Source organism: Xenopus laevis, chromosome 2L (assembly GCF_017654675.1).
Source record: "Xenopus laevis strain J_2021 chromosome 2L, Xenopus_laevis_v10.1, whole genome shotgun sequence".
NCBI lineage: Eukaryota > Metazoa > Chordata > Amphibia > Anura > Pipidae > Xenopus > Xenopus laevis.
In genome coordinates, this window is record NC_054373.1 from 116,161,835 (window position 1) to 116,233,923 (window position 72,089).

Here is a 72,089-nt window from a genome sequence, read left to right on the forward strand (position 1 = left end):
CAGACCAACAGTTAGTGCCAATGTGGCCTATTGCATGTTTGATGTTTCCTGTTGAATGCAAATTTCATTGTAGCATTTACTAAACTATTAAAAAGCACCCAGACGACAAACCAGTAAAATGCTAATGTTAGTTAGATGCATATTACTACCAATCAGGCACTTTTTAAGGAACAAAGCAAAAACAAAGCTGCTGAGTTTCCATATATGAACATAAACATTGCCTATGTTTCCAGGCGTTAACTGTTAACTAAAGGAAAACCTTGAAACATTTGACACTTCTGCATGTCTGTTTGCCTGAATTAAAGGGAGAACTGCATTTGTAAACAAGCAAGACAACCTCTAAACCTCTAATGACTGTAGGAAATAAAAAAGCCAACAATAAGATATGGTTCGTCACAGTTTCCTGTTTTTTTAACGTAAAGTACAGTGGGTAACAAGTGAAGCAGCATACTGAAAGCAGTGTATAAACACATGAATATATTCTGCCACCTGCAGTCTACATATATATTTATTTAAGCAGCAACCTCTTAAAACTAAAGTTCTAACCTTTTCTGTGCCAAAGACCTACAATAGAGGTGTGGGCCATGCTTCCCTCCATCTGTTGATGATAACTGAATGCCCAGACTGGCAAATATGTCTGCCTTGCCAGTTAAACAATTATTATAATTCTACTGAAAATATTTTTTTGGGAAGCATTACATTCCCTTTAGGTTTAAGATATATGAATATCTTAATTAAAAATTAAATTCAGTATTTCTATATGGGATATTTTTTTCTACACAAAGCCAATGTTACTGAGTTTCCATGGGTTAGTCACTGATAAGCTGAACCCATAACCACTTGATAAAGCTTGATAAAGAACCCTGGGTGGTGTGAAACATGTTGCATAAATACAGAAATCATTGCAATTTAACTGCTCAGCTGGTGGTATCCGCAGAGTCTCTAAGGGAGTAGCAGCACTGGCACATTAAAGCAATCAGCTAGTGACAGCACCGCTTGCTTACTATACTTGATTCACAAGAGGTGATATCACTGCAACGTCTAGTTCTAGATCCCACACCAATTGGGACCTACAGTACAGAAGTTCATCTATGATATGCCTGCACACATTGTTTTTATACACACAGCACTGTTACTTGGTGGCTACCTTCAAAGTCCTGCAGGATAATTCCTTCTTTAAATGGCAGGGTTTGCTTTTTCTGCTGGTCCAGCATACTGTGCACAGTAATAAATTCTTCATCCAAAGCCAGAACGTATGGAAAAGAAATAGCAGCACCAATGACATTATCCGACCAGCGGACAGGGGCACGTTGAGAGATTCCAGCTACTGTTGCAAACATGCCTGTCAACAGAAACATATAGAAAAAAAATGACCTTCCAGTACAATCATAACAGGTGTGTAGGTGCATCCTATTTGTATGTTTGGGGATAGAGACCAATATAACTGTAATGGCAAATTAATTTCTTATTTAATCTGACATTAAAGTGACACTGACATATAATTCACAAGTCACTATCACTTACTAGTATTGGAGGATGGAACAACTGTTTTTAGAATTGCCCCAAAACACCCAGCAACTTCTACATTACTTACAGTACTTGATAGTGTCTATGGTGGGCAGGGGGCAGAATAGCACTACCCCACCAAGAGTGAGTTCCAGAACTGACTGCCTGTGTCTGTTCTTTTAAGAACTGTTGGATTGGGGTGTCATTTAAAAAAATTACACAGCTGGTCACAGCTTGGTGCTACCCTCAGCCTCCTTAGAAAATGTTGTGGCGTTGTGTTGTTGAAAAAACGTAATACCTGTACTATAATATTACAGTTTACAAATTTCCTACAAAAAAAGGTTAACATGAAAACATTTAAAAATGTGCAGTAAATCAACAAAGGTTAGCAATCCATGGCTTTTCCATACATGCCAATACAACTTTGATAAAATGTCACGCAAGAAAACAAATGTAGGATGAAATTGAAAAACATTTTCAATTCACTATACATTTAGTATGTAAATATGTATCCCATCATTCAGTCTTGTTCACCATAGGATTCAGCTTGGAGGAAACACTGGTCCAAATGCCATTGCTGAAAATATTACCACTATTACACAATAACTAGTATAGGTAAATCTAAAAACTGGACTTGCTGAGTAATCAATAAAGACGTTTTACTACTCATCCGGGCAGCTTCTTCAGTTCAACTGACTGGTGTGGGAAGTTCTCATCATATAAACTCTTACACTAATCCAATCACAATGGCACATTGTAACTCTTCAAAGTGGTGACATCTGAAGAAATTCACAGAGGTGTTGACTCTGTGATAGGATTATTCAATGTGTCATGCAACTCCTATAAACAGGTGTTACTTGTGGGAGTCGCATCAATGGATGTGGGAAGTGTTCTGAACCCGCCGGGGTACAGATTTTAGAACAGCATTGTATGTACATCTGTACCCCAGCAGTTTCATTCATTCATTCATTACATTATCAAAAATGCAAAGAAAATTAAATGTGAACTTTTCTAAAGATGCACGCATTTTCATGCAGCAGCAATATGTAGTTTTAATAACATTCCAGTTAACCATCCAAAAAGTCTACGCATGTAATCATTTTACCTAATCCGCTAGGTCCAGCCAAAAGAAACTCTTGCCTGCTGATCCACTTTACAATTGGTCTTTTCTGATCACTTGGATAAGGGAAAAGGTCCTGGCAATGTCCTGTGTTATAATTAAGAGTTATGTAACGGCTGCTGAGGGCCAAGCATAGATAGTGCCCATCAGCTGCTACCGCACAGGCTTGTTCTGGAGTGGCAACCTCCCGTATCAATTGTACTCGCTCCTGTCCCACACTGAAGATCTGAACTGTGCGTTTCTTGGAGGAGATTAAGCAGAGCTCCACACAAAAAGCATCCCCACTCACAGGGTTCTCGTTGAGGGTAAAAGTGAGAACTCCCCGAATCTTGGGTCCTGGAAGGGGTTCAAGTGACTCACTGCACAGTATACTGATAGTATTATCACACAGTACCAGCAGCCTGCTCAAGGCTGAGGCAGCTCTTAGTTCACAAATGGGCTTCTTAAGTCCCAGTTGTCTCTGCCTTTGTGGAGTAGTGGTAAAGCTGGTGTAGGGCTGATCCGTTTGCTGAGCTATAGATAGTCCTGTGGGCTCAGAGAGTGGCTGTTCCACTAGCAGAAGATGGTAAATAACACAATCATTGGTGCCAAGGTACAGATCATGGCCAGAGCATTCCAAACACTCTATGTGAATTCCTAAGGGAAGCTGCTCCCTTTCTGATGCACACACCAGCCGAAACGCCTGCACACTCATGGCCAAATACGGGGGGGCCCCAGGGCGACCTGCCACATAATACAAGAATATACAAGATTAAAATTAGTAAAACCACACCGTTTTTGTTTCGTCATATATATAAACAAGTAAAATACTGGCAAAGATGTTGCTGTACATAAAATAACAGAACATTTAATTCTCATCTGGCTGTGGAAAGGATGCTGGACAAAACAAATGTCATTATCACATGGAGATGCTGAGAGCTCACCTTGACAAAATAGGGCATCCCTTTTCATCTTTTACTCATGTTAAAAAGTGAGGGGAGTATATTTTCCCTTTAACATATCATTTTATACTAGGCAATTTAAATTGCCCTGGTGGTCTTATTCTACATAAGGATATTTTAAGATTCAAATAAAAAATATTTTAAGATTTCAGCATAACTACAAACAGACGATTTCTATACTGCTGTCTCTTTACAGAGGAACTGACACAATAGTGGTTATTAAATATATTTGCTTCACAAGTGTTATTTTCTTATCTGCAAACTGTAAGTTTATTGTGAAAATTAATTATCACTCACTGTTAAGCATCTGCTACCCTTTGGCTGCAGTTTATAGCTATGACAAACAAACAGGAATGTTAGCTTTTATCCTCTATTTTTACTGCACACGTATAGGCAAAGCATATTTTAATTAGCGCACACAATGTTATTACACTTCAAAAATGTAAAATACATCCAGCTTTTTTGGATGCCAGATTTCTAACAGGAGCTGGAGGACCACAGTTTTTAGACTCATCACTAAACATTTAAAATACAGCACACAGAGCCTCCATTAGAAGATTATTCAAAAAGATGGGATGCAATATCCTTAAAGGGGCAGTATACACCATTGTCAATGAGTTGAATGAATAGGGCTTGGGCTCAACATATTTTGCCTGTTGTTTTATTTACACAAAAAAGTAAAGTCTTTGTTATTTCTTGATCTTAAAGGAAAACTATACCCCCAAAATGAATACTTAAGCAACAGAAAGTTTATATCATATTAAGTGGCATATTAAAGAATCTTACCAAACTGGAATATATATTTAAGTAAATATTGCCCTTTTAGATCACTTGAACCACCATTTTGTGATGGTCTGTGTGCTGCCTCAGAGATCACCTGACCAGAAATACTGCAGCTTTAACTGTAACAGGAAGAAGTGTGGAAGCAAAATACACAACTCTGTCTGTTAGTTAGCTCATGTGACCCAAGAAGTATAGTTTGTTTGTGTGCACAGAGAATCTTACGATCCCAGGGGGCTGCCCTTATTTTTTAAAATGGCAGTTTTCTATTTATGATTACCCAATGGGAAATACTACTAAAAAAGTATATTATTATGAAAATGGAAGCAGGGTTTTTTTTACATATGAGCTGTTTTATGCAATATCTTTTCATAGAGACCTACATTGCTTGGGGGGTATAGTTTTCCTTTAACAGGGGAACTGATGCTACATGTTTGGTCTATGTAAGGTAGCTAATTAGAGATCAAATAATCCCCTGTATAATAGACTATGTGCACTATCACGAAGACCACATAAGCCATTTACGGCCTGTGATATAAACAACAGGCAAAAATTATATTAAGCACAAGCCCTAATCATTGAGCTGGTGTTCAAAAAGGGAGGGGGTATACTGTCCCTTTAAAGAATCCAGCACCTGTGTTTTTTTTTTTTCTTTATTCAGATCCAGCTCAACATGACCAGTTTCTATAGTCACTGTCACACAATTGAGGCGTCTTCTCATGCCAGCAGTCAAGCATGTATGGAAACCATAAATATAAAACAATAATAATATGATTGGATTGTTGGGAAAAGCTTTATCACGGCAAAAGATCAATGTGGCCGCACTAAGAACCAGACTCATAGAGCCATTTATCTATACAGAATCTGGTAACCTAGTGCTACACGATTCTCATGTCACCAGACCAAATGTGATGCTGTTCTTTATACATGAGAGATGTGACAGTCACGGAATGGCACTCAGCTGATCACCGTCTACAATACATTTCAAACTTGTAAAAAATGCACGTACAGCCATTAAGCATATTCCAATGATATCAACGTGTACATATATATACATCGGGCATTTCAAAGGCAACACTCGTAAGTAACTGGCTGGCGCGCACATATACATGTATAGGTATTATACGTAAAAACACCAATTAATCCCCTGTCAGTACCTGGATGTACTCTGCCTGCCCTGGGCCTCCTCTGTGTCACAGTCACGTGCTTCGGGCAGGGGCTTCCGAGTCATGTGACCACGGTTCCATACAGTGACTATGCGGTGTGTCGGAACGCACAGTCTGCCATCTTTAAGTCGGGCAATGTAGAATTGAAGGACGTTTCAACTGAATAAATATTTTTGATGGACAGTTGAGGGTATTTTTCTATTTATACTTTCGAACACCTAACTAGAGGGAAAAGTGCCGACGTCACACCTTTACTAGATACATTTTTTGGTAAAATGCGTCGATTACATTCAAGAACAATTTCAACATTTCGAATCTAACGATAGGAGAGGCTTATGTCGTATAATGCTTTCTTTACAGTCAGAATAAATAAATTAAAAAAAAATACAAGTGAGGCAGCAAACAGTGTATAGCTAGTCTACCGACTAAGACTTGGCAACGTCACTTCCTGTGCTGTAGCAGAGCATTGTGGGAACGGCTGAGGATGGCTAAAGCTGTTGGCAGTGCTGGGATTCTGGTGAAGGAGTCTGCTCTGTTGCTGCACCCTGAACTGCTCTCTCGGGATTTCTTACTGCTGTCCCTGGAGCGGGTGAGGCGCCCTCGCCATTAGTTGTCGCAATTACACTCTAGTTTCTAAGTGTGTCATGTTCTGTTGTGTTGGCCAACTCTCAGCATGTACAGCGCAGGTTTTGTTGCACGACTCAGAGGCAGCTGCCTAGTTTAGGGCTTCTTATCCTATTTAGCTGAGTGACTATTTAGAGTGTTCAGAATTTAAACATCTAGAAGCATTGTTCCTTTTGTACAGGAGTGTTCTCATTAATGGATCCACAATTGTGACTCTGACCCCTTAAGGCTACATAACATGCTTGTTGGGGGTTCCAGTCTGAAGGACGTACTCATTTGCTGCCTTGATATTCTGGGGATTATTACTGACTGAAGGTCAGATTTTACATGCCAAGGGAGAGCCCAAAAAAGGCCATGGTTTTAGAGTCACCCTTTAAAGGGGAAACATACCCCCTTTTGACATAAGCTCATTCAGTTGTCTCTATGTAGGTAAGTTGCATACATGCATCTGAACTTCCACAAATATATAAATATACTTTTTTTTTTTTACACAGACATATCTGGTTCCGTGCATTGAATGGAAGCCATGTTTGTAAGGACCAGTTCCTGCCCCCCCCCCCCAGACGATGCATTCTGGGACTTAGCAGCCTTGATTTCTTGAGAAATCTGTGCACCAACCAACCAATATGGGTCAAGTCCCAGAATTCATTGCGTCACAATAACAAGTTGACAGAGGGGAGCTGGAAGAGAACTGACTACATTATTTTAAACTACCAGTAACATAAAAAAAAAAATGTAAAAAGAAATTTGTTACTATACATTGAAAAAGAAACACCAAGACCATGACATCCAATTTATTTAAAAAAAAAAAAAACGTTAGTATACACTGAAAAAAAAAAACAAGACAAATTAAACTTTAAAATCGCAAAGTCTTTATTAAGAAATAACTTACCGAAACTCCGCTTGCACTCCTCTGCAGAAAAGGTGATCTCGATCCATCGTGCACACTCGATTTCTCCTCCCTGCCTTCCTTATAGGAGATAGCCAGGGAGGAGAAATCTAGCGCTGCACGATGGATGGTCGCCATGCTGCCTTTTCTGAAAAGGAGTGGTAAGTTATTTCTTAATAAAGACTTTGCAATTTTAAAGTTTAATTTGTCTTGGTGGGTTTTTTTTCAGTGTATACTAACGTTTTTTTTATGTTACAAAAATTGGATGTTACTGGTCCTTTAAGAGTCATTACCACAGAACAAAAAGGGACAAAGAGATACTGATTTCAGTAAAATAACATTTACAATTTTTTGATAACCTTCAGAAATGTTTCAAATACAGATGTGGGACCTGTTATCCAGAATGCTCGGGACCTGTGTTTTTCCGGATAACGGATCTTTCTGTAATTTAAGTCTTCATTCCTTAAATCTACTAAAAAAAACTTTTAAACCTTAAATGAACTCAGATTTGTCTCCAATATTAATTAATTATATCTTAGTTGGGATCAAGTAATTATTACTACAGAGAAAAGGGAAATCATTTTAAAAAATTGTAAATAATTGGATAAAATGAAGTCTATGGGAGATGGCCTTTCCGTAATTTGGTTTGGATAATGGGTTTCTGGATAATGGATCTCATACCTGCATTGGCAACAGTGTAATTGCAGCTGTGTGTGGCAAAGGTGTCTTCCTTGATTCTTGAAGAACTTGTTTTGTTTTTTAACATGGGATAAAAACCTGAGTTTCTTTTTGCTGATTTCTGTTTACAGATCTAAGTCCCTTATTGATAAAGCATTCTGACTATTGTGCTGGTTTGTGTAAGACAACAGCACTTCCACTGACATTTAACACTATTACATCAACTTGGCCCGTGATTTGCTTTGCACTGATGGAAACATTGCTTTTTTATCTTAGAGAAACATTCCAGTAGAAGATGCATTAAACAACAAAGAGAAGCTAACGGAAATCTTTGTACAGCATGCTATGCCTCTCCCACAGAGGGATTTACCCAGGAATCGATGGGGTAGAATGATGGAAAGCAAGAGAGGAGAGAATAAAATCGCCACTGTACTGAAAAGGTAACTTGCATTATTAATGTGCCAATGCCAAATAATCAGTGTCCCTAAAATCTCAGGAATGTGCAAATATTTGTAACGGTGATGCAAACTACTACTTCAAAAACCTGAACTATAATACACTAGAAACTAGTACAGTACTGTAAAGGCTACAATTTAACTTTGTATTGCCTCTATTATCGGATTCCTTCTACTGGATGACCCAAAGCAGCAAATATGTCCCAAGCCCAAGGGCCAATTATTGTGAGATCTTGGGAGAGTTTTACAGTGGAAGTAGTGACTAAAGCAACTTGTGGCTTTCTAATTTGGGCAGGGACAAAACTAGAGGTAGGCAAAAGAGTCACCTGTCTAGGGCACAATGGTGGGGGAGATGCTAGGCACGTACCACTTCTGCCACCTACTCCTAGTCCAGACCCTTGTCCCCCTTCACCCGTTCGTTGTTTGCCTCCCCCCCCCCCCTGCCCAATTGTGCACATGCTCAAGATATGGACCTATTTCTTTAGCAGTTTCTCTCCAGAATCGCAGGTTTTGTGCCATTCAATGTAATAACTTATATGTGGGTGGTTCACCTTTAAAGGAACAGTAAAGTGTAAAAATAAAAACTGGGTAAAAAGGCTGTGCAAAATAAAACGTGTTTCTAATATAGTGACTGGATGTATTAACAGAACAGAATACAATATGTTGGCGCTATATAAATACATGTTAAAAATAATAACTTCCTGCTTTGCAGCTCTCTAACTCTGAGTTAGTCAGCAACTTTAAGAGGGACCACATGGGACATAACTGTTCAGTGAGTTTGCAATTGATCCTTAGCATGCAGCTCACATTCAAAAGCAACAGTTATGACCCATGTGGCCCCCCTCAAGTCACTGATTGGTTACTGCCTGGTAACCAATCAGTTTAAACCGAGAGAGCTGCAAAGCAGGAAGTAGTGTTCTGGCTATTATGTTAGACATCGAGTCACTCCAGTCTTTATACATTACATTTTTGCCTAACTAACTATATTGAAAAGATTTTTTATTTTGCACTGTCTATCTATAGTATTTACCCAGTTTTTATTTTTACACTGAACAATTCCTTTAAGTTAAATTCTAATATGATATAGAATGTAAATTCTGAGCAACTCTTCTCTTGCCTATCTCTTATAGCTAGTTTGGTTCCCTCGTTCTCCTGGCATATTCAGCTAGCTGTAACTTGCAAATTTTAGCATCCAGTGCTCCAGCTTTGTCCGAAATGCCCTTTTCACTATTGCATCTGTCACACTGGGGGATCAGGACAGAGCTGTAACAATGTGTAGCTAACTACTATCAAAAGCTTTTATCACATGAGCAGTACTGAACTAGTTCAATATACTGTAGTTATAGGGGATCTATGGTCAAAATCTATAATCTTTACTAGGCTTTGGGGAATGATTATAAGTCTATTTGTAATTGCAATGCATTATTCTTTTTTACGGTTTTGATTCTATAATAGCCGTTACCTTGCCTGTCTGTGTATTCCCTCAGAATCAGCTCTGTTCACTTGTAAAGATAGCCTCACTGCCAGTGGCCATCTCATCTGCCTAACCCGCCCACCCACCAATGAAAAAACAGTAGCCAGTCCTCGCTGCAATGCTAGGACGGGCACCATCAGAAAAAGCAGGAAGCATTGCAGTTATTGTTACCAAATTGTGCAATCTCCTTGCGCTCGCGGCAATGCTAGGACTTGCACTGTTAGAAAAAGCAGGAAGCATTGCAGCGATTGTTAGCGAATCGGAGCGATCTCCTTGTGTGCAGACAGGCACAGTCAGAAAAAGCAGGAAGCATTGCAGCAAGCGCAAGGAGATCGCACTGATTCGGTAATAGTGTAGGGGGGATAAAAATGAGTAATGTGCTGTAATGTCACTGTACGGTTATTCTATTGATTGTGCTAGACTTCCCCTTTGCTCCCAAGTCTCCACCTCCGCTGTGTGCGCTTCTGAAAATTTCATCTGTAAAAATACCCGCCTACTGTTTTTTCATTGGTGGGTGGGTGGGTTAGGCAGATGAAACGGCAAATGGCCATGAGGTTTTCTTTACAAGTGAACTGAGCTGATTCTGGGGGGAATACACAGACAGGCAAGGTAACGGCTATTATAGAATCAAAACCGTAAAAAAGAATAATGCATTGCAATTACAAATAGCCTTATAATCATTCCCCAAAGCCTAGGAAAGATTATAGATTTTGACCATAGATCCCATGTAAAGCACAGGCAAAGGCTTTTGTGGAAACCATAACATAATACTTGTACCAACTGTACAATTTAGTACATGCATCTGACCTGTATTTTGTGTTGCGTTTACTGTTTTTTATGCTTCTAGTGCTGGCACTGAAGGTGGGAGAAAACGACCCCCTATTGTATTTGATGGATGTTCAACCAGCACAACCATAAAGGTGAAGAGAACAGAAAATGGAGATGCATCTCAACGACTTAATCCCTCCCCCAAGGAGAGTACGAATAGCACACAAAACAGCAACCCTGCTCCCCGACTTGGCTCCCCCACCCCTAACAAAGAGGCCAAGGTAGCGACAACTGGCAATCATGGACAGCTTGATAGTTTACCAGTGACTGATAGTGCACTAGTTTCACCGAAAAGTGCCAAATTACAACAGTCAATGATCATAAATGCTGTAAAGCTGAAAAGGAATGCACCGAAAGAAGAATTTGATGTGGCGGTATGTAAAGCATTTTCTTGGGATCTGAGATAGAAATATTACCTAAAAAATTGAAGAATAAAAAGAACAAGTTATTTAAAGCTAAACTCAAGATGTTTCTCCATTTTAAATGCCTCTGTTAGCACCTGCACATTATGGGCTCTGGTAACTTATCCTGCCAGGTGCTGATTCGCACAAAGACTTTGCTGGTGACTATGGCTAAGGTCTGAGAATCTGGTCAGCATCCATAAGGGAAGAATGAGGCTCAGAGGGATCATACTTTAACTTGCCCATGCAGCTGTACCTGAGCAATGGTATAGCAAAATTGATTTAAAATCATTTCTATTAGTTTGAAAAATAGGGTTTATCTTTAATCACTTTTCCCAATAAATCTACAGTAAAATGTAAGATCATATATCATCTTTTTGTATAAAATATGTTCTGTCAACCTCATCAGCTTCTTTCACACAATCCTCTATACAACTGTACATGTACATTATTTCAGTAGGCTATTATTGTTTGTTTAAGTGATCCATAAATGGATAATAACCCCAACTCATAAAGAATACATTTGTGTTTTTTTCAGAATGATACAAAGCCAACCGAAGCAAAAAAGAAGATCCAACATGTTACCTGGCCTTAAAGCTTACAGGATCTAGAATGTCCTCTTCCTGGTTAATATGTTGCATATCAATATGGAAATTAATTTGCCCTTTACAGGTTATGCAAGGACTGGGGCCACAGCTGTTTGCCAATAGAGTACCTTTCTTATTACTAAGGCCTTCTGTTAAATGTTTCGACAACAGCGTATTTCACCTAAAGTGTTTGTTGTGGGGTGTGTGTGTAGCTGAGGGGGTGAGGTTTTTACAAGTCCCCCCCATTAATTCAAATTTACTATTTATTCATTCACTAATATGACTGTGCAGTGGATCCTGGGAGGAAAGAAACACTGTGCTAGGAAACAGAACTGGAGCAGAGTACCTTCTCTGTTTTTAGCAGATGATTGATTATCTTTTAATTTGTCTAAAAAAATATATGGTTTGTTAATAAGACTTATAGCTTTCTTACTGTCTCTGAGAATTTTCAGCTCAATATTGTTTACATCGGGTGAATTAAAAAAAAAATAGCAAAACTTAAAATAAAAAGATATCAGTGTTGTACAAATAAACTTCCAAAATGTTTTATCTCCTTAAAAAATCATCAGATCTGTTTTCTCTAAACTATATTTTCCCAATAAGTTGTATGATAAGACATGCCTCGACAGTAGGGTTTATATTTTAAGGTCACGACTTTTATTGCTTCAAAGTGAGTTGACCTAGCTTTCCTTTGTGACTGATGATTTTGTTTGCTGCAGCAACCTTTTAATTATTGTCAATGTTCCAATCCTATGTGCAACTATAACACTTCCTTAATGGGATTCTGTCATGATTTTTATTTTTGGTGGTTTTATTTCTTAAATTACACTGTTTAAACTGCAAACAATTCACTCTTCCATATAAATGTTTATTCCTGAACCAACAAGTGAATTTTCTTTAGCTGTAATATTGGTGGTTAGGCAGCCATCTCCGTGCATTTTACATAGTCGTGTGCTTTCAGAAAGAGCCAGCACTTCATGATGGAACTGCTTTCAGATAAGCCATTGTTTCTCCAACTCAGTGTTACTGAAGTGACAGAAGGACTTGGAATTTTACTACTGAGTGCTGTTCTCATATCTTCCAGGGAGATGTTGTCTTGTGTCACGGAGCTGTTATCTGGTTACCTCCCCATTGTTTTGTTGATAGGCTGCTGGGGGGGGGAAAGGGGGGGTGATATCACTCCAACTTGCAATGCAGCGGTAAAGAGCGACTGATGTATATCAGTGCGCAAGTCACATGACTGAGGAATTTTGAGTACATGCGAATTTTAAAAATAAACTCCCATGAATTTGAAATTCGACCCTTGATAAATTTGCCCCTTTATAGTGTTAATAGTATTAGGGGTTAATTTATCAAAGTCTGCTGCTACAAACTCCGATCAAATCCACTCAGGTTTTTTACGCTTATTTATTATTATATTTTACTGAAAATTTGCTTTGTGGGGAAAAATCAGATTTTCACAAATTTTTCAGACCTTTTCATGTGATTTTCACTATTTTCTCGTAATTTTCACCCGAAAACTTCGGGGTATTGCCTGAAACCCAGCCCACATCAAAAAATCATTGGGACTTCTCCCATTGACTTATATGCAACCTCGACAGGTCTGAGATGCCGGATTTTCAGATTCTGACTTTTCCATCCTCGGGGTTTAATAAATTCCGAAAAATTTGTGATTTTTTTTTTTTAAAAGTCAGATTTTATAATAAAAAAAAAAAAATCAAAAATTTTTTGTGATATTTGGAGTGTAGTAAATAACCCCCTAAGTGTGTGTAGTCTGTTTGCTGTATCCAACACTTGATTCCTACTGCCAGTTATTGCTAGGAAAGTTACCTATTCAGCAGTATTTTGCAATGTGAAGAAAGTGTCATTGGTAAACCAGTACAAGTTCTTGCTAATTTACCAATTTCCTACATGTATAAGCACTGCCAAAGGTACTACTTGATCTCACACAGACAATATTTTTCGAGATAATTCCTCTGCACAAGGTTACCCATGCTCTCTTTATCACAAGTAGAATATAGCCAGTAAGATAAATAACATATGAAAAGCTGTAAGGCAGCTGTACCTGGGTGGAAGGACTGATCACACACAAGTTAAATGGTCCAATACTGTCCAGTTTACACAATCAGATGGATAACTAAATAGCGATGATTAGTTTGCTTGCTTAACTCAACAAGCACATATGAACAGAAGTCAGAAGAAGCTGTGGTACCTCTCACTTCTGAATATATTTTTTCTGGGCAGTCCATCTGTGATGTGATAGAATGCCAGGATGATCTGATCCATGAGGTTTCCACAGTAAGTGGCATTGCTAAGAATCGGGTAAGGTGCATTCTGTAGACCAGATTTCATTACTTAATAAAATCATAATAATAAGTCTTAATAAAAAGCCCCAGTCCCATATTCAGTCCATAGGTCAGCTGTTTGGTCCTGTTGCTTTTGTCTAAAAAGTTACTACAGGTTCTTCTTAATAGATGTCAAGGGAAACTATTTGTTCTTTTTGCCTGCCTTAAAGAACCAACTTCAAGTCATTGTGTAGATACTGTATGTTCCATATAACTATTGTCCCTTTTTGGTGCTAGCCGTGTTAGTGACTGAATTCAGTGCAACACAGCTCTCCTGACCATCATTTGTGACTTCTGCTCTCCTTTTGATTCACAGTTTCTATTTTTAATTGAAGCCTACTGGGCACATACATGGCCTAGAGGTCTAAAAGATGTAACTCTTTCTTCAGCTATTCAGATTCATTCATAGACCACAGGACTCATTTTTAATTCATTCATCCACTTCTTTCCATAGGTATAAAAATAGGCTGCAGACCATGTCTGACACTGGAAAATATAAATGATGTATGTACATTCATGTGCTATCCAGGAACTAATGAATTGATTAAAAAGTCTAAATATTATAAAGCCCCTATTCCATTGTTTTTCTTGTAGTGTAGGTTCATATCATAGAGAAATGCTTGTGGGTTTGCAACCTGGTGAAGGATTGTACTGGGGCATTACAATAATGGGGCAAAACATGATTATAGATTCCATTCAGCTATAAACAAGAATGCAGATTCTCTTTTCTGGCTGAAAATGTTTTGCCCTATACGAAAATATTAAATTTGGTCTAAGTAAAAGATGAACTATCATGGAAAGCTTATAATATAAGCTTAATCTAATGGAAAGAAGAAACTTTCTAAATAATAATTAAGTAAACATTCTGCACTCTTTCCAAATAAGCACTATTGCCCTCTCTCTGCAATCTGTCTCTCTACATGCCGGAGTCATTTTTTGAAAGACAGCTCAAATATAATAACTAGCAAAAGGGAGCACAGACCAATGATATAACCGCTAACTGTTCATGAAAAAAAAAGACTCCGGCTTCTGCATGACAAGGTGAGAATGGGGATGAAGATTAAACTCTGGATTCTTTCTGAAATAATAAATATATTTAGAAAAAGTCTTCCTTCCATGAGACAAAGTAGTATGTTTTGTGTTCATGGCAGTACCCCCTTTTATGCATTTTTAGCATGAAAGAATTGTTACTTGCATAAATACCACCAGGAGGAGCAATAGTATTAGCAATAATGTCAACTCTGATGAACATATGAAAAATGCTTTCAAATAGAGAAATGGAATGATGTGGGTGGAATGATACCTCTTATTTGGCACAGATGGCTGAAAATAAGCGTTTGAACTGAAGATTCCATTTCAGATTTTCTCCAGTGAAAAGTTCAAATCAGCCTCCAACATTCCATCTCTTTAAAATGGTGAGGTCCTGGTGTCATGCAAACAGTATATAATCTATTCATCACAGCTAATTAGTATTCCACCAATGCGCACACACAAGAGGGCATGCTTTAGGCCAGGTATGTAAGCCATTTTAAAATAAAATGTTCCATCCTGTAGAATTGATTTTGTAAATCACTTGTATATAGAGTCAGCTTGTGTCTTAATACAATGCTAGTCACACGATATTTTTAAAGGGGTTGAAAGTGAAATAAGATGTCCTGATTTGTTTCAGTGAACTGTTTACTAAATTATTTAATCAAATGTCTGACATTTTAAATAAATTAAATGTAAAACATTAAAACCCGTGTTTGCTGTCAGCACAGAGATTTTTTAGTCTTTGTGGGCCAGATGGTTCTAATTTAAAATAACCTATTATTGCCATACATTTTGATTCATTGGGCAAATAGCTGAAAAGGCTCTTTAAATGATGGGTTTGGTGATTGCATCATGCTGCGTGATTGCATTTTATCAGCAGGGGCATCTTGTTAAAGTAGAAGGAAGAATGGAGGATGATATTGCAAGAGAACCCAGGGTGGCTTAAGTACAGTAAAGATTATTTGAAACCAAGTATACCCCAAAATGCCTAAAGCTGTTATCAGGGCTTTGAGGGCTGCCCTTGGCAACTGGGCCTCAGCCTGTGATTGACCATTTGCAGATAGGCCAACTGTACTGCATAAGTGCCAGTCACAGTTTCCAGGTACCCCTCTCCTCAGTTTTGTGCCAGATTTAGCCACAAGTATCTCGCAACAGCCTATGAAGATTTGCACTATTTATATTTACCGTATAGGCAACATCAAGCCATCCCTCTCAAGCTGCTACCCTTGGCATGGGCCTTGGTTGCCTATATAATAAATATGGGATTTAGACATTATACAAAGGAGATTTCCCTTGCAGGGACCACATTTTACACTAGAAGCTGGCAGGTGGTGCAGCACCTTTCAAAACCAATCCAGTGGATCTCAGGCTATTCATGGTGGTCGCTCATTAGTGCCCTACTATGGCATGGGGCCAAGTAACCAACTAATTGTGCCACTAGTTGTCCAAACAAAAGTTAATATATTTTGCTCTTGATCTTACCCTTTAAGGCATATTTATTAAAGGGTGAAATTAGAGCTCACCACAGTCCACAGTGAAATTCTGTCGCTCATATTTATAAAAGGGTCAATTTTCACTTTGAACAAAAAAAATCCCATCAAAATCAATAGAGAGCAGCGGAATTTTACTCTGACAGAATGTGGCAAGCTCTAATTTCACTCTTTGATAATATGCCCCTTTGCCACCATCTTTGTGACATCAGGCAACATAGCCTACATAGGCAGGGGATTAACTCTCTGTTTAAAACATACTTTAAACAATAGTCAGATGCATTCTTTGGTATAATAATATCTTGACCACAATTGCTTTATTTCAGATATTTGTTTGGACATTGCTAGTGGCTAGTGAGCCAGGTTATAATCTATCCTATATTAACATTTGTCACTTTTATTGGCAAAAACAAAAATAACATTTCATTTCGTTTTCCATAAGGTTACAACTTACACTAATGACTTGACTAATGACTTGAGCTTATTCAATTGGGCTTAAAAAGGTGCATAAACACTTGCTGAATGTCCAAATATAATTATAAATGTATTTCTTTAAAAAGCCAAAGGAGGTATATTTTCCCTTAAAATATCTTACAGTGCGAAAGCTCAAAAACTGACCTGTGGAAAAAAATGCAAAAATATTAAAAACAGATCAACCTTTGAAGAATCTGTCTTTGGTCACTAAAATCAAATTTTATGATAACTTTCGTCATTGCAGTCAACACCAAAAACTTCAACGCTGTAATGTCAAAGGAAAATATTCAGAACAAATACTTAAAGGGGAACTATTGCTAAAATGAAAATTTAATATACGCTTCATCATACTAAAATAAGAATTTTTATCATTTTAATCAATTAAAAATTCTGAACTGTTTCTCAAATAACCCAGTTAATTTTCACTCTCCCTATTTCAGCATCTTTCTGTTCATGAACAGTTATCTCTTTTCATGCAGGAATTTGGAGTCTGATTTCCAATGACCACTGGATCCAATGCAGCCTTTTGGGGAGCTACTTTTGTCTAGAAGATGTATTAGAGCTCACTATCAAAATGAACAAAAAAACTCAATTTCAACATGCAGGATTTGTGCCAAAGTTATTTTGTTAGAATGTATTTGTGCTGGAGTCAATTATTTTAACATATCTGCTAAAAAAGGGAGTTCACCCTCTAAAAGATATATTAGATCTGTGTCACCCAACAACTCTTCTGAAGACAGAATGAAGAAAAACAGATGCTGAGAGTAAAGATGTGAAGATAAACTTGATTATTTCAGAAACAAATTTGTAATTGGTCATAAATTTCTTATTCAGTATGATAAAGCTGATTTTAAATTTTTGCAATAGTTCCCCTTTAACCAACAGATAGTTTGCAACATATTGTGTGCCCTATTAAAGAATATATAAAGAAAATATTAAAGAATATTGCCCTTTTACATCTTTTCTGTTGAGCCACCATTTTGGGATGGTCTGTGTGCTTCCTCCGAGATCACCTGACAGGAAAAAATGCAGCTCTAACAGCTCTGTGCTTTTGGGCAGTGCCACGGTGCAGAATTCAGTACTTTAAACAGTTCTTTTTTTAATATGGGTTTATAAAGTGTAACACTATTATTATAGAGACGTGCAATGTTCATGGTTATAGCTACTCTTTCTTGTCTTATGTTAATATCAATTGGCCATAAATCCTTTTTTTTATATATATATATATCAGAGAAATTTTAAGAGCAAATTAATCAGATTGTACCAAAGTTTTCCTCATCTGTATGTCCATCAGCGCTAAATTTTAGTTCCACTATATATAGCATATATATAGCATAAAAAGTGTATAGTGAAAGGCCTCCCAGTGTCCATTTACTTTCAACTCCTTGCAAGCAAATACTCTACCTGCCTCTGCTCTATTTTATTCTACACAACGCCTGACTTCAGTCTATAATACTTTCATTCCCCTTGTGGTTTTTCATTTTATAATACACAAAAGCCATGAATATCTTGTAAATTATATCCTTATATACAGTGAGTTCTGATGTCATCAGTTATAAACGGTGAGTTCTGATGTCATTTCAGTCACATGACTCATTGAAATGTGTGTATTATAATAAATAAAATACCCCCAGTTGTAAAATATGAGGATATTAGAAGTTACCTCGGAGTTCCATGACCTGTATAAAAACACTCGGCTTTCGGCCTCGTGTTTTTATATGGTCATGAAACTCCTCGGTAACTTATAATATCCTTATATTTTACAAAAGGGGGTACTTTATTCACTATATTATTGTGTCTCCCTGTAGTCCCTCTGTACCTGAGTTATATTTGCATGTTTCCTCTAATTTGATCTAAGTTCTGCAGCAACCTGGCCATGCATGTTATATTGCTGCTGGCGGAAGGGGCAAGGAGACACGAAAGATGAACACAAGAGATGAACAGGAAGTGGGAAGGTGAGAGAGAGTAAAACAAACAGGAGATTGATGATATTACCGGAGATAGAGGGGGAGCGAAAGAGTGAGAGAGACACAGATGGAGCAAAACCGGAAATGGAGGGGGGATCAGAAGAGGGAGAGAGACGTTTAGGAAGCAAGCGGCAGAGGGCATAAGACGTGGGAGAAAGAAGGAGAACTGAAAGGGAAGGAAAGACAGCAAGGATGGAAGACTGGCAGGAAGAAAAGCTGCAGGGGGAGTGCAGCAGTGGCAACCGTCTCATTAAGTTATAAAAAACACGTTCTGACATAGAAACAAGTTACCGGGGAGTGCAATGACCAAAAGCACAAGACCAAAGGTCATGGAACTCCGAGGTGACTTTTGCAACAGGGGGTACTTTATTATAATACACAAGTATGTGACAGAAATGACATCACTAAGCTCTTATTATAACCAATGACATTACTAAGCACCGTTGTAAGGATAGAATTCACAGGATATCCATGGCTTTTGTGTATTATATAATTATAATATCCTGCAAATTCTATCCTTATAAACAGTGTTTGGTGATGCCATTGGTTATAATTGGAGCTTAGTGATGTCATTTCTGTCACATGACTCACTGAGACTGTATTATAATAAATAATATACCCTCTTTTGTAAAATATGAGAATATTAGAAGTCATCTCCTTATATTTTACAATGGGGGTACATTATTCACTATATGCGGTAGCATGTGCTACAAACATGCTTCCTACCTGAAGGACGTACAGTAGTTCCCAATGACCTGGCCACAGCTCTATTGACTAAAGAGCGTATTTGGAGCACAGTCAGAATAAACTGCAATTTGTTTCTTGTGCATATATATATAAAAAAGTAGCCAAATTGTGTTTAAATCATTTTATTTTTGCAAAAAAAATATAGTGCAATGCAATCCATGTAAAATAATACTGACTTTGTGATGTCCATTTTTCCTTGTAACACTAATTCATGCAATAACACATCCGTGACAGCCAGTACTCTTTTAGATTATATATTTATATATTTTAAAGTATACATCTTTTTTTTTAGGAATAAAAATTATATTTCTTTCATAATAACCCTGCCCATCAAATATATACATGGAGCACAGTTAATATTGGCCTCTCACTCACCGAAGCACACAAACAGAAGCACACCATTCATTTCAACAGGAAAAAACCTCCTGTGTATGCCATTCATACACAGGCAGATAGAGAGATAGATAATTAACATGGTCTTATTTTTGGTATATGTATGGCTTTAGAGCATAAAAGATTTTCACCATTGGCACTTAATATGACCACAGCAGGGCATGTAGGAGCCATTCACATTTATTTATAAGGCAAGTGATCTACTCTTTTCCACATTTGGTAAGCAAGACTTTTCAAGACTATTATACAGTATATAACAGTAATATTACTTCTTTTTGCTATCATAAATATACCCATATCTTTAGATGTAAGAATGGTGGAGAGATTACAGTGTGAATTAGCAGGGCTGGATTTACATACTAGGCACCCCGAGGCCTGCTGACATTCATCGCCCTGTCCCCTCCCCTTCCTTTGTGCACATGCACAAATTTTCCGCATCAGGTTGAAAGTACCGGGGATTGGTGCACAGGAAATTTTTAAAACTATTGCGAATCTGAACCAATGCGGGTGTGGTTGGGCAGCATGCCGCCCCCCCTAAATTTCTGCGCCCCTAGGCCTTTCCACAAATCCGGGCCTGTGAATTAGTGACCTCTCCTCACACTGTTGACTAAGGGTCAGCCAATTAATAATAAATGGTATATTTATGCAAAACATGTTCTGCTGGGGTATTATCATAAACGTGGGTTCATTCAAGGAGTAGAGTCAAATGCCTGCTGTGATTGTAGATGGTTTCTTAAACCTTTCTGCAACCTTCAAAAAACATATCTAGTATAGGTAAATCTAAAAACAACTGGACTTGCTGAGTAATCAATGAAGACGTTTCACTACTCATCCGAGCAGCTTCTTCAGTTCAACTGACTGGTGTGGGAAATTCTCAGCATATAAACTCTTCTACTAATCCAATCACAATGGCACATTGTAACTCTTCAAAGAGGTGACATCTGAAGAAATTCACAGAGGTGTGTCCAGTTGAAATGATTCAATGCTGTCTGGATGGATTCAGCCAATGGACCCTAGAGAGGCTCAGCAGCCCCTTAAAGGATGCCACAAAACCAGACAAGTGGATTTCTGTCTTTGAAAGTTCCAGAGACAAGTGGTACAGTGAATTCTTGTATGCATTGCAGTTAGCAGGATTCCATCAGACCATGTCTGACATTGCCTTTTTGGAAAGTCAATGGAAATGCTTTATGAATTGTACATAGCTCTGAGAGATGACACGAGCAGTCACAAAAAAGATGTGTCAGTATACTCCTGTGTTCAACACAAAATGTGCTCTGTTTTATTTAGAATTCAAGAAAAAATCATTAGCGTAACTGTGAAAGTTTTACTTTCTGCCAGCCCTATTCCCCACTGTAAAATGATTTCCTCCTTATTTGTGGTGCTGACAGTGCTGGATGAATAGTGGGTCTGACCCCGTGGAGCCAAAAGAGATAAATGTGGTGGTTCAATGTGAAATTGGTTTATATGTGGTTTATAGTTTAATTGGTCCATTCTTTGGGATGGCAAAGCACATATTAGAACCTTTTGGGGACCGCCAGAAAATATTTTGAATTTATTGGTTTCATATAGAACACAGATGCATTACACCTCTAGTCATTTAATATATGCACATTTCCTAATAAAACAGCTTATACAATTTAGATTTCATTTTGTCAAGCATTGCACAAATAATGGGTATCTCTCACAGGTTCACTCTATGCAGGATTAGCTGTACGCTCCATTTCACAAGCAAACACATTTATACTAAAGTTTATCTGAATTATGTGGAGTACACCCACATTTATTTACATAGATATAACTAATCCCTACCCTTGAACAATAATAAATCAGCCCCTAGTGTATTTAGTCAGTTCACAAATAGTCAAATGAATAATAGCAATAACAGTACAGGTATGGGATCCCTTATCCAGAAACCCATTATCCAGAAAGCTCAGAATTACGGAAAGTTCTCCCATAGGCTCCATTTTATCCAAATGATACAAATTTTTAAAAATTATTTCCTTTTTCTCTGTAATAACAGTAGCTTGTACTTGATCCAAACTAAGATATAATTAATGCTTATTGGAAGCAAAAACAGCCTATTGGGTTTATTTAATATTTACAGGATTTTCTAGTAGACTTAAGGTACAAAGATCCAAATTATGGAAAGATCTGTTATCCTGAAAACCCCAGGTCCCGATTATGGATAATAGGTCCCATACCTGTACTTTAAAAAACAAAATATATAAATGGTGTACATAGAATAACACTGGGACCTTAAAATATGTATCCACCAGTTATAAACTAAGGGCTATACACTTTATGATTCCAAACCTCACAAAAGCTAACTTACTTTTCTTCTTATTATAATTTATTGTGCTACTTTAAAACCCACTGCACTGTTGAGTGGTTGATCTGACATGTGCAAGGAATACATATAGATCACATGGAAACAGTGGGCAATACATTTTTCTTATGTGGTTAATCTGTTATTGGTATATGATAAGCAAGATTCTAAACATAATCTTTTTCAAGTCCTTGAAACTACCTATTTCTAGGCGAAACCTGTCACCTAGATAAAATATAGGCTACAACATATATTAGCCTAATTGCGCAAGGTCTGAAGGAATGTGGATACTAAAGTCCTTCTTTTGTCGTAAATGTTTTCTTGCTTCTTCAGCTAGGTGCTATAGGAAAGGCAACAATGAAAAAAATGTATAGCATGAAACAACTTGGAACATATCCTTGTATTTAAAATGACCCAAAACTCTGTGCATGTGACAAATGGAAACTGGCACCCAAAAAGTTGGTCAGCATTGGCAATTACATTTGCTGTAAGATTTCAGTATAGTGCATACAGTGTGAGAAGTCTCTTTCACTTCTGTACAGTTTTTTGCCATACAGTATTCCATAACCAGCAAGCCAACACTGTTGCTATAATGCAGATGGCCTGGGAATGAAATTTTAACTCTGAGAGATACGTTACATAACCTACAATTGCTTTAATGGAAATAAAAGCATATGATATATTTATGAGAATATAATATATATGATGTCATGTCTTGGTATGTCGATTCATGTATGCTTTTTTAAATTATATGTCCTTGCCACATTCAGGGCAAAGAACGTCATCTCTTTCTGTAAGAAAACCACGTCCAACCAAGGAAATAGCACACTTCTTACAATTAAAGCAATCGCTGTGCCACTGACGTTCTTCAAAAGAAATATACTTGGCTCCTCCAAGCCCTAAGAAAATAGAAACAGAAAATCAACTATTACTATCGTTATTAATTTTATTATTTACATTTATTTATAAAGCATAAACATATTGCACATTTTAGAATAATTGTAAAATAATAGAATTTACTATGGATACAACTACAAATGATTAATTACAATTGCTCATTACACCTGGGAGCACAACTGTACTGCTGTTTGCAGAAGTATGTATCTTGGGTGACCTGAGATATTCTGTTGAGCTAACTGTTCCTCCATTTGTGGAAGTTAGTTGAAAAGCAAATGTTGTAACTTAATAGCACCATAGATAGAATGATAGATAGATAGATAGATAGATAGATAGATAGATAGATAGATAGATGATAGATAGATAGATAGATAGATAGATAGATAATAGATAGATAGATAGATAGATGATAGATAGATAGATAGATAGATAGATAGATAGATAGATAGATAGATAGATGATAGATATAGAGATAGATAGATAGATAGATAGATAGATAGATAGATAGATAGATAGATAATAGATAGATAGATAGATAGATGATAGATAGATAGATAGATAGATAGATGATAGATATAGAGATAGATAGATAGATAGATAGATAGATAGATAGATAGATAGATAGATAATAGATAGATAGATAGATGATAGATAGATAGATAGATAGATAGATAATAGATAGATAGATAGATAGATAGATAGATAGATAGATAGATAGATAGATAGATAGACAGACATGTACCACTTATAGGGTTGGTGCATCCAGCACATTTCTTGGCATACAGGTTGCCGAAGCAATTCAGACAGTAGGCAAATTCATCACGAGAGGTGAAGCGTTGACCAGATAGTGGTTTCTTGCATCCCGTACAAACAAAGCATTCCTTATGCCAAGGTTGATCTCGGTATGTAACACCTCCAGTAGTGATGGCCTATATGACAAGAAAAGCAAAAGAATAATCTCAATGTCCTTTCAGCAAAATCATTTCATCATCAAGGAAAGTACAAAACATCCAACATGATAGAACGAAAATAATATTGCAAGTGCTAGAAATATACAGAGATATTGAAGAAGTTCTATAACCATTTAAGTGCACAATGTTTGAGTGCTGTTATACAGATCACTGAAGTCTATGGTGACTTTTAATATCCTTATATACTGTATATTGAATGCATTATTTCTGATAATACAAAAGTAAATATGATAGTAATTATTCAGTTATTCTATGGGTGTTTTTATTAAGAGTTCTTTTTTTAATCACTGATGTATCTTGTTTGTGCATAAGTTTATTTTTCTTTTATGAGCTTTGTCATTCTGGAAGAAGCATTTTTTTTCAGTTAAAATACCATGTATGGGTTGGTGAAGTTTCTGTATGTCGCTCTTTCCATCAGGCTTTATTTCACTGCTATTGTGCTCTCTATAATAATAATATTTATAGCATGTCCAATACCTTTTTACACTGGACACAGTGCATTGCAAATTGTTTTTCATAGCATGGCACACAGAAATTCTGATTATCCTTTGGAATGAAGCTTTTTGTCCCAATAGGTTGTTGACAACGGGAGCAACTGAAGCAGGTCTCATGCCAGCTGTTACCTTTATATTCCATCTTGCGAGTTCCTGTAACAGAGGTGGCAAAATGAAAATAGGAGGCCAAGGAAAATGCATGATGTGAATTATGTATAATTTCAGTAAAGCACTGAGGAATATGTCAGCACTATATAAATACTGTAAAGGATTATGATTACAATTATAATAATAGTGTATACCCTGGTTCAAAAAGCATTACAAAGTAATCTGTTTTCTGAACAAAATGTGGACAAAAAACAAATTTACAAATGATCCATATAATTTTTATGTTTATATTCTCATTTTATATTTCTGCAGCATGTCAATTTGGCAGTAGAAACGTGACCCAAGAGACCAGGCCCTAATTTGAACGAGACCCTGGATAAATTGGAGCCTGCCTTAATAAGTAAAGAAAAAATATTTATTATGCAATATCTAGCCTTACAAACAATTTTCTTTCTGGATTTTAGGGTTAGTAATCTGATTTTAAATGCCCAGTTAAATAGAAGGCACTTGCACACAAAATAAAATAAATAAATCTAACAAAGCAACAAGTTTAATCCATGGCTACAGCCCCACACTACCACCATTGACGCTTTTCTCTATAGAAACATACATTTTTTAATAAAATACCTGAGCAAATTATACGTTTAGAATTTCATTGTTGGGGCAAATTGGCAGAAATACACATTCATTGAAGAGTTCTATAAGAAAGGGCCTGGATTTTTTAGTGATAGACACAGTACAACATTTGCTATCCTCAATATTGCTGTGTGATGTTTGATATTACTAAATGAACCAGGCCTATATTTGCATATCAGTAGTTAACTAGCCCATCAGGGCACCAGGAAGACAATGCTTTCCAGGTGCAAGCAGAGGAGCAGCGGGGGATGGATTCTGAGCAGAGACAATGCTTACCGGGTGCAGGCAGAAGCAGAGGAGCAACGGGTGGGCAGATTCTCGGCCTATGGAGATCCACAATCATCTGGCCCTAGCCTTGGAGTGTGATTTATAGTGGACACTTATTTGTTGTCATAGATACTCCTGGAACTATTACTCTGTACTGATCTGCTGACACATGGTTTTATAATATTTATATGACACAAGTATAAGCAAAGGGATCTGCTGACACATGGTTTTATAATATTTATGTGACACAAGTATAAGCAAAGGGAGGGGGCAACAGAAAACCACTGATCTATGGTTCCACTTGTGCCCCAGTCCAAAACTGTCTTTAATGAAATTGTACCGAATGACATGGTGTATGACATGTTGTACTAGCAGAAGTCTACAAGTAAAAATATCTTCAAGAAATGCACTCTTAACACATGAAAAGTAGATGAAATTATACTAAGCTTTACATTGCATCCTGGCACAAGGTAATACATGTGTGTGCTAATATGTGATAATAATTATTCTCCTAAATTAGAACAAATGATGTACAGAATTCTTCAGCAACTAAGATCCCCATCACAGCACTGTGACACAAGCTGGCTATTACTGCAGGCTCCCCATTTAATTTCACTTATAAAAAAGGGGAATTTCTAATGAGTGCTTAAGGATTGCAGACTAAAATGTATGTCTGAACTTCTATGTAACTGGCTCGATTGTAAGAAATCAGCTCCCCTGAAATTTCGCACACAGATAAAAAAGTAAAATTGAATCTGTTATATATAACCCAGCAGGTCTGTACCAGACAACCCAGCCATTGTGAAACTGTATATTTTGCACATTCCACATGCAGGCAACGTTTTTCCTTTTTTTTCATCCAAAAGAATAGCAGATTCTAACCTGGCAGAAATAGAAATGGAGTGTTCAGGATGTAACAGTAAAGACCTTAGGAACTAATGGGTTAACCTCCCAAATGCTCCGTCTGGAACACAATATATTTATCCTTGTCCCATCGTAATCATCTAATTGCATCTCCCTTTCTGTTTATCCAGTGCCTCTGCTCAATGTACAGAGCAGCCATTTCTTACTGGAAATTGAAAACAGTTAACTTTATTTCCTTCGTAATTGGAGACCACTGGTAAAATATGTTTTTCTAAACATTATATTAGATATTACTCGTTCTAAATCAAATCTTTTTCTGCTACACACTGCTATTAAATGCTTTTAAAGCTTCTCATTTTTTTTGGCGCTCTCACTGAATGCCATGATCTACCAATATAGGACAGAATTTCCCTTTTACAGTATATTGTTATCTTTATGGGAAAATGTAGCCCTGAAAGCAAAGCAAATAGTTAATTATGTTTTGTGCAAGTGGATAAAGACTACTAGGCACAGAATACTAAGGCACACTCCACAATGCTATTGTTAGTTCTGACACAGATATTCAATTAATTATAGTGTCTGTTTAAAAGTAAAAAAACTTATGACTGACATGTTAAAGGAGAACTAAACCCCCCTATTGTGAAAAGCCCCACCTACAACCCTCCATAGTGCCCCCTCCCTGCTTCCTCCCCACATAGTGCATTAGTGAAAAATGTGTCCCTAATTGTGAATCTCACGTATCCATGCAGTCTAGGCCAACAGAGCTCAAGGGTACCATCTTTTTTATCTTCAGTTTTCTTCGAATCCTCTTTCTTCTCTTCAGCCATGTCTGACACATGCGCAATTAGCATGGACACTGCCTCCAACTGCACATGCACCAAATATCTCAGTGTCGGGGGTCCCTTCCTGAAGAAAACTGAAGATGTGGAAGATGGCGCCCTTGAGCTCCGCTGCGATACTCTGCATGGATACACAAGATTCACAATTAGGGACATATTTTTCACTAATGCACATGTGGGGAGGAAGCAGGGAGAGTGCACTATGGAGAGTAGTGGATGGGGCTTTTCACATTAGGGGTTTTAGTTCTCCTTTAATCAAAGATCTAAATAATAGACATTTGTAATTTTCTTGCTACTTTATTTTCTATATGATCATTCTATTAGAAATCTGCATTGCATCCCTAAATGCCCTGCATTAGGAAGTCCACACTTAATTACAGATACAATAGGATGCTCCCGAGAGAGAATACAACTAACCAGTGAAGTGTTAGTCATCTTGCAGTTACCTACATTTTTTATACCTTAAGTCTACTAGAAACATAATTTAAACATTAAATAAGTCCAGTAGGTTGGGGTTTCCTCCAATAAGGATTAATTATATCTTAGTTTGGATCAAGTATAAGGTACTGTTTTATTATTACAGAAAAAAGAAAATTGTTTTTAAAAATTTGAATTATTTGGCTAAAATGGGACAAGGCCTTCCCGTAATTCATAGCTTTCTGGATAACAGGATTCCGGATAATGGATCTCATACCTGTATAAACGTTAATAAAATTTGCATTGTGTGAGCCATACTGTCTTCTGCCCTATAAGATAATAGCTGTTCTTACCTGGCATGATTGTCTTCTTACACTCGCTGCATTTGGAGGAATATTCATTAGAATAGCACTCAGTGCAAATGAGGTGCTCATCTTTAGCAGCAAAAGGCTTGTCCACCAGGGACTTTTTGCACTGGAAGCAATGGAAACAGGATTCATGCCAGTGGCGGTCTTTGTAGGAAAGATCCTGAAAAACAATGGCACACCATTAATGTTAACCATTGCTTTCTATGTTAAAATGTTATAATAAAATCTTTATGTAACATAAATTTTGGTCAGGCTTGGACTAAAGTAAACCTCTTGTTGGTTATTGAACAACAACTGCCTGCATTCATGGATCTTTGGGGTTGTAGTTTAATAAAAAATGGAGAAGTACAAGTTGAATATGACCAGGCAAGCATTTCAAAAGAGTAGAATTCTCATATAGATTCAAGCTGGCCATGCACAGAAGGTTCTTTCTGTATATCAAATAAGTGGGTCTTTGATTCATCTGGCTACCCAAATAATGCCCATCCACTTGTTTGATTTAAGGGCCAATGATTACATAACATCGGCGAACGCATAAATTAAAAATATAAAAACAATAGCAATAATAATTAAAAATAATGACTAATGTTATATGTCAAACCATGTAGGTAATGCAAATATACATATACATATAGCTCTCTTCTCAATGCCTGCTCTCCCAACCCCTGCCTAATGGATTCTTTGGAAGAGATCATGCCAAATAAAGAGAAAAGCAGGTATGGTCTTTCTCCCCCCCAAGATAATATTCTCTTTTTTCACTTAGTTAGGACTGATGCATGGACACTGCCTTGGCTGGGCATGTCAGCTTATGCATACTTTGTACAAACTTTGTAACTAAAAGTGGCTCTTTTTACTAAATGTGCAAAAATAAGTTTTCCCTTGGGGCTATATATTGGAGTGCTGGGGTTATGTGTGTAGTATTTATTACAAGCCACACCTATGTGCACCGAATAAAATGGGATGAGCTGCATTCTAGTGTGTTTATTTTTATAAATATATATATATATATATATATATATATATATATATATATATATCTATATATATATATATATATATATATATATCTATATATATATATATATATATATATCTATATATCTATATATCTATATATATATATATATATATATATATATATATATATATATATATATATATATATATATATATATATATACTTGACATGTCAGACTGCACGCAAAGGACACAGAAAGGACACAGAAATCAGATTCCAGTGCCAATTTTTTCAGTCTGGGCACTCATATTCTTTTAACCAATTAGCCAATTATCAGTCTAAATTCAATATTTGCATAGTGTGAGTATAAGCACTTAACAGATATATAACCTAATCAGTCAATCACCATTTAATTTGGATCTTGTGTTTTGAACATAGTACAGGAAGCTGGGCAATGTTTTGATCTGCAGTGGTAATATCCTTAAGGAAATTGATAGAACCAGGAGACTTCTGGAAAAAAAATGTGCTGTGGTTCCCATGGTGTGCGCATCATGAAGATGTATTTATGAAAATAAATTATTTTTTTAATCTTATTTTATGTGCCTCTCTGGTATCCATTGTGAAGTAGAACTAAGGATCTTTCATTGTTTCAGATTATTTTCTTGACCGAGCCAGGAGATCAGAATAAATCTCTCACTAATGTAGACAGTGCAGAAAACTTGGCTTGCTCTTGAATCCCCTGCATGCTAACTGGCAGTTCTATCTGCTTGTCTGGAAAGACAATAAATAACTTTTAACTCAATAAATAATTGTTTTTATTTTGGTGGTCTCACGTGGGGGTTCACTTTGCTATGTCTCAGCAGGATATCTTACAATGAAATATATTGTGTTATTATCCTACTACATCCTTGATTACAACGTATTGCAGTGGCTGTTTTTTCTTGTGAGGGCAAACCACTCACTGCAAAACTGATTTTTATGTGCTGACTCCAAATTACTGATACATGGAGGGTTATATTATACAAACCTGGCACCAAACTCAGAAATAATGTTTAGTGTGCCGTTAAAATGTAACTGGTGTAACTCTGTGACCTTAAATTCTAGGCCTTGCACAAATGGCACAACTATCCAATCCTTTTGCCTCCATCTGCCCACCGAGGTTCTATTTAGAGCTTAATAATTATACTGACATCACAATAATAATGAGGATACAGTAGCAAACATTTGCAGGCCGGAAGTCTTTTGTATAAACCCAAACAACAAATTAATTTAAATAATAATTGTCACTAAATCAAATTTGCTCAACTGAAATAAGGTCGCAGAAAAACGTATGGAACATTAAATTCAAGTCACCGAGTTCCTTCTGGCTTGTTTCCAGCTTCCTGCTACTATAGCCAGCTGCAAAGTCTCATCTGTGTGCTGCTTATTCATTTACTGAGGCAGAAGAAAAAACGTTCATTTACATTTCTGGCATTCGAAAACACAAACATTCGGCCAAATAAAGGAATAAAAATGAGCATCTTGATATAATATACACATTTTAGACTTGGCTCGCTGACCTTCAGCCAGCGTATGGTTTATCATTTAGTTCAAACAAATAAAGTGGAATTCAAGATTCCTTTCCCTGAAAGCTCAGAGGTATTTAATTCTACAACACAAATGCATTGCTTAAACATTCAGTTCCAACAGACATCATAAATACGTTTATTACTTTAGCAAATACAAAAAAGCAAGCTGGCTTTGTCTATTATCTCTATTACTGAAGAAAATAATAGAACTAACCAGTGGTACACTACAGTATTGAATGGCAGTGGCTGTTTATCTACGCATGCTATATAGGCTATAAAGGTGACCATACACAGGAAGATAAAACTGCTCCTGTAGACCAATTCAGCAGCTTATCTGCCCGTGTATGGGGTCTTCTGATGGGTCTTCCCGATCGATATCTGGCCACGATATCGATCAGGAAGGTTTAATTTTTCCGGCTACTGACCCGTCGGAGCCCATTGCTCCTCGTTGTAATCCTATTGTTCGACCCTAGGGCTGAATGTTCGGATTACCCCGATATAGCCCTGTCATTGGTGGGCATATCAGGGAAAGATCTGCTCATAATCTATAACAATGAAGTTGAGAAAGTACAATGCACAGCTCCAAATAGAAGTATCAGCTCTTACAATATGCTACAGAGAAAGACAATTATGGTGATCAAACTAAATTAAAACCACCCACTTTCCATTATGTATAGAAAAGGTCTTGTTTTTAGCACAAGGGGGTGAGAATTCAGAGAGAATATTTTCATACGCCAAACTGGAGCTGCGCTATGGTTCCCCATTTTAAGAACAATCACATTGAATTGATGTTTGCTCTCCTAGACATGCCGATAAGTTCAACTAAAAACCAGTTAGGGTGAGATCTGGCATTCTCACCCTATTTGCTGTCCTAGACAACTATGCCTGTATGTCTCATGCAGCAATGCTTAAGAGACTCTTCACATGGCAGTGAATAAGTAGTCTGAAGTGGGGTCTCTCTGAAGCAGATGTTTTTTTAGGCAATTAAACACAGATAAGTATTATATAGCTAATGGCACATGGTCGTTTTTTGTTTTTTTTCTTAATAGCTTTTTGCAGGGGAAATGCCAATAATTGTCTCTGAGCCAAATTTATTACACAGTTACTTTATGGTATTTACAGTAAAATATAACCTTAAAACAGAGTGCCATTCTTTTCTAGTATGTGTTAAAAACGTGGCTTTCTGCTACTGTCCCATGTTCCATCAATAATCAGTCATAATCATCATCCTATTATTGCCATGTGATGTTTCAGCCATATTGAAATTAATTTAACTGTGATCAAGCAAATGCATTGATGATCCTTTACACAGCTTTTTTTTAACAAGAGCTACACCTAGAAAATATCTCTCTAATTGATATTATTATATCTCCAGAAATAGTAAAGCAGTATTCTACTTTTAAAAAGAATGATACAGATACATTTATGTTCCAAAACCCTATATTAAAACAATATATATATTTCAGATTACTTTCATGTTATTACCAGTGGCATCTTCTTTAGAGGCAAAGATGCAGAGAAGGATTCTCCTTCAAGCCTTATACAAAATATTTTACTGACATTTGCACAAAAGTCTCATTATCATCCTATTCACTAATGTGCATTCAAACTGGGCTTTCAATAATATCAAGGAGAGCAAATCTCGTACTAACTGGCTTTTCTGCCGTGGTTTTCCCAGGGTGCGAGCAGATGACCAGCTTTCTCCCAGCAAAGGCCAAGCATAGCAACAACAAAACCCTGAAGTGGGGACTGTTATCCAGAATGCTCGGGACTTGGGTTTGCCAAATAAGGTGTACTTTAAGGGGCCCATTTATTAAACCTTGAATTTTTCTGGTTGAGTTTTTATAGGGGAAAACTTGAATTTTTAGAGAAAAAAAACCTCAAATTTTTAGAGATTTGTTATACCCCAAAGCTAAAATCCAAATAAAAAAATACTCCATCTCAAACCTGTCGAGGTCATATAGAAGTCCCTGGAGATGTTTATTGACATTGGGATCCGCACTGTTTTTGGTTTGATAATCTGACAATCGCACAATTCAATCTGATGCACAAATTTGTTGTGACGTTTTTTCACTCCAGTTTTTTTCGAGAAGAATTATTGATAAATGAGTAAAATTCAATTTTTATAAAAAGTTTTTTATTTATTTGAGTTTTAGTAAATAACCTCCTAAGTGTACTACAAAATCATTTAAACATTAAATAACCTTATTAAAATTGTTTTGTCTTCAAAAAGGATTCATTATAGCTTAGTTGGGAATCAAGTACAAGGGACCATTTTATTATTATAGAGAAAATGGAAATGTTAATTTTGAATTATTTCATTAAAATGGAATCTATGGGTGAGATGACCTTCCCATAATTCAGAGCTTTCTGGATAATAGGTTTCTGATTAACAGATCCCATTTATGTACTACTTCTAGTGCAAGAGACATGCCACAATGGTACAATCCCCTATACTAAGCACATATAAGCAATAAAATATAGCTTTCCTTTGTTTTCTATAAGCATGGGTTGAAAAAGCACATCCTGAGAAAATACATGAATTGTTATAAATAAAGCTTTTTGCCACCTAATCACTGCTGGCACAGGAATAAGAGTGTTGCACAATATAACTCTGCGTCAACTGTCAGTTGGTAGATTTATCTGTAACAGTTATTTATCATAACTTGGAAAGCACATTGCCGATTTCTGCATATTATTTTATTGCCTAGTTAAAATATCTTATCTGGCAGCCAAGCTTCTTTCTCTAAACAGATTTTTCAAATGGTACTGAGTTACATTAACTTACAGACTCATAAATTTGAGTTTAAAAGTTCACTCTGATTAATTTCGATATTTCTGACTCAAATGGTCTGAATTTCCTCCAACTTTTTCAGATTCCTAATATCACCAGAACAAATGTAAGACATTTTTTCTGTTACGATTTAGTTCCCACTACTGCACAAAGAGAAATAAATATATTTTTTAACTAAATGGCTCAAATGTTTCACCAGTTATGACTTAAAATTAGCAGAATGAGCAGACAACAGAGGGGTGCTACTCTATTCTATTGTATTCTACTAACATGCTAATGGACATTCAGCAGCTGTAAATGCAACCAACAGAATTAAAGGGATTCTGAAACTGTATTAAAAACATATTGCTTGCCCAGTTACCTGGAGATAACCCTTATTTTTCAGGCAAATTAATTTTCAGTGGTACAGACACCTGAATGTATAAGTCTGACTCCTTATGATCTGTTGGAAGTTGGGTTGTTGCCAGCAACTGACTTCCTAAGTGTCTGTTTTTGCCTTTAACATGATCCCATTCCTTCCCTGTATTTAGAACAACTGGCTTGGATGGAGATAATGAACTTCATATAAACAAACATCTCTTGGATATTTAGCAATTTCTCTTGCATCTTCTTGTTGGCGTTTCTTCAACCAATACTCAATATTGCTGGCTAATAGACTATTATCTAACTAGAAACTATTTTTGTAGCTATCTTAAAGGGGATGTTCACCTTTATATTCAATTTTAGTAGACAGTTTGTAATTGGTTTTAATTTTTTAATTTTTGTGGTTTTTGAGTTATTTAGCTTTTTATTCAGCAGCTCTCCAGTTTGCAATTTCAGCAATCTGGTTGCTAGGGTCCAAAATAGTCTAGTAACCATGCATTGATTTGAATGAGAGACTGGAATATGAATAGGAGAATAGAAGAATGAGTAATAAAAAGTAGCAATAACAATAAATGTGTAGTCTTACAGAGCATTTGTTTTTAGATGGGGCCAGTGACCCCCATTTGAAAGCTGGAAAGAGTCAGAAGAAGAAGGCAAATCATTCAAAAACTATATATAAAAAAATAATGAAAACCAATTGAAAAGTTGTTTAGAATTGACCATTCTATAACATACTAAAAGTTAACTTAAAGTGAAACTGACACTAAAAAACTACTTTTTAAAATATGAAAGTACATTAAAAGTTACCTATAGGTCATGTTGATTTGTTTTTGCTGAGGGGTTTGTTTTTGTAAGTAACTGTGAGTTAAAGTTCCTAAACCTGACTGTTTTGCCAACATGACTGTCCCATCTCAGCCTTTTCAATGCTAACCGACTACTGAAACACAAATATGGCAGCCCCCTCATACAAGAACTTGGGGCATTATACAGGTAATGTAAAAGCATTGTGAAAATACTTTATGGCAAAGTATAAGTTGCTTTCAAAGGCAATATTATTATAGATGTAAAAAAGCATTTAATTTCTGGTGTCAGTATCTCTTTAAAGGTGAACCACCCCTTTAAGGCAAACACCAAATCTTTTTGAATTCATCCATCTAGCAATGACCCACTGGAAAATATAGCATACCTTTCCATCACAGCCAATTGGCTTCTTGCATTCCTCACATGAGTTAGAGTACAGGCTCTCGTAGCACTTCACACAGTAGGGATTCTCTTCCCTCAGAAGGTACTTTTTGCCAAAGAGAGACTCCTTGCAGTAGTGGCAGTCAAAGCGCTCAGTCATTTTAAGTGCACGCTTCTTTCAACCTTTTAAGAGAAAAAAAAGTTAGGCAGTTTGAAATTATTTAATTTGTATATTTGTATAGTATGACATATCTGACTTTTTCCTCAGTTGGAAGCACCTACCTTCATTCTTGCATTAAGTGGGAAAGTTTTTAATGTTAAGAATGTGCTAACTCCTGGGAAAGGATAAGCAGCTAATGACAGGGAAGTTGTCAATGTATAAGCAGGGCCATGTTTTCAGTATAAGCACCCAAAGTGTAGACAGTAACAGTTCTAAAAACCCTCAGCCCGCTGCCACATACATGCTGCAAAATCCTGTGGTGGGGCTAAAGGTAATCCTCTCTGATCCTATCAGTATATGCCCAATAGTCTATGCAAACCTGGCAATCAGATTGGAGAGGGCTGGACAAGGGGAAGATTACCTAGGCCAGCACTGGGTATACATCTTGCACTGTACACTTAAAAACCCAATGGGTAATTCAGAGGAGGTAGTAGTGGACTTACCTCTTCCAAGCAGACACCAACGAAAGTGGTAATTTTCAGTAATAGTTTATTCACAAAACAGTATTGCAACGCGTTTTCGCCAGGCGCCTCACAGAGGCGCCTGGCGTGTTTATACAAAGACACTGTTGTTTTTGCTCCCATTCCACATTGCCTGATGAAGCAGGAAATGCCTGCGAAAAGCGTTGCAATACTGTTTTGTGAATAAACTATTACTGAAAATTACCACTTTCGTTGGTGTCTGCTTGGAGGAGGTAAGTCCACTACTGCCTCCTCTGAATTACCCATTGGGTTTTTAAGTGTTTTTAGCTAATTTTATCCTTTTGGCGCCTCTGTTTTGTCTTACTACTATATCGAGTCCACCCCGAGTGGAGGGGTATCATCCCCTTTTTCTTCTTCTACAGAGAGCGACGTCTTATTTCTGAATGGGGTCAGGATAATCTCCCCACCTGCCTATACAGTGGTTGCCTATCGGTAACCCTGGTTTGTGAGTATTAATTTGTTTACTCTACCATTACTCCTTGTAAAAACATATTACACTATTGGGGCTCTTGGTGTTCCTTTTTGTCTTTATCTTGCACTGTGTATAGGTGGTGAGAATAGGAAATCTGTTATGCAGAAAGCTCTGAAATACAGAATTGAATGACCCATGATGTTTTATGGAATTACTAAAGAGTCATCTCCCATAGACTCCATTTTAGTGAAATAATCTCTGTAATAATAAAACAGTAGCTTGTACTTGATCCCAACTAAGATACAATTAATCCTTATTGGAAGCAAAACCAGCCTATTGGATTTGTTTAATGTTTACTTGATTTTCTAGTAGACTTAGGGGCACATTTACTTAGCTTCGACTATCGAATAGGCTACTTCGACCTTCGACTACGACTTTGAATTGAACGATTCGAACTAAAAATCTTTTGACTATTCGACCATTCGATAGTCGAAGTACTGTCTCTTTAAAAAAAAACTTTGACCACCTATTTCGCCACCTAAAACCTACCGAGCAACAATGTTAGCCTATGGGGAAGGTCCCCATAAGCTTTCTAAGCTTTTTTTGATCTAAGGAAAATCCTTCAATCGATGGATTAAAATCCTTCGAATCGTTCAATCCGAAGGATTTAATTGTTCGATCAAACAATTTTTCCTTCGATTTTGATCGAAGCATTTGCGGTAAATCCTTCGACTTCGATATTCAAAGTCGAAGGATTTTACTTTGAGGGTCTAATATCGAGGGTTAATTAAACCTCGATATGCGACCAATAGTACTGTAAATGTGCCCTTTAAAGTATGAAGATCTAAATTACAAAAGATTACTTATCCGGAAAACCCCAGGTCTTGAGCATTCTGGATAACAGGTCCCATACCTGTACCTCTTACTCGATGGTAACTAAGTTAGCAAGGATCCATGCTGATAGCATTTGAAGTTGAAATACTTTAGTAGTCTTAAGATATGGTACTCCACATTAAAAAAATATATCTTATCTTGAATACCAACATCAGGGATTACAGTTTCCAGTATATCATTACTGGAGGAGGGGGGGTTAGGTAAATTTATATGAAGTAGAGTTGCTGCTATGTCTTGCTCAATCAATTTCTCTGGCTGTATTATAGTTCTTTTAACTATACAAGCACAATGGTTCAGTTGCAATCCAAAGATCCGAAATCACATCAGCAAGCAATGAAAATGGGATTTTCCCATGTCCCTGCCGAAATAAAAAAAACTGAAAATGTGCCTTTTGATCTTGGCACAACTGATAGAGCTAAGTAACAAACTTCTTTGTCATCACCGGGAATGAAAAACTCTTCCACGCACCACAACTGTAAGCTTTTCTTAAGCAATATCTCAATTAGTTCCAAATGATGCCATGCAGTCTGCTATCCTACGCCTGTGTCAATAAACAGAGTCCATCTTGCTCTTGTATATTTTCCTGCACATGCCTGTATATTTAATCAAACTAATTCCTTGGCGCATAACACAAGCCAATTGTTCCATATGCTTACACTGAGCTTTTTGGTTAAGAAATGCAATCATTTGGGATGTTTAACATTTTTCTTTGCTACAGAAGAAAGAATGTTGAATCTAAATGGGAATACCTACATGTCTGCAGCTTGGGATAAAAATTGCTGTTGGGGGAGTGGGGAGTGACATCCTGCTTGAAACATATTCAATATTGTGCCTTAATCCGCCTCTTATACTGTAGGGTTTCATTTAATAAGGATGCACAGTGCTAATATACCAAACTAATCTGACGCTCTTTAAATTATGTTTTTAAGTGATATTAGGGATGTCTTATGGTACCAGATAATCGTCATATATTTATATAGCACCACCAAGATATGAAGCTGGAACAATTTTGCAGCCATAAAAATGACAAACTGAACATTTGCACCATGTTACTTGTGTTATTCTTGTTACAGAGTGCACCCAACCCATAATGGCAGCTCCTGTGAATGAGGTACAGATATAAGACCTGTTATCCAGAATGCTCGGGACCTGGAGGTTTCCAGATAACAAATCTTTTTTATCATTTGGATCTTCATTTCTTAAGTCTACTGGAAAATCATGTAAACATTAAATAACAGGCTGATTTTGCCTCCACTAATGATTAATTATATTTTAGTTTGAATTGAATATTACCAGGTCAATTTGCATCACATGCAAATGTTTTTGTAGAATTTGAAGGATATATGAGCCACATACTCATTGCATTGCGTTATTTACGGCAGTACTGAGCGCCAGCTTCTACATATTGGTGGGTACAAAATTCTGCAACTCTGGGGGAAATGAAAGTATGGTGTGTAAATAATAATTTGTTGCCAGTGGTTATTGCACTTATACAAATCCGATTTCTACTGTTTGGAATTTATGACCTGTTGAAGTGTCCCAAGACCACTAAAAGCAATGTCAATATATTTAAGAGCTCCACTCTCGTTAGCTGCAATGCTACATAAACTCATTAGCTACTTATTAATATCAGATCTGTCATTTTCTACACATACCCTTATGAAATATAAACAGTCCCATGTGTAGGAAAATCCTGCCTTCCATATAAATATTTGCACTTGGCACATACAAGCGAAGATAAACACTGTCTTGACTGTGTTACGGTGGCCTGTCATTACTAATCCATTATCCACTGCATCAAAATCCCTTCAGATTTGCTCATTTTTCTGCAAATGCCACTGGTTTAATGAGGAAAAGCACACAGAAATCCTTTCGTTGTGGGGAGGTCTATATATATATATATATATATACTGTAAGTTTAGGCCTTCAGAGATGCTGACATATCCAATATACCAAAAGTGCACTGGTGGCAATGTATCATAGACACAGACAGTGGCTCTAACATCAATATACTGTAGTAATACTAATATTTTTGTTCACTCTAGGTAATACAGCCATAAATATGAACTTGAATGTCCAACACATGAGAAAACAAAATTTCTTATTTAATACAAATCTGCTTTCACCATATTTAGATTAAAGATTAAAGTACCACAAAGAAATATACATTGACTGTATATTTTATGTGCACTTAGTCTGCATTTATGAAAAATCTCTAGCCATCATGAAGTAGTTGCTTTAATTTAGTTTCCTTTCATTCATAAAGAATAACTCTGAGACTGACAGGGTGGGCATTTGTGAATACAAGAAATCAAATATATCTTCAGCAAGGAAAGGACAAACAAACAGATTCCAGTGAAAAATTAACATTTTGCTTTCCCGAGAAAACAATTTGAAAGTACTGGGTAGGAATAAGTGCCATGTTGCTGCAGATCTATACACTATTTTTTCATTTTTGGAAGGGTTGAACCTGATGGATTTTGAATATTTCAGCTTCTCTGATATTATGGGTCTGATTTATTTATATGTCAGTAAAATATTATTAACACTTGAGAATTTCACTTTTTTGGCACTGGGGTGTTCTATCAAGATCTTCTCTTGAATTGAGGATAAAGGATTCAGATTGCTTCTGTACAAGGCTGAGTACAAACAGTCCATACGGCAGAAAGGCATTTGTATGCTCTATATTTTCCCCTGTGCAATATCAGTTAATGGAGAACTAAAGATTAAAACTGGATAGCGCTAGAAATGCTTTAATTACTATATAGCAGCCCTATAACAGGAATAATCCATGCCTTCCAAATTCCACCATTGCATCTTTTTAGGCTATCTTTTGAGTGCCAGTGGCACTGCACATTCTCAGTTTATTCTGGGCAGCCCTTCTCTGCTAAAGGATCGTGGTGAAATTTAAGGTAGGTAACAGTCAAATATTCTCAGGGTGGATAGTGGATAGAGTGGATAGAGGAAAGCATCTTGAAAAGGATTAGGGGCTATGCATAAGAGGAATTGGTAAAGCCAACATGATCAATTATCAGTAAGTCATAAATTCATATAAATATTTGAATCTCTGGCACTCAGCATAAAATAGAACTAACATAAATGTATGTATATGTGTGTGTATATATATAAATATATATATATATATATATATACCAGCACATTCATATACACACACATATACATATATATTTCCTGCCACCAACCAATGTACTAGATATTTTAGCTGACATAGAGAAACAAGAGACTTGGATAGGAAATACCAGCCGCACATTTGATGATCATATATACATTCTGTGTTACTTGGCTTGAGTTCTTCTGGTTAATGGGAAACCACCAGGTACATCTGTCTAACATTACATGTAACATGATACTTTTTCATTTGAGGGGTGGAATACAAATAAGAGCTCGCTGAGAAAACTTTCAAAGAAAGACCCCTGCCTGTTATTTCTGTACATTCCAATCACCTCCATTAGAAAGTATACTTTTCTCAGACTGAAGACTGAATAGCTGGGCTGCTAAGAGATTCTCTCTGTTATACTTTTCAATGTGCTTAGTGTTGCCCAACTTCATAAATCACTTTAATAATATAGCCGATCAAGTAGCATTTGCTTTATTTCCCATTAGGACACAGATGATGGTAGAGATGGTTCAAGTTGGCTGAATTAGATTGGGTTACGTGCCAGTATCTCATGTTAGATTAGAGTCATGGGATGCCCACGAGCAACAACTCAATGTTCTTAGTTTTCCCATTAAGGAGAAATTACATTTAGATGACAGCAGGCCCGGGAGATAAGTACAACATGTCTTTTCCTTAAAAGGCGGCCATGCTTAGCACAAAAACAAAGAAATAACATCTCACATTTATAAGTACTTTTATGACAGGCCAAGGTCAAATCTTTTGATTTCAATTTTTGAGGCAGGAGATCAGCAGTTTGTAATTTAACATAATTTCTGATCAGTGATAACTATGGGAGCCAATCTTCATATTTATTTATGCCAAAGAGAAAAAGAATGCAACAATGATGCTAATGTATCTATTATGATGTTTTAATTTGAATTGATGTTATTGTTTCTATTAAAATCTTGATCAGTTTAGAAATGGAATCAATAACTAATTGGCTGCTATGGGTACTGTAACTGCACTGGTACAATTTACCACCTATACTATTAAATAAGCACCAAGGACATAACTAGTTATGTGCTCATCGGCTCCATTTTCAGAGATAATAGTGCCTTTGCTTTAAATAGTTGCCATTCAGATCATAGGGCCTAGACTATAGGGCTCATTTACAAATGCAAGTGCAGCTGAACTCAGATGTACACAACTGTGCATATTTTCATGCTGTTCATTAGCACGGTTGATGTGCTGAGCGCCCTTTTGTTTCAAATTGTGCACCTTTTGCTGCAAGGGAATCCTGGAGCTAAGATCAAGGGTTCAGACAGTCAACTGCATTAATTAGTGCAACAGACTTGCACCCAAAGAATGCCAATGCTTTTTTAATGGTGAACACTAGAAGTGACACCTTCACTACTAGCAACACAGCCACCTGATTAACTAATCATTTAGGGATGCACTGATTGTAAGATTCGGCTGGGATTCAGCCTTTTTTAGCAGGATTCATGTGAATCCAAGTGCCAGGCCAAACCAAATCCAAAATCAAGTCTTTTCGTCACACAACTTTTTTTTACAATTGGTCATTCTATGCCATAATTTTCATTTGCATATGCAAATTAGGGGTTGGATTTGGTTCCATATTTAGCCTAATCTTTCAAAAAGAATTCAGGATTCATTCATATCACAAAATATGATTAGGCAACCATGTTTGTTGTTTATGCATCGGACATAATTGCCATGAACACAATGCTCAGCTGCAATGATGCTGGAATTGTGGGGAAATAAACTTTGCACTGTGGGTAAAAAACATAGCAATTGTATTCCAAACACTTTGCACATTGTGGTCATTAATTAGCCCTTTTGTCTTTAGTCTGTACAGGAACATTGTAAATGAAATGTATTAGAATAAATATGAACAAAACTTAGACCATAGACAAAAACAGAATTATATAAATTACTTATATAAAATGTTAAATCATTTCTTCAGCATGAAACATCCAGTTTGACGAGCAATCTGTTTCTAAGGTCTTCTAAGCTTCTGCCTAAAATGTGCTCTGCTTATGTGTTCTGTTAAATTAAAACAGATTGTTCAGTGTTTTTTTAATAGAATATTGCGCAATGAGCATAGTTTTGTTTCTATAGTTTCTTCTTTCTCTTGGAATATGCAGGAATGTGCTCATTCCTACTGCAAAGAGAAATGTAGAGACCTGTATAATAATCCACTCCCCAGCTCCTAGCCCATCATTTGTGTTAATAAACTGTAATAAACTGTTGGTGGCACTTGGTTGTATTACAATCATGTCTACTGACTCTGCCATCCAAAAGCTGCCAATTTAACTTGACATTAATAAAGGTGTGATATAATAAAAGACCCAACATTTGCACCAGATCTTGTTCCCTGTAATGTGTTTTCTTCCCAACAGGTAATTGATAAAGGATATTTGTGTATTTGCTGCTATTGGGTACTAGACCTGATGTAAGCTTTGTAACCTCTAGCACATTACCACATTATGCACAGATCTGGACCAATTGTCAGCCAGACAACCAGAGCTTTGGGATCCTTGCAGATGGATCACCTATAATACAATTTAGTGTCCATTGTGCAATCCTTAGACAAAGTGTTTTTCTACCTTATCAAAATCCATTCTGCCCCAGACTGTAATTTAGAAAATCTAACCAATGAGTTCTGGCACATTTATCTGGTTCAAAATTTAGATGGGGGGAAACATCCTGCTGCTCCATGTAACTAATGAGACTGTGGAATTTGGTTCAGAGTTTTCAGGAGCTACATAATCGGTGTCATAATTTATGATGCAATTTGATAGTTCTCTTTAGGGACCCCACAGGGATAGGTTTGGAACAAGATGTATTCTAACAAATCATCCCAATCATCCCTAAAGAAAATGACATTGTTTTTTTATTGTTGTTTTTGCCTTTTTTTTCTGGTTCATTTCATTGAAAGTAAAATACAAGGAGTAGCCTGGCTGCTTCAGTCCAAAAAAAATCTAGTGTTCCATTATTATGGTATGTTATCTGACACTCAGACATTCCAAAATTCAGTTTAAGGTAGGACTGTACAATGCAAGCTTTGTAGCCATTCCCTGACAAAAATATACAGGAAATATAAGTTTCTCTTCTCTTATCCAGTGGCATAATGGTAGGTGGTGCTTTTTGCTGTTGGGGGGCAGCAAGGACCCATTAAGAAGAGTTGGCAGTATGAGACGTGGGGTAGCTTATGGGAAACAGCTCAGGTAGCATGAGTTGGTGGGCTGGAACCAATCAATATTCAGTGCAATTAAATTTCACTATTACTACTGACAAGCATTATCCAAAATTATAAAATGTTTCACACCTCTGTCAATAAGAATAATTATATATTTATTGTCTATCTATCTATTTATTGTCTAGCTAGCTAGCTAGACAACTAACTATCTCTCCTCTTTTCATTTTTTTTCTATTCTATATTCTATGTGCCTTTCTAACTGCTAGTTTCTTTCTAATAGTTTTAACAGTCTATATACATCTCTGTGTATTGTTTTATTTATTATCAGTCTATCTGTCAATCTATCTATCTATCTATCTATCATCTATCTATCTATCTATCTGTTTGTCGTCCTGTCTTTCAATCATTTTATATCTGTCTGTCTGTCATCTTTATCTATGCCTGTATATCTATATTTCCATCATCTACGAGTCAGTATATATGTATTTTTTTCTGCCTATCTATCTATCTATCTATCTATCTATCTATTATCTATCTATCTATCTATCTATCTTTCTATCTATCTATCTATTTATCTATCTATCTATCTATCTATCTATCTATCTATCTATCTATCTATCATTTGTTCCAATGAAACAACACAACATTAGCTTATTTATTTTGCAACAGTTCCAAAAACCCTACACACACGAGGACTCACAAAGAAACCAAATTATTGCACCTTCCCGCTAAGCTTCAAAGGAGAAGGATAGTCCCTTTGTAATAATTAAAATGTAACTTTTATTGGTCCCATTTATAAACATATGTAATCTTAAAAGTGTGTACAATATATATGGTGCATATATACGTATAACTACAACATGCTATTGTCTAACTATGCAGATATCCAATAAATATTTCCTCAGAAAGTACATGAAAATTCCTCAGGCTAGGAGCAAGGCAGGGTTAGGTCTCTCCAGGAAAACAAGTACAGCTTTCCCTAGCCCCGTTAAACTTATTGTCACAGAGAGCAATGAAGGTACAATATATTAAACCCAAATAGACCTGTTCCTTCCTGACTTAAAACTGATGTTAACCCAAAATCCATTTTGCCTTATGAAAAAGGCAATTCTAAGCAACTTTCCAATATACAGGCATGGGATCCGTTATTCCGAAAGCTCTGAATTATGGAAAGGCCATCTCCCATAGACACAATTTTATCCAAAAAATCCAAATTTTAAAAAAATATTTCCTTTTCCTCTGTAATAATAAAATAGTATCGTGTTTAGTACGTGGTCCAAACTTATATGTAATGAATTCTTATTGAAAGCAAAACCAGTGTGTTTTAATGTTTAAATGATTTTCTAGTAGACTTAAGGTATAAAGATCCAACATACTAAATCATCCATTTTCCGAAAACCCCCAGGTTCCAATCATTCTGAAAACAGGTCCCATAACCTGCATATATTAATTGCAAATGTCAAGGGTTTTAAAGTTGCTTGTAAATATAACTGCTACTGAAAGCAGTATCTGGCCATTTTCTATCCTGGTGCTTCTGACTTCTGAAAGAGTGTAGCATGAGCCAACTGATTGACAGACCTATGAAGAAGCATGCGAGTCTGACCCTCCGCTACATTCTTTCAAGCAGCAGTGCAGAAAGATACAAACAATGACTGCTATCAGTTAAAATAAACAAATAAGTTAAAACTATTAATCACTTCATGAATTAATGTATATTGGAAAGTAGCTTAGCATTACATTTTATATCACTTGACAAAATGGTACTTTTAGGTATAACTTCCCTTTAAATCCCAAATGGTATCATTAAGTTGTGAAATATATAAAAATGTGACTGAGACCTGAATTTCTCTGAGGTTTTTTTTCATTACTATCTTGTATAACTTCGAATAAAGCCACCAGTGTTACTAGTAAAGAAAATAGTAGCACGTGGATTCTCTCACTTCTGCATCAGTAGGTAAGGCCTGCATAATATGAACAGCCATGTTTCCTAGTCTTACATCCCTCCTGTACCTACCTGAGTACCCTGTAAGCCCTGCTATGGCATTGCTGCTGCTACAAGCACGTGCACACACTGGAAGCTTTGGCACACAGGATGGTACTGCCCACAGCTTACAATAATCAAGGTGAGGGGACTACTTACTGATCTCAGAAGAAGCGCTGCACATGCAGCTGTAGGGGCGCAGAGTTTGGCCTGGCCAGCTGTGACAGTGTCACTGCACAATCCCAACAGTCTGATCTTAGCTCTGCATCCTGGATTGTATGGAAAGCGGCTGCCTTCACAGCCCAGTGAAACCCCCTTCCTATCATTTTACCATATAAGGAGACAAAAGCATCACGCACTCTCACTCTTACAGGCTCCCTGCATCTGCCATCCAACACTTTCACTCTTTCTCAGGTTGTGGCTTTGTGAATTTTTAAAAAATATTTTTAAGATAATGTCTGTGCTGGAATTTTTCCTTCTATTGATTCAGACCCCCCCCCCCCCGTGGCACAGCAAATGGCCTTTTAAACAGATACTGTATAGAATGCCAGTCCTAATCCTAGAACACATTTACCCAGGTCAGCAGCCAAGAATAGGTACCTGACATTCTGCCTTAATGCAAGAGACATTTATAGGCTTTCCTGGAATTAATAGGACATTTTAACTACTCTCTATATAATAAACATGCAGAATGGACAAATAATCACTGTGAGTAAGTGCCCCAGCTGGCACGAAATGCGTTAGGCTTTTTGTCTCTCTTGTCCTAATACATGTTTTTGTATTTTTAACTGTATTTCATTGAAACCCACATTATGTTGTGTTGGTAACATTTTGCACAGGCAAGTGCTGAAGGTATTGCAGCTAGTCGAACAAACATCTGAAGTGTTGCTCAACATTATGCAATCACCAGTGGATGTCACTGTGACCCAGACCAGAATGTATTACATTGAGAAGCTAGCTTAGAGCAAGAGGATGGATAGGAGTCAGCCTCCTACACAGAATTAAAGATCTCAATGTACTAGTAGAACTGTGTATATGATAAAACTGAATAGCTACACATACTGTAAGTGGCACAAAGATAAATATTTACATATTTCACCTGGTCTTTTGAATATGATCCAAGAATGGTTAATAATGGAAAAATGTTTGATCCCCTGAGGTACATAAACAAAACAGTTAGCCAAATTGCCAAACCTGTTGAAAGCAAAACAGTTAGCCAAATTGCCGAACCTGTTGAAAGACTTTGCTTATCTCTATGTACCCAGTAGATATAAATAAAGTAGATGGAAGCCTGTGCCACTTAGTAGTAGTTGTTGGTACCAAGAACAAAATTTGCACATGGAATTATTTGAACAGTCAGGCAAATAAGATCTGTGTATAGTCATTATTATATAATATTTGTTTATAAAGCATACTCCGAGCAAAATTTGGGTATTATTATCATTTTCTAAATATAATAATATAATGCTCACTGCAATCTGTCTCTCTACATGAAGCTTTGTGTTGGAGTAGATGTACTGTATCATCAAGCAAAGGGATCAACACAACAAATGTATTTATCCTAAATATAACCTACTCAAACACAAAGCTACATTTAGAGAGAAAGATTGCTGAGCGTGGGATAGCAAAGAGCATCTAGACTTTTATCTGATAATATTTAGAAAATGTATTATATTGCTTATAATAAAATGTTATTTTCGTGATAACGCCCCTTTGAAACCGATTGAATGAAAAATCACAATAGCTGCAATGTGCATGGCTTGTGAAAGGGCTTTATTGAATTTATACTGTTTTAGAATGTTATCCTCAAAAGAGATTCACATCCATTCAGTCTCTGTGTTTTTGAAGCTAAAACTATTTTCCACACCTAATTTTAATTTATGATCTGCTCCAGTTGGCAGCTGCTCAAGCTTCCGTGCATGCATTGTACTGTGTGTATATAAAGCCACGCTGTACTGGGCAGTAGACACGCTAATGACTTCTAAAAACTCTCAGCTGCATGTATAAGAAGTTGGTAAAACTGGGAATGATGAGTTGGACTTGGCATGCACCTCTGTGTTTATTTTAGAAGTAGATTTTTTTGCCATCAAAGAAATTAGAATGTTAAACTTAAACTCAAGCACCACAGTTACATTTATTAGAAACCTATATTGCAGGACACACTGATTATATACTTTGCCGCAACAATTTAGGCTGGTCAGTGAAACTTGGTTTAAGATATTTACATTATATACTGTATATTTCAAAGAAAACTAATTATATCTGCTTTGCCTACTTTACAAACAACCTAAATAGAGTTCATTGCGTCTACCATAGTAAATAAAGTTATAGAAAATAGAAGTTAATAGTACCCCAAATTAATAAGTAAATATGTGAATCTGTGCCCAAGCAAATAATATTAAGGCTACAGTAGCCTTAGCTACTAGAAACATTTAAATTTTGAAAAACCCATAAAATGTTCTTTTTAATAAAGGGGGTTATTTATCAAAGGTCGAGTTTGTGAGTTTTTTCTACCTCGAATAAACTCACAACTCACATGTTTGCTTATTCATGAAAAACCTTAAATGTAAAAGACTTGAATGAATGCAATTAGGGGGAAATACTCGAATACTCTGATCAAATTATTGGTGAAAAAAAAGTGGATTAGCTTGAATTAATCAGGTTTTCAAGTGCAAACCACCGAAACAAACCCGAAAATCATGCAGGCTAAAAACATCTTCAGATGGTTCAAGTGACCTTTGCCATTGGCTTCTACATGACCTTGACAGGTTTTAGCTGGAGTATTTTCGGATTTCAGCTTTTTGCATAATAAATCTCAATAAATGTTAGTTTTTGTTTATCTTGAAAAATTCAAATTTTTACTGAAACTACCCTTGAAAAAATATTTTTTAGGGGTATCAAAATGTTTTTAATTGTTGCTGACCTGATTGTCTAAAAAGAAAAGTTAGAGGATTTGGGTCTAAAAGAAGTGGTGACAACATAGATTATATTTATCATGAAATTATTCTATTTCTTATTGTTCAATGCATTTAGTAGGAAGGGGGTGCAGAATAAGAGCAGGATATTAGGATTTTACTAGTCACAATAGTGCTTATCTCTTGCTGTAAACATGCACAGTGTTCTTCCAAAATGTCAACTAATATAAAAAAAAGGAAAAAAAAGTAGGAAAAAAATCAGTAGGTTTTTTGTCTCCATCTTGAAACTGAAATAGAGCTAGACATGTAAAACCAAATTTACTTTTGCTCCAGGTGCAGGTGTTAAAGCATTAAGTAGTGGAAAATTGCGCCCCATACGGTCCATGCACAATATATAGGGCTCTCTGGTGTTTTGCAGCCATACCACTACCTAGCCTGTGTCTGAATGAGTAACATTTTTCCTATTTCATCAACATTTCCTTACCTTATTTGTGTCATGTGAGGACATTTCCCCAACCCGCACTCCTATCCAATCCCTTATTTGTCACAGCCAAGTTATTCTCCCCCCCCCCATGTAACCATGAACTTAGAAATCTGCTTACTTTTACCCTCTTTCCCAAAAACACTGTTTTCTCTCTGGAAAACCCATTCTTTCTGAAACAAAGTTACCTCTGCCCATGATCTTCACATTACCAATTTCTTGAATCTGCTTGCTCTGAAACATAGCTTTCTTCTTTAAATACTGCCTCAGCTGCTGTGCTATCCTGTGGGGCTACACCTCAGTCATGTGTCCAGAGTAAGAGACAGTGTAGGAGGTGGTGACGGATACCTTCTCTCCCCACTACACATTTATAGTTCTTCCATCATCTCCATCATTATTATTTCCTTCCTTTGAAGTTCAATTCATCTCTTCTCCTCTGTCTCTATTTGCATTGCTGCCATATACAGTATGTACCTTTTGGACTATGCTCTCACTTTTTTGACAACTTTTCTGCTTGGCTTTCAGATTCCTTTCCATCCCTGCTGTCTCTAAGCCAGAGGTCCACACCCTTTGTCCCCAGTGAGAAAAATTCATGTAAAAAATGTAGAAAATCAACATAAGCATGCAAAACATTTCTGGGGGTGCCAAATAAGGACTGTGATTGGCTATTGATAGTCTCTATGTGGACTGGCAGTCTACAGAAAGCTTTGTTTTGCAGAACACATGGTTTGTATGCAACTAAACTTGCCTTCAAGCCAGTAGTTCAAAAATAGCAGTATCTAATGATTTGGCGAGCAACATGTTGCTCACAAGCCACTGGTTGGGGACCACGGCTCTAAGCTCTTTTCACTGACATCCTCCTCTGTGTTATGATTTTTCTATTCCCACCAGTAGTAACTCCCTTAAGCTCATATTCTCTAAACTCTGCTTAGTTTCCAAATCACTATGTCCCTATCCCCCCCCCTCTCTCTCTCTCATGAGATCTGCACTAGCTTCATCAAACACCTCCTTGGCTTCTCAGACATGTACATACTGCTAAATTTAGAATCACGTCTCCTCTTGTTTTATCTCTCTTTATTGTAATATCTCCACCAGGTCCTGCTAACTCCGTCTATTATAACACAATGACCCTTATTGAGCTTTCCAGGCTGTGACCCACAAGACACAAAGAACTGACATACAGTTCTAACAAGAGCTTTCTAAAATTAGTCAGCTACTTGTGAGCACCTCTGGTGGAAATCCTGGTCAGAATGTATTCTTTAAAGGAGAAGGAAAGAGATCATCACTGTAGGGTACCAAAATAGTAGACACCCCTCAATGATTCTTATTTCTCGAGACCACTGGCTGGTGCTCCTGTACTGCATGAGTGCTACACTGCAATCTTCTTCTGGATTTTTTCCTACGTTTGGGTGCGCATGCGCATTGATTGAAAAGTGAACTTAAGAGCAAAGAAACTACTTCTCTGCTGCACATATGCACTGGCCCAGAGTTGCAGAGAAAACCGTGGAAGAAGATTGCAATGTGGCACTCTTACAGAAGTACCCTGGGCCTATGTCGTTTTTAGCATTCAGAAGCATGTGCCCAGTGATTTTAACTTTTTGTCTCCTTAATAATCTCAGCTTGTCTCTACTTACCGTCCATACTTGGAACCCAGGTTACAGACTGTTTATAACTAATATGCTGATACTTTATATAAATTTGAAGCATTTGAAAACATTCTGCCCTTCTATATTGCAGGCTGTGTATAACAAAGAGTTGGGCTTTGTGCCATAGATAGATGGAAAAGTAGTTTTCAATGCTAACTTTACAGAATATTTGCTAATAATTAAGATTATAACTGGCAATCATTTCTACTCCAGCTGCTCTCCAGTTTATATCTTTATAATACACAAAAGTCATGAATGTCCTGTAAAGTATATCCTTATAAACGGTGCTTAGTGATGTCATTGGTTATAATTGGAGCTTAGTGTTGTCCTTCACATGACTCATTGAAACTTGTGTATTATAATAAATACCCCCTGTTGCAAAATATGAGGATATTAGAAATCACCTCAGAGTTCCATGACAAACATAAAAACACTCGCCTTTACAATAGTACTTTATTCACTATATAAATGGAGTAGCCTTTGTATGCATTTATAAACAAGTATTGTGTGTTACATTGTAAGGAGGCAGTTGCGAGACTTGCCACACAGAGAATTATTTTCAGGGCTCTGTTCATGACCATTAAGAAGAGCTATTTTGCACCCTTAGTGCTCCTGCACTTGCATGTGGTTTCTTTTTATGTAGGTGGGAAACTTTCAGATAAACACATGTCATATTTGCTCTAAGACACAACAAATCACCTTCCTTCTTTAACATCATGGGGACAGGCCTCGATTTGTTGAAAGGCCACAAAAGCCCAGGCCTAGGGCAGCAGGATTTTAGGGGCTGCACGCCACCCAGCCGCATCCGCATTGGTTCACACGACTGGGGATGTGCAGGAGATTTGATCGTTTTTAACATTTCTCAAGTGCAATCCCCAGTGCTCCGGAAGCTTCAAAGGAGATTTGTACATGTGCACACGTGAAGGGGGGGCAGGGGTGACGAGTGACAACAGGCCTAGGGGTGCCCGATATGTGGATCCGGTCCTGCACTGGGGACTGGTAAGTTTGCCTAGAGCCAGCATTTGATGTGTCAATTTGAGAGATCAGTAGTGTCAAAATTAAAACTATGATTACTGAATACTGTTGAAACTGAAAAAAATACAGAACTGGGGAGTAAGGAAGCCTGGTTTTCATTTACTTCCCTGAAATTGGCAAATTACATTATCACTGTGTGTTGTGAGATTTTTATGATGTCCCTAGGTTGATACCCTGAGATTGACTGGGTCTCCCTCTTGCTGTGGAGCGGTAACTTTAATTTTAGCCTTGCTAATGAAATAATAACAAATTATAGCAGCACATTAAGCAAACAGGAACAGTACTGTCAGTAAGAATGGACTCAAGCATACTTTGCTTTCTGTGATGCAAGAGATAAAAGTATTTATACAAATACAATACAGTATGCCTCTTAAACTTCAAAGCACTGCACAAATTGTGCTGAGGAAGTAACTAAAAGAAATTGGCTGGGGTTGAGTGTTTTCTGTATGGGCCTGTACATTTTATAGTATTAGGGATGAAGAAGTACCACCAAGTCGAATGCTTTCTGTTCTGTTTATCTGCGTCTGAAAGATGTTCCTTACATGTTCTTTCTATACTGGGGTCATTTTAAAAGCTCACGTTAGTTAAGGGAGGCAAGTGTTTCATGCAGCAGTGCTGTCTGTGAGTCAATGCATATTAATAAGATGCTGTCCCAAGATGACAATGTATCCAGCCTGGAAATATGAAATAAAGCAGTGCTTGGAACGAGATGCCTCGGTGGTTCTGTAGAAAAGTGAGTAATGGATTTGGTAATTTAACATCAAAGGAAACAAGATACATTTATTTCATATCTTGTGTAGTCATAGCAGAGAATTATGATGCATGATGAAGGGACGTGCCCCAAAACGTGATTGGTGCAAAAGATAATTATTCTTCTGTACTGAATTACATGTTATTGCGTACAAATCTGCTGCAAGGTAAAACTTGTATACATTTCAGCAACAGAGATGGAGAGAAAAATAGATCTAAATCAGGGGTGTCCAAACTTTTTGCAATGAGGGCCAGATTTGGTGAGGTGAAAATGTGTGGGTGCCGACCATTCAGCATGCCATTCTTAAAATCATTTAACTCATTTAAACAAGGAATCGAGTAGCCGTAGAAGTAATATTTGGGCACATTAGTGAAATGATCTGCCACTTGGTCTATACTGCTGCCTGTGTGCTGAAGGTGTTAGCTATAGACACGTACTGGCATGTAGTTCACTGTACTGGCACGTCAGTACATCTATTGACACCTTCAGCCCTAAAGAAGTATGTGAGAGCGGTGCATCAGTACATGCCAGTACGTGTCTATTGCTAACACCTTCAGCACACAGGCAGCAGTATAGACCAAGTGGCAGATCCTTTCACTAATGTGCCCAAAATATTACTGCTTCTGCTTTGCGATTCCTGATTGCACTGTGCTGGCGGGCCGCATTATTATTAATTTTATGATGGAGGCTGAGGGACGTTGTAAATTTGAAGACGGGCCGCATTTGGCCCCCGGGCCTGACTTTGGACATGCCTGAGCTAAACCAAACAATAGAAGGTAAAAATGTTGAATGTACACATTTTTGCAGTTTCCACGAATCATTTGTGAAGTGGTTTATTGAACTGATTTAAAGGAGAAGGAAAGGTTAAAACTAAGTAAGCCTTATCAGAAAGGTCCATCTAAATATACCAGTAAACCCCCAAAGTAATGCTGCTCTGAGTCCTCTGTCAAAAGAAACACAGCATTTCTTTCCTTCTATTGTGTACACATGGGCTTCTGTATCAGACTTCCTGCCTTCAGCTTAAACCTCATTGCCCTGGGCAAGAGCATGCTCAGTTTGCTCCTCTCCCCCCACCCCTCCCTTCTCTACTGTAATCTGAGCTCAGAGCAGGGAGAGACTCAGGCAGGAAGTGATGTCACACCACATTAATACTGCAGCTCCTATTCTAAACAAACAGAGAGTTTCTAGAGCTTTTTACTCAGGTATGGTAAAATATTCTGCAGAATAAATATAGCATTCTAGCTTGCACTATTGCAGCTAATCTATTGGCAATAAAATGCCTCTGTAGCTTTCCTTCTCCTTTAAGATGAGGGGCCCTTCCATAAGAGGGTATTTTAGGGTATTTTACATTTTTTTCTGGCTTATTGATTCATAATAATAAATTGCTTTTTGGATAATGATTTGGATAATGCTTTACTACTTGGGAAATTAGCCTTTCTTTTCCTTTTTGTATTAGAATTTTTCAAATTGCGTTACATATCTCAAACACTGTATACAACCTTTGTTTAATGTAAACATGGTAGCATAACACAAACATCATGGATTCCTTTGGAAGCAGGCCCACTCTTGCCTTATTCTGTAAATCATTAACACAACCATCAACTAAAGACTGAATTGACATAATGCTGGCATCCTTATGATGTGAATTACTGCCCATCTCAAACAAGGTGCAGCCATAATTAATTCTCTCCATAGATCATTCTGTAGCAGAACTGTGGTTCACACTAGTCAAGGTGTAGGCAAGAAGTGACTGCAGTAGCAGGTGAAAGAACAGTTTATGCTGTCACCAAGTGAAACAAAGGGATCAATGTATAAAGAGAGGGGGGAAATCTATCTTAATGCAGTGCAACATGACATGCAATTTCAATACCCTTTAGAAAGTGGCATGTATTGTACTGTGCTGGGCATTGCCAATTAACATTACCTGCAGTTTACCAAGGTTCCAGAACTGATGGAAACTCTGTAAAGTAATTTTTACAATTATATAATCAAGAAATGTAGGTGTCAAAAGTAAATGATTAAAAACATAATTTAAATAAAATCATTGCAAAAATGTTCCTTCTCTCTAACGAGATATACTTCATTTCAGGCTCACAGCACATAACTGGGATCTGTTTTGAATATTCTAAGAACTCTAATTTGTACTTTGCCATGAAGACAAGTACATGTATGGGATCTGTTACTCGGAAACCCATTTTCCAGAAGGCTCAGAATTTGGTGAAAGCCATCTCCCATAGTGTCCATTTTAATCAAATAATTCACATTTTTAAAAATGATTTCCTTTTTCTCTGTACCTTGTATTTGATCCCAGCTAAGACATAATTAATCATTATTGGAGGCAAAAAATCCTATTGAGTTTAATTAATTATTAATTTTTCATAAGACTTAAAGGGGTGGTTCACCTTAAAGTTCACTTTTAGTATGTTATAGAATGGTTAATTCTAATCAACTTTTCAATTGTCCTATATCTTTTCTTATTACGTTTTTGAATTATTTGCCTTCTTCTTCTGATTCTTTTCAGATTTCAAGGCTACAAATGTATTGTTATTGCTTCTTTTTATTACTCAGCTATCTATTCAAGCCCTTTCCTATTCATATTCCAGTCTATTATTCAAATCAATGCATGGTTGCTAGGGTAATTTGGGGTCTAACAACAGGATTTCTGAAATTGCAAACTGAAGAGCTGCTGAATAAAAAGCTAAATAACCCAAAAACCACATAGAATGAAACATGAAAACAAATTGCAATTTGTATCAGAATATCACTCTCTACATCATACTAAAAGTTAATTTAAAGATAACAACGATCTAAATTACAGAAAGATCCAGTACATTGCTTTCATATGTTATAGTAGCTGTATTATAGTTCTCTTTTATAAATGACATTTTCAGAAAAGCAACTATTATATAGTGAATAAAGTACCCCCTCTTGTAGATTATAAGGATATTATAAGTTACCGAGGAGTTTCATGACCATATAAAAACACAAGGCCGAAGGTTACTTTTAATATCCTCATATTTTGCAACTGGGGGTAATTTATTTATTATAATACACAAGTTTCAGTGAGTCATGTAACAGAAATGACATCACTATTCACCGTTTATAACAGATGACATCACTACTCACCGTATATAAGGATATAATTTACAAGATATTCATGGCTTTTGTGTATTACTATTATATATCCAGTATATACTATATAAAATAGTAAACATTTTAGTTTGTTTCTTTTTTTTCAGAACATTGAATTGATTGCAACCATTGTGTCATAAAGCTGTACATATATGTACATTTAAATGTAAAATTTGGCCACATTTTTTAGTGATTAAAAAAATGAAATTACTTTTTTGAAGTCATCAGAGTTGAAAATGAATGAAGTGAGGTTTAGTCTGCTTGTTTGCAGGTATTTGCTGTCTGTTGAAATCTGCATCTGAAATTGACTATTGGATCATACTGGGTTGCAACTATCCATGTAGCTGAGCTCAAATCTGTTTTATGAGAAGCCTGGTGCAAGGGGTGTAACTACAGAGGTAGCAGACCCTTTGGCTGCAGGAGGTATAGGGGGCCCCATTAGGCCCTGGTTTCAATATATATTGGTAATACAGTACACACTCTGTATAGCCTAAAATTTATTTGCTGTGGGGCCCAATAACCTCTAGTTAGGCACTGCCTGGTGCCACTATTACAATACAGATTAGTGCAGTAACCCCACAAATGAATGTGCTGCTGCTCAGTACAGTGGTAGTGCAACTGCAGACACTTGGAGGCCTATTTATCAAATTCTCATTTCAGTGATTTTAGAGGTTTTTAAACCCAGGATAAAATGAATTTTCTCTAAAACCATGAATGCCATCTAATTTATTGACAGATCCAAATCTAAAAAGCATGAACAACAACAAAAATGCAGGACGACCCAGAAATACAAAACAAAAACCTCTCATTCCTCAAATTTGTTCAGCAATTAATAGCGAAAAAAACTATGAAACTATAGAAAAATGTTACAATTGGATAAGGACAGCTCCCACTGACCTCTCTGTGACCTTGACAGCATGTGGAGGCCTATTTATCATGTCTTATTTTAGTGGTTTTAGAGGTATATGAAACCACAAATAAACTTTCTTTCTCTAAAACCACAAATCCCATGGAATTTATTAGAAGATTTAAATATAGAAAGCTGAACGTTATACAAATACCTCTAAAACATTTACTAGCTAGACATTTACTAGCGAATAAAAATATGAAAACCTCTAAATGTTTTAAAGGGGACCCGTCACACAAAAAATGATCCTATTTTATCATGTTCGTCAAGCAAAATAAACTTTAATTACACCAAATAAATTATTTGAATCTTGTTTCCATCAGTCTGGGAATTCATAATTATAGCAAGTAGACATGAGCCATTTTGTGGACACTGTTATTAAGACAAGCCTTGCATCATCTCAGAATCTTGTTTGTGCACCAGAATGGGGGACCTGATGTCCATCCCCATGCACTGGTTACACAATTAAACTGTTAAGAGAACTGGGGGAATGTGGGGAGAGCAGTGACATCAAGTAAGTGCTGAATGGAAAGTGAAAGTAATTGCTTGGCCCGCCTCTATGCGTAAGGCATAGAGGAGGGGCAAGCAATATTTGATTGACAGCTGAGATTTTTATTATACAGCTTTTTATATCTGGATGACAGATAAACTTTAAACTGGTACAATAGGATCAACTCAGCTCCCATTGACTTCTATAGGACCTTGACTAGGTGAAGTTTTGTATTAGAGTTTTTCAGTGGTTTTTACTCTTAATAAATCGCAAATTTTTACAGTTTTAGAGAAATATAGGAAAAACACGAACTGTTAGACATTCATGAACAAAATACAAATTTGATTGTTAGTAAATTGTCCCCTTAGATGGCAAACTTCTGTATTAGAGTTTTTTGTGGTTTTAACACTTAGCAAATCACACATTTGTCATGGTTTAAAGTAATCAAAAAAAACCAAGTTTTTTAGCATTAAAAAAAGATTTGTAAAACGAAATAAGGGAAGTAAACTAGCCCCTTTGCTATTTCCCATCTTAATTATAATCACAAACCTCAACTAGCCAATTCCCTTTATGTTCGTTAGCTGGTCATTATCCTTGCAACACAATCTCTAAAGAATTCTGACAGGCTCTGGGTTACTTTTCAAGACAAGTTTTTTTTCTGTCTTCCAAAACAGTGCCCCCTCTGTATCTTGGCCCACCTTATTGCTAATCTTGTAATGTGGCACTGCCCTCCCTTTTATCTCTGCACCATTTTTTGTTTTATCTGTCACACTGAGGAACAATAGAGAACATGAAAGACATTGCACTAAAGGGAATTATTAGATTTAATCTCCTGAACCATTTGGGTATTTGAGTATTCTAAAGGGTCTTTGCAATGGTCACAGTTTCTTTACCATGGGTCCACAACCATTTTTACCCATGAGCCACATTCAAATGTAAAATGAGTTGAGGAGCAACACAAGCATGAAAAACATTCCATGGGTGCCAAATAAGGGCTGGAGTTGGCTATCTGGTAGCTCCTGTGTGGACTGGTAGCCTACAGAATGGCCTGTTGAGCAGTATATCTGGTTTTATGCAACCAAAACTTGCCTCCAAGCCAGGAATCCAAAAATAAGCAACATTGCCACTGGGAGCAACATCCAAGGGATTGGTGAGCAACACGTTGCTCAGGAGGCACTGGTTGGGGATCACTGTTCTATACCATACCTGCCAACATTTGACAGGGGATAGAAATAGGAACAAAAAGTTATTCTGCACGGAGAAATGTATTTTGACCATGCCTATTTTGTGGCCACATCTCCTAAATACCATGTCCATTTTACAAAATTTGGCAAGTTGTGGAGAGTTTGAACACATTTATGGGGGTTTTAGAGGAGCATTTTATGACTGAGTTGCCAGAATGTATTGTATAGTGCCCTGCTTCTGTATTTCCATTTACTGTTCAAGTATAATAAAGCATTAAATTATATGATGGACACCTTTTAAATATCAATATTGGCTAGTTCCTCTGGATGAGTAAAAGTTTTACATGGGGCAGATTTATTTAACATTTCAAGTTTCCTGACAGTAAGGAAAGTTGTTTTTAAAAACATAAACTTTTACAATTCAGACAGCCAATAAGGGGGGGAAGATTACCTTTAAATTACCTTTGCATTTTTGAAAAATGTTGCTGTTTCGCTAATATTTTCGGCAAAGCGAACCAGGGCAAATTTGGTCATTACTACTCATTACTTCTTCAAACAATGCAGCAAAAGTCAGCTGTCCTCCAGCCAATAATCCAGTGTTTTATATGCACTTTAATATAATTTCAAAAGTCAGAAGCAGCAGTGCAGAGAATAGAGAGAGACAGTACAAGAATAATAACACTACAATTATTGACAATGTTTAATGTATATTGACAAGTTGATTAGAATAACTTTGTTTTTATTATGTAAAGCAATTTAAGTGGATTTTCCCTTTAAAGTTAGTATTTCTTATTACCATGAGCAGCAAGGGTACTTTTTAAAGTGAACCGCCTCTAAGTTGCCTCTAAAAGTTTAAGGGCATCCTGTTTGTAGTTTGTGCTTTGAAATGCCCCTGCAACAATGAACCAATGAGTAACTTGTGGCTCTCCAGCTATTCCTGAACTACAAATCGCAATATTCCACAGCACCGTCTGGCTTTGGTGGCATGAGTGCAGTCTAGACCCTGTTGTAAATCCTTATTAATTCTGTAACAACAATGCAATAAAATAACAGTTTTTTTAAACAATAATGTTGTTACCCTCAGTAGCAGGTATGTTAAACTACAAAAGTTCAACTCCATGACACTGTTTATTTGCTGTCAAAGTAATAACAATCCTCACCTGGGTGTCGGAGAGTGCCGGGTCTGTCCTCCAGTCAGAGAATGAGAAGGCTGGGGCAAGTCCTCTGGAGTTTTGATACCCAGTGAAATATTTAAACGAGTGTGATAATTAGGAAGATGAACATTCTTCTGCTTGCTGTGCTATTAATACCGTATCTCTAATAAAACAGCTCTTCCCTGCAGATAAGCATAGTGGCACCTCATAGCAAGCAGCCTTTTAAGGCTGTGACAGACATGTACTTGTGGATGGGATGGCACTGATCGGTATTATTATTCATAGCTCTCCAGTCTATTGAATTAGAACTAAATTCATTAGTAAATTGCTAAATCTGCATCCCACACAGGCCCACATATAGCAACCATAAGTTAACCCATGCTGTTAGTGTACACTAGAATGGCGCTGTAATGCCAATTTACCCTTAGATTAACAGGATAAGCAGAAGGGAACAGATAAAGGAAAATTGACAAAGGTGGAAGGAAGTTCCATGCCAAAAGAGCTAACAATTTATATGGGTGGCTAATTTACAGACACAGAGTGTCTGGAGCTCTGCCCAATACCCGACAAGAATGGACTAGATTCTGTGGTTGTACTGAAAGAAGCAGGTTTGGGTGCTTGCTAGATGGGGCACTTTCTCATTAGGCACAAATGAGTGCCCCAACATGGTTACCTGCACTGGCACCACGCTGGCACCAATGCAGGTGGCACAGAACTTGGGTGGGTGATGTTCTTGATAAAATATTATTGTTTCCCCAACCAGTTTGAGCTCTGTTAGCCTTTTAGACTGTACCTCCTGTGGGGGAAACACATTGTTTTATGATAAGTATTCTTTAAACCATACACAGGACATTAAAACCTGCAAACTCAATCCCTCCAGAGTGACTCACTATATTATTGGCCTGTATGTGGAAGCTTTCTCATAACCCACCCAACTGTTGTCTATTCAGAAATTGGCCAGGATTTTATTGAGCAAGTAAGAAAAATACATTGTTTTAGGACAGCACCAGTGAGTTGGTATTTTCTGCATAGGTTATAATCTAATTCTCAGTCCAAAGCTGGCACAGGTCTTCTAAGTCTTCTTCTTTCAGTTAGAAGACCTAGCTGTAGCACAATCGCCTTGTATTTTCAGTATCAATAAACACTTAAAGATGTAAAGGTATTTTGATATGTTCGCATACAAGTTAAATTACATACTAAAGGGTAAAAGAAGAGAGAATAGAAGTAAGCCTAATTTGTCGAAAACAGAAATCAGTTGAAGTTGCTTTGTACAATGTGGTTTTGGTTTCCAATTTCTGAAATAAACATTATGTTGTTCGGAAGTGACTAAATAAAAAAGGGAATTGGAGGTTCTCTGTTATGGAAACAGACTGTCCAAGATGAAGAAGAGGTGACTAGGCTGGCTATGATCACTTTGCATTATAATCTGCATGGCCCAAACAATAAACATCCTAATACTGTTTTATAATTCTTGTTAGAGGATTAAAGGATGCCGCAGTTATTTACGCAAAAAGATTTCTCAACAACTGCAAGAAGGGTTTTAGATTTCTCTCCTCACTGGGACCTTTTAAAAAGTCTAGTAGAGATACCCAACCAGAGCTGGCCCAAGTAGTATTGGTGTCCAACCATCTCCTGTCCGCTTGTACCAATGCCCACTGTTGTCTCCACTGTCGCTCACTCTAACCCCTTGGTTGTCATTTACTTGCTGTGCCTGCCCTCAACTGCCCCCTGAGCACATGCCACCTGTCTGGTTTAGAGCAGCACAGTCCAGTTTCTGTAGGGTCTGTCTGGCTCAAAACTATCTGTCCAGGTTTCAGAGCTCCAAAACTCAGACCAAATTCAGCCAATAGAGAGGTTGAAATGCACCAGTCACCTTTGGATATAGTGTAGTCCTACCCTTTTATGTCATAGTCCCACCCCCTAGATGCCACCAGCCTGCCCCTGACATCACTGCCCCACTCCCTCAACATCACTGACCCCTGACATCACCAGTGGAGTAGCAATTCAGACTCGGGCCCCCAGCAATTTGCCTCTATATTTATTCCACTGCACATCACTGCACCACAAACATAAGGTGGTAAACGTATGCACATGCCTACCCTGCCTACCCCTTGTTCCAGCCCTGTTCCCAACACTGTAATGTAACCAGTCATGTTTGTATAGTGGAAAATATGTAATTTCAGTTAGCTATGAGTAAAATATGTGACTCAAAATGCTAAATATTTTTTTTCCCCCATAAGTATAAGAGTTAAGCCTGTTAATATATTACAGTTTTGTATTTAAATATGCCAACGTTTATGTATAAACAATATGTGTGAATCTCTTGTTCAACTGCAATACCGAAGAACATGTACAGTAGGTTAATAGTCTGAAGTGACCAGTGACGACACATGCTGAAGAAACAGACACTTGGTAGTAGCATGTCTGACAGATATAGCACAGTCTCTGCATTGTAATATCTATTCAACAAGCCAGAATAAGTTGAACTCAAGCTCAAATCTTCAGTGCTTCCAAGATGCACCATACTGGTTCCGCTCAGGATACTGCTGACTGTTTAAATATGCATTTGCTCAGAGGATTTTAAACTGTTAACTCCATGCAATATGATCATTTATTTTATTCCCCCTGTATTACTCTTTCTGTGATAAAGGATTTATAAGACTTATAGTAGGTCTTTGTAAATAATGTCCCAGGTCTTTAATAAACTTCATGAAATAAGACAGACATCACTGTGCCTTTGGGAGAAGGAAAGTTTCAAATGAAAACAGAGACAAATCTGCTTATTAAGCAAGTGTGTGTGTGTGCTCTGTCTCACACAGCCCGTAGATATTATCTCTGGAATATTAATAACTCTTGGAACATGTGAAACCTTTTCCAGTTGCTTTAGGAATGTAATTGTCTTTAATTACTCTTGCAGTGTCAACACACACTAAAAAAAACTAAGCGAATGTGGTGGTTATTGTAGGCATAAATGTCCTATAATAATAGGTTTCTAGGATGAATTATTCATTCATTACTGGGGTTGTACTAGATCAGTAACAGCTAACTGATGATTGATTGCTGTGGATCACAAGAACCTGTCAAACTATGCAAATGTTTTTGCGTTAACCCCAAACGGTGAGGGCTCTTTTTTGATGAATGTTTTCATTTGTCTACACCAATGATGTCAGTAAACCTAATTGGAAACATATGTAATCATCTGAAAATATCATCCAGTCCAGCTAAATATTGTATTGAATCTATTTCCACTGCTCTGCAATCTCTAACACACATAAATTGACCAATACGCTTTTTACAAAATGATTTGATGAGTAAACCTTAAACAGAGCATGTCACATCAAATATTGGGGCCTGCAAAAGTAGCCAATTAATTTTTTTTTTTGTAAATAAGGCCCTGAAGAAAATAAAGACTAAAATGCAACCTCAAATACAACAATACATTTTCTTTGCATCTACATACAGAATCCTGATAGGAAATCAGTAGGTATGAAAAATGTCTTCTCTCAGTTGAATTGTAAATAAACTGAAACTGGTGGGAAATTCGTTTCTTTAAGGAATTACTTGCTGGTAGCTTTCCAGTGGTTCTCTGGTTAGAGCACTGGCCTTCACAGAACTAGAAGAATAAGGAATCCATGGTGCTCTATATTGTTCTACACATAGTGACCAGCAGTGGCTCTTAACCATGAACAGAAGGTTTACTGAAGAAATAGGAAAAACGGAAGTTACTTCCTTTGAAGACCATATTTGTGGCTCTATATCTATAGCATATCAAAACACCAATTTCACAATGGGCATTATAACAGTTGTCTGCTAATAGTGTACCAAAATCCTTTAAGGGTGCTCCAAGATTTCCTACCCACTTCCTGAGGCTCTCCAGCAGCATCCATCCCCTCCATGTTGTGAAGTTCATAGAGACAGACCCAAGTGTTCCCTCCCCTTATACATATTCCTCCCTCCTTGTTTGCTTGTGTTTTTTTTGCACACACACACATATATATACACATATAGATGAATGTATTTACTGGTCACCTATTTAAAAGCAAGCATCTTATTGGTTGCTATGAGTTACTGCTCCTGGGCAAACTTTGTGACTTTTATTACATATGGGAGTAGGAGTGAAGAACCTTTTCCACTGGGGGTGGCCTTTTGGTCATTTCTGTAATCAAAAGTGGTCTTGCACCATTTGATTGTAATGCCCGCAAAAGTTTAATTTGTTCATGCATAGACTACATTTATTACCAAGCATATGCATTTGTGAATAAAGAATAACACTATTTTCATGAAAAACCTTGGAGTGCGGGTCCATTTATCATGATGTATCATTAAGCCTTTGACCAACGCACCCACTTCTGCTAAACCCGGTAAGAGTGCGTTCACCTATATGGACATTATATATATATATATATATATATATATATATATATATATATATATATATATATATATATATATATATATATATATATATGCCTTGTAGAATGGGTAGGTAACTTACTGACAGGTTGGCAACATTGTGACCATATGTTTATTTCCTAAGTAAATCTGCGGTGTTTAATAGTTGTATTCTCAAACCCCACTCTGCAGTTATTTTGCCCGAGTAGCCAGCTGTTATTTTGGAAACGAGCCAGGGAAAAGTGGGGGCTTCTTAGAAAAGGCTGGTGACAGAACTATTTTTATTACAGTATTCATTACAGAAAAGTTGCTTCTGCAATCTGACTGAATTAAACTATTAAATTAACCTTGATCATAGCAAAGAGTAAAGTGATCCAATTTCTATCATGAATTTTAGCAGCTACCTTAAAAGGTTGCTGGAACAACAATAATCCTTGGCTGATATTGTGATTTGGTCACAGGGATCTCTTCTGGCTGTGAGCACAGAAACCGTTGTCTATATCTCTGCATTGCACTTCAGTGCCAGCATGTCGTTAACTAGATAATGAAATAACAAATGGAATAATATTTGCATCCATGCTGCCAGGTCAGAAAGCAACCATGTTGCTACGATGACAAACAGGCCTCCCCCAAAATAGCTCATTACATGTTGACTCAATTAAGTTCACTTAAAATGAATTTTTTGCTGCCTGCACATCTCTCTGGAAATGCTGATCATAGATGTGAGGATTGTTTAGTAAGTCAAACAAAAATCCAGGTTTCCAGAGAGACACTTTAGAGGTTCAGATTGAGCTGACTTTATTAGAACATTTGGTTTGCACAAAAGGCTGTCCTTCCTTATCTTGAACTGACCTCCTCTCTAGATTTCAACTCATCACCATAGTCATTCTTGTATCCATTAACTGGGACTCATTTGCAACCATATCACAGGGTTCTCCAGGGAGCACCCAGAAAGCATACCTGTATACAGTCTAAATTTTAAAACCAATTACCAATACATATTATTATAGCTAACTATTTACATGTATGACACAAATAATACATACATCTCTTGCAGTGAGGCAAACCAGTTACATTTCACTCAGATCAGCTAATTGTCCTTATAATTAACATATGTATTTCTGTTGTTACAAGATTGACCACAAGTCTCAGACTCCAATGTAAATATGAGAATATTTTACCTTGGATTACGGTAGGCCCATATGCCTCTCTGGCTGCTTATTCTATAGAATATGGGATACATCTTAAATCTCTTGGATTGGACCTTTCCAGTATGTGGACAAAGTGAACTGCTGCTGAGGAACATTGTTTGGTGTTATTGGTTCTGAAGCAAACAAGTGAAATTTATATAACAGTTTGCACAATAGAACTTTAGCACAAACAATATCTCAACACAATAAACTGTCAATAATGGTGCCCCCTCCACAAGCTTTCTCTTCAGATTCTGTCGCAGAAACTTAGCTGTCACTCCATTTCTCAGACACTTTGTTACACTTAACCTATCAGGGTCCACTTAGGGTGTTGATACTAGTGTACTGACCCCTCTAATATTCTTGTTGGAACCTTGCCAGATAAATTTACTCAGCCACTCTCTGTCTCAGCTCCATTCCAGCCTTTTACGGTGCTGTGGGTGTCTGGTCCTATCTGCCGCATGGGGCTAACATAGGATCATTTCCACCAGTACAGCTACTCTAAAGAATTCTATTACCCCAGGGAAAAACCTTTCCTGCGAGTGATTTTCACATTTACTCTTTAGGGGGCAGTAAACTAGAGTATGAACACCAAGCAGGGTACAACACCCAATAATACCAAAGTAACTTTTTACAAAATCATTACTTGCATCCATGCATATACCATAAACCCGTTTTACAAGGCACTATGGAGGGTATGCAATAAAATTCGCAAAGAGCAAAACTTTGCGAATAAAAACTCGCAATATAATATAATTATACTTATATTGCATTGCGAATCTTAATTGCGCATTGCGAACCTTTAACACCTGCTCCAGAGTTTCGTTAAATCTTAAATAAATGGTTTGCGATTGTGAAATTTTATTACATTCACTGTGATCGTTAACAAAAGCAGTTTGGTCGCAAACTTTGCAAGGAAGTCGTTGAGGTCTTAATCAGTCAAAAATGGCACAAACGTGGTCGCTAACATTCGCAAGTGTCTTTGCAAACGTTTTTTGTTCTAACTAAGCATATTACATTACTTTGAGCAAATGCTTCCTGCTGATGAGTTACTGCATCTGCACAAGAGTAATGCATTTTATTACATAATCCCAATAGCCTTCAAGTTGTTGCTGTAAGAAAGTAAACTGGCTTGACTGGCAGATTGGCCAGAAGCAGCAGTGACAGTTCATGTGTAAAAACTTAATCGCTGAACATCAACAAACCACTATACCCACTTTAAGTGCTTTAGCTCAGAAGGGTGTTAATTGTGAGAGCACTCATTGCAGCACTGACGTCTGTGCAGACATTCTGATAAGAGCCGCACCACTATTTATAGTTACATTTGGTTTAAGTGTTGGGAATAATCCCTTTTTCGGTTGGAAACCAATCCAAAGAGCCCCTTGTACAGAAATGACCTCTTAGCCTGCAGCGCACTTAATAATAGCCATAATTAAAGATATATAATATAAAATGTCATTTTAACTATGTAATTATATATATAGCAAACAAGAGTAGAAAATAAGTACTGTTAAAATTTTTATTTTACAGTAGTGATTAGCACATTTTTTTTAGCCTTTTACAGATTCATGGCAAAATCTGCCATTTTGCCGCTGTGATTTTTTTGAAGAAACACTGCCACATTTTCACTGTGCTTTTTGTTTCACGTAAGAAAAATTCAGACATTATCATTATGTTCTAACTCGATTTTTTTATCCAGCTTTTTTTTGCCTTTTTTGACACCAGAATTTTCTTTATATCAATGCACAGCATTGTAAATACACATGGTTCTAGACAGAAATTGTACTCTAACACCACTTTTTTTATATAGTTTTATTAAATATACCTCCTTCACACGTTGGTATTAAATGGGAAAATATATTTTATCAGTTTTCTAATGTGCTACAAACTTTGTAGGTCTGTCTTAAAGGGATCCTGTCATCGGAAAACATGTTTTTTTCAAAACACATGAGTTAATAGTGCTACTCCAGCAGAATTCTGCACTGAAATCCATTTCTCAAAAGAGCAAACAGATTTTTTTATATCCAATTTTGAAATCTGACATGGGGCTAGACATTTTGTCAATTTCCCAGCTGCCCCAGGTCATGTGACAATTTTTTCCCATGACAGTATTCCTTTAAGAACTCTTTTTATATAATTTAAATATCTTTAATAAATAACATTTTTAAAACATTTTTAAAATCAGCTAGCCTATTTACTTATATATGTGACTATGATTACTATTTTAAAGTAAATGTGCACCAATGACACTGGAACCAGAACACTAATTCTCAGCCCTACCAATTGTTTCTTTTCGGTACTGTACTATTGAACAGATGAGAGAAAAAACTGACATTTCACCATCTTCATACCCCAATTATGGGGCAAACTTACTAAAGGGCAAAGTGACTAACGCTGGTGAAAATTCACCAGCGTGACGTCATTTCGGAACTTCGCCGATTTACTAACGGGCGCAGGTGAAAATTCTGTAGCGAAAGAGACATACACTAGCGCTCATTCGCACTTCTATCGCAAGGCGAATTTTCACTCTGGCGAATGGATGTAAGCACTAATTCACTAAGATGCGCATTTTACTGAACGTTGCCTGTTCCGCCAGACTTGCCTTCGCCAGCTCAGACAAGGCTAAGTGCAATGGAATGTATAGGGCTTCCTCAATTTTTTGTTGAAAATTTTCTAAGTCCCAAAAGACGGTGGCTTTTTTTCCCCTTTTTCAAGGTGATAGGCTACAAAAGTCCGTAAAAATGTTTTTGGGTACCCGGGCTCCCCCATACATTTCCTAACATATGGCACATAAACTATACACTGGGTTCATGTGTAGGGCAATATAACAACTATTTTATTTTATTAAGGTTCCCTGGGCTTGTGTAATGTAATGTATTTGCAGCAACATTTACTGTATGTGCTTTGTACTTTCCCTTCCCGCAATAGGCAAATTACCCAATGCTAGCGCAACTTCGATTTGCTTGCCGAAGTAACGCTAGCGAAAATTCACGAGCGTTGGGCACCCTGGATGCAACTTTGCATTTTAGTAAATTTGCGTTGTCCTAGCGAATTTACACCTGGCGAAGTGTTTCGATGGCTGCAAAGCCGTTGCTGGCAAATTTTCGCTGCTTAGTAAATTTGCCCCTATGTATTTGCACTTTGCTTCAAAGATTCAGATGGACAAATTAAGGAAATTTTAGAAAAGCATTAGAGTATTGTAGAGGGTACAATTTGATGATCATCATAGTAAAGTAAATGTAAATCCATAAACAGTAAAGGAAATAAGTAGAGGTATGGGGATATCCAGAATGCTTGGGACCTTGGGTTTTCCGGATAATGGATCTTTCCGTAATTTGAATCTTCATACCTTAGGTCTACTAAAAATGATATAAACATTAAATAAACCCAATGGGCTGGTTTTGCTTCCAATAAGGATTAATTATATCTTAGTTTGGATCAAGTACAGGGTACTGTTTTATTATTACAGAGAAAAATGAAATCATCAGAAAAATGTGGATTATTTGGATAAAATGGAGTCGATAAGAGACTGCCTTTCCGTAATTCGGAACTTTCTGGTTAACAAGTTTTTGGATAATGGATCCCATACCTGGATAAGAAGATAGAATTCACTGCACTAGAAAGAATACATTCACTTTTGTTTTTACATTTTTTGATATTAAATTACTGTTTGGTATAATGGCACGTGGTTTTAATAATAAATGTAAACCATTATGTTTTCGCTACTTAGCATGCATGATTTGAAATATTTACATGTAAAACAATAATGTGATTTAAATGGCTATGAAATTAATCCAATGCTATTCAAAATTTCAAAATATTTGCATCATAGCACACTGCTGCAGGTGGCCACTTATCTACTAAGGGGACAGGGAGTACAGGAAACAAGGTAGAACTGAATGTACCAGAATGTATACAGGACCATGACAGAAGTGTTAGCTTCTTAGAACACAGGTGTTTGTGACAGCCTTTTAGACAATAAAAGGTGGGATGAAAACACCAGTATTTGTATACAGCTGCTTTCTAGTCAATTGAAGGGTATCAGCTGCCATTGCTAGGGATTTAATATTTTTATGGCAGCTTTAGTTGCACTTTGAGAAAGATGCATTGCTAGGTCTAGCAACATATCTCTCCCATATTGTAACCTGAATCCTGGAAACCTGGGTAGGGCACTTTATGTTTGGTGTCCATACCTAAGGCACTCATACTTGTCATGATTATCTGCATTTTAATTTCAGCCAGCGCTGAGAACAGCAGCATGCTACTAATTTTATACATATCTCCTTCTCTGACCAGCCTCATCCAGTTACTCATACCCATCATACAGTTCTCTCCAGAAGGTGATGAAGTGCCAGGGGAGATTTTTCTCAGAACTTGGTTACTGTTCCTAGAGCACTATATGAGCTATCTAATAAAAGTAATTATGCTTCCAAGGCTGCTACCAAACAAAAGGTTCCTTTTATAGTTACAAGTTAAAGTAAATGCACATGACAAGTGTAATTTTAATGTGTCTCGTATGATGGAGTGCCTATGAACTCAATGCATCACCCTGGGAATTTGAAAGAGCAATCATTTGCTAACCTATGGGCCTATCAAATGCACTACAAATCACAATCGGAATGCCATGTATTGGCAATTAAAATCTCGTCTAATTATCAAGCTTTGTATTGATTTTAGAAGATCTTAAAATCCTGTCATTAAAAAGCAGCAGCTTCTTGGAATGTTTGTTATCAACCCTTCTTTGCACATTATTTACACAGTGTCGAATTAAGAATAGGGTTTAGGAATAGCTCCTGTCTTAGAACTTAAAATTACTGATATTTAATAAAATTGTGTTTAAAGGGATACTGTAATGGGAAAACATGTTTTTTTCAAAATGCATCAGTTAATAGTGCTGCTCCAGCAGAATTCTGCACTGAAATCCATTTTTCAAAAGAGCAAACAGATTTTATTGTATTAATTTTGAAATATGACACGGGGCTAGACATAGTCAATTTCCCAGCTGCCCCCAGTCATGTGATTTGTGCTCTGATAAACTTCAGTCACTCTTTACTGCTGTACTGCAAGTTGGAGTGATATCACCCCCCCCCCTCCATTTCCCCCCCCCCCAGCAGCCAAACAACAGAACAATGGGAAGGTAACCAGATAACAGCTCGTTGACACAAGATAACATCTGCCTGGTATATATAGGAACAGCGCTAAATAGTAAAAGCCAAGTCCCACTGAGACTGATTCAGTTATAATAAGTAGGAGAAATAACAGCCTGCCAGAAAGTAGTTCCATCCTAAAATGCTTGCACAAGTCACATGACCTGGGCCAGCTGGGAAACTGACAATATCTCTAGCCCTTTGTCAGAATTCAAAATCAAATATAAAAAATTCTGTTTGCTCTTTTGAGAAATGGTTTTCAGTGCAGAATTCTGCTGGAGCAGCACTATTAACTGATGTGTTTTGAAAAAAAACATGTTTTCCCATGACAGTATCCCTTTAAAATTGCTAAAAAAGAAATGTGCTAAAAATTAGAAAGCAGAAAAAGATCATCAAGCTTTCTTTTGGAACTGCTAGCTTTTATATTATCCCATAATTATAACAAGTACATGGTGAATAAGTGTATTATACTGTAATCCAACTACAAGAACTGCAATGCAATTCAATGCATTCTGCTTGTAAATCTTAAGTGGCTTTTTGGGAACTTTTGCTTATCCATGGATTCTGCATAAAGATATTATTTTGGTGCAGTTTTATACATTATGGTTTGGCAGGGTAGCTTATCAGAACTGATAGCTTTTATTGAGTCTTGTAATGTTAATCAGTTTAATCTCAGTTATAGCCAATGTTGCCATTCTTGGATTTGGAGGTTCTTGTGCATAACAACTCTCTAGCATCCTGAAGACAGTTAATGTGAAAGCTTCATTACGTCATCATACTCTCACCATTCTCTCAACATTCCACAGTATTTGCAAATGAAGTACAACTGTATCCTTGAATTGGATTTACAAATGCAAATGGAAGTGGTGGGAGGAAAGTTAGTTGAAAAAGTTTATAACAACAAAAAAAGTACTTTGTGAGGCTTTCAGGAAGATGCAGAAAAATAATACAAAGCAGATTTTGCAATCCATCCAGGCAGAAAACTCAAAAGCAGAGGAGTAGCCTTTGCAACCCAGATTCCAGATCAGACAGAATTTGTCAAAATGCTACAGAATTTTGTCAGGTGGTCTGGCATTTGCTCCTCTGTTACCATTAAAACCCAAGGTATAGTTTTCAGAGTTTGGTTGCACCTAGATTAAAAAGTGAAATACAGTTTGATGGAGCTAAAAGGAATGTACTTATTCCAATAATAAACTTGTGAATAAAGGTCAAATGTGAAATGTTTCCAGAGCATTACTAAATACAATACTACCGTATATACAAACAAACACTGAATATCCTCAAACATAAATGTTATTTATGTTGCCAGTTATGTCTGTGGTCACCAGTATGTCAGGGAGACCAATAAAATCTTGGAACATGTAAATAGCATTCTTAATGCACTTATGTTAGGAAATAAAATAAATAATTTACATTGTATAGAGATACATTTAGGCGATGCAAGGTCTCTTTACTCCGAGTGTAGAATAGGTAGCAAAAACTGTTGAAAAGAGGTATCAGGTCTATTGTATATTACAAAGGAAAAATACTGGATTTAGACTTTACAGAACAAATGTATATCAGGGTTTAAAGGACCAATAACATCAAAAAATTTGAATGTTTTAAAGTAATAAAAAAAGAATGCAGTGTTGCCCTGCACTAGTAAAACGGGTGTGTTTGCTTCAGAAACACTACCATTGTTTATATAAATGAGCTGCTGTGTAGCCATGTGGGCAGCCATTCAAAGGAGAAAAGGCTCAAGTTACACAGTAGATAGCAGAGAAGCTCTGTAGAACATAATGTTATCTGTTATCCACTAATTATCCTGTGCCATATAGCCTTTTTTCAATTTCCGCCATTGCTACTCAACACCTTATTTATATAAACTATAGTAGTGTTTCTGAAGCAAACACATCAGTTTTACAAGTGCAGGGCAACACTACATTATATTCTCATTACTTTAAAACACTTTCATTTTTTGGTGTTACTGTTCCTTTAATGAAGCATTGGATTTCAGTAATTTCATGTATTTTAGTTAGTATATTCAATGAAATGTGTATTGTAATCATGTAAATAGTTAAAAATGTATAAATACATAAATCGAGCACCTTCTGGCACAAAAAAAGTTGAGCCAATGAGAGAGACAAGGATTCAGAACAATGAACACAGGGATGTTCATTTTCTCATAATATAAAAGGAATTGAAAAACCTGCACTAGGAACATGTCTACTTTTAAATTTAAAGGAGAAACTAGATACAATTCTAATATGTGATATTCTATTTGCAAATGATTAGGCTGAAGTAAACAGAGTAACTTTGCAAGTATCTTCATTTTTATGTTATTGTGGCTTTTGAATGCTCTGCCTTTTTTAACCTGGATAAAAAATACTACATGGCTGCAAGGGTTAGA

At 36.9% G+C, this 72,089-nt stretch overlaps 3 protein-coding genes across 5 annotated transcripts in view; 1 reads left to right on the forward strand and 2 right to left on the reverse strand.

Annotated features, from left to right (window-relative positions):
* The window catches only part of tgfbrap1.L (transforming growth factor beta receptor associated protein 1 L homeolog), a 15,998-nt gene extending 10,190 nt beyond the window's left edge, over window positions 1–5,808 (reverse strand). The window contains exons 1-3 of the mRNA XM_018247086.2: window positions 5,505–5,808; window positions 2,612–3,349; window positions 1,148–1,342 (exon numbers count right to left, since the gene is read on the reverse strand). Of these exons, the coding sequence (XP_018102575.1) occupies window positions 1,148–1,342; window positions 2,612–3,320 (904 nt within the window). The 5' untranslated portion in view covers window positions 3,321–3,349; window positions 5,505–5,808. The remainder of the gene's footprint in view (window positions 1–1,147; window positions 1,343–2,611; window positions 3,350–5,504) is intronic.
* Window positions 5,809–5,992: 184 nt separating this feature from the next.
* On the forward strand, window positions 5,993–12,319 carry c2orf49.L (chromosome 2 open reading frame 49 L homeolog). Its single transcript, NM_001087524.1, is given in 4 exon segments — window positions 5,993–6,102; window positions 7,981–8,144; window positions 10,481–10,835; window positions 11,401–12,319. Coding segments are annotated over 4 exon segments (681 nt in total). The 5' UTR covers window positions 5,993–5,997; the 3' UTR covers window positions 11,458–12,319.
* A 10,285-nt stretch (window positions 12,320–22,604) lies between these two features.
* fhl2.L (four and a half LIM domains 2 L homeolog) lies at window positions 22,605–59,317 on the reverse strand. Of its 3 annotated transcripts, XM_041582374.1 has the most exons (7): window positions 58,978–59,145; window positions 54,029–54,064; window positions 34,954–35,132; window positions 28,070–28,244; window positions 24,569–24,738; window positions 23,863–24,049; window positions 22,605–23,122 (listed from the first exon to the last, which is right to left on the reverse strand). In XM_041582374.1, the coding sequence occupies exons 3-7, from the start codon at window positions 35,107–35,109 to the stop codon at window positions 22,971–22,973; spliced, it is 840 nt and encodes a 279-aa protein (XP_041438308.1). In that variant the 5' UTR covers window positions 35,110–35,132; window positions 54,029–54,064; window positions 58,978–59,145; the 3' UTR covers window positions 22,605–22,970. The 3 variants fall into 3 exon arrangements, with proteins under 3 accessions (XP_041438308.1, XP_018102577.1, XP_018102576.1); XM_018247088.2 differs by lacking the exon at window positions 54,029–54,064 and having other exon boundaries at window positions 58,978–59,317; XM_018247087.2 differs by lacking the exons at window positions 54,029–54,064; window positions 58,978–59,145 and adding an exon at window positions 45,436–45,550.
* Window positions 59,318–72,089: the final 12,772 nt, after the last annotated feature.

What these genes read in the sequence shown, in the direction of transcription:
- fhl2.L (XM_018247088.2), bottom strand. Translation starts at nt 35,109, where the DNA reads ATGACTGAGCGCTTTGACTGCCACTACTGCAAGGAGTCTCTCTTTGGC. An exon ending in CAATTGGCTGTGATGGAAAG is followed by an intron (nt 28,245 to 34,953) that starts GTATGCTATATT and finishes ATTGTTTTTCAG; the next exon opens with GATCTTTCCTACAAAGACCG. An exon ending in TAAGAAGACAATCATGCCAG is followed by an intron (nt 24,739 to 28,069) that starts GTAAGAACAGCT and finishes CCTCTGTTACAG; the next exon opens with GAACTCGCAAGATGGAATAT.